At 45.0% G+C, this 72089-nt stretch overlaps 2 protein-coding genes across 2 annotated transcripts; both read left to right on the top strand.

Annotated features, from left to right (window-relative positions):
• Positions 1–15649: 15649 nt before the first annotated feature.
• Positions 15650–16603, top strand: LOC309546784 (olfactory receptor 51E1-like; the record flags this gene model as incomplete). The annotated part of the gene is made up of 1 exon (XM_082246473.1): positions 15650–16603. One exon carries the CDS (start codon positions 15650–15652, stop codon positions 16601–16603), a length of 954 nt encoding a protein of 317 aa, XP_082102599.1.
• A 27568-nt stretch (positions 16604–44171) lies between these two features.
• LOC309548476 (olfactory receptor 51E1-like) lies at positions 44172–44987 on the top strand (the record flags this gene model as incomplete). The annotated part of the gene is made up of 1 exon (XM_082248420.1): positions 44172–44987. One exon carries the CDS (start codon positions 44172–44174, stop codon positions 44985–44987), a length of 816 nt encoding a protein of 271 aa, XP_082104546.1.
• Positions 44988–72089: the final 27102 nt, after the last annotated feature.

Below are 72089 nucleotides of genomic sequence, written 5' to 3'. Positions count from 1 at the left end.
TCACATTGGGGTGTACTAAAGCATACACCCATGGAGGGCCATATGGAGAGCCGTGTTTACCCACACAGGGATGCACAGGTGCTCTGTGCATCTCTCTGCAGGCAGTCTCATTCATGTCAATTGGGATGCAGCGGCTGTAAGGACAGATCTGATATCTGTTTGGGTGTAGGTACATGGCCCCCAACACAGACAGTGTGAGTTCAGGGACATATACCCATACGGATGTCAAGTAGAGATGTATAGAACTGTTCGCCGGCGGACAGTTCCCGGCAAACTTAGCATGTTCGCGTTCGCCGCTGCGGGCGAACATATGCGATGTTCGGTCCGCCCCCCATAATACATCATTGAGGCAAACTTTGACCCTGAACTTTACAGTCAGCAGGCATATTTCCAGCCAATCACCTCCCTCCCACACCCTCCCACACCCTCCCACCTCCTATAAATAAGCAAGGGCAGCATCCATCTTAGATCATTCTGAAGCAGTGTGTGTAGTGAGAGTAGGGAGAGAGCTGCTGCTGCTGCTGCTGTGTTAAGCTAGGGACAGTTAGTCAGTGTTCCTGGTCTTGCAGTGTTCTTGGTCCACTACTGCTGTAATATCAGCACCCCAAAAAGCCCTTCTAAGGGCTGGTATTTGTGTATTTTTTTATATATATATATATATATATATATATATATATATATATATATATATATATATATATATATACCTAGCGTCCTCAAAAGCCCTTTTAAGGGCTGGTAATTGAGTTGTTTCTTCTTATATATATATATATATCTATATCTATCTAGTGTCCCCAAAAGCCCTTTTAAGGGCTGGTAATTGAGGATTTTTTTTTTATTTATATACATATATACATATATATATATATATATATATATTGTCCCCAAAAGCCCTTTTAAGGGCTGGTAAGGTAATAGAGTTTTTTCTTTATATATATATATATATATATATATATATCTATTGTACACTGCAGTTGCCTGCCCGCTGTGTGTGAGAGGCCACAGACCTACCACAGACTGTACTGTGTGCACACCACACTCATTTCGGGTGGCACAGGCACAGTACCTTGCATTTTAAAAAATATATTTTTTTTTCCTCTGTCATAATTGCAGTGAGTGCTGTGTCAGGTCCACAGAGTGCACTGTACCCACTGCAGTGCACTGCCCACCACTGATATATATACGGTGGCACAGCATCTTGTTGCAAATTAAAAAAAAATATATTTTTTATTATTGCAGTTGCCTGGGCTGCCAATTACTGTCAGGTCCACAGAGTGTACTGTGCCCACTGCAGTGCCACTGTGTGCCCACCCACCACTGATATATAAGGTGGCACAGCAGCTTGCAAAGTAAAAAAAATATATATATTTTTTAATTGCAGTTGCCTGGGTGCCAGTGACTGCTGTCAGGTCCACAGAGAGTGTACTGTGCCACTGCCCACCCACCACTGATATATAAGGTGGCACAGCAGCTTGCAAAGTAAAAAAAAATATATATTTTTTTTAATTGCAGTTGCCTGGGTGCCAGTGACTGCTGTCAGGTCCACAGAGAGTGTACTGTGCCACTGCCCACCCACCACTGATATATAAGGTGGCACAGCAGCTTGCAAAGTAAAAAAAAAATATATATATTTTTTAATTGCAGTTGCCTGGGTGCCAGTGACTGCTGTCAGTGTCAGGTCCACAGAGAGTGTACTGTGCCACTGCCCACCCACCACTGATATATAAGGTGGCACAGCAGCTTGCAAAGTAAAAAAAATATATATATATCTTTTAATTGCAGTTGCCTGGGTGCCAGTGACTGCTGTCAGGTCCACAGAGAGTGTACTGTGCCACTGCCCACCCACCACTGATATATAAGGTGGCACAGCAGCTTGCCAAGTAAAAAAAAAATATATATATTTTAATTGCAGTTGCCTGGGTGCCAGTGACTGCTGTCAGTGTCAGGTCCACAGAGAGTGTACTGTGCCACTGCCCACCCACCACTGATATATAAGGTGGCACAGCAGCTTGCAAAGTAAAAATATATATATATATCTTTTAATTGCAGTTGCCTGGGTGCCAGTGACTGCTGTCAGGTCCACAGAGAGTGTACTGTGCCACTGCCCACCCACCACTGATATATAAGGTGGCACAGCAGCTTGCCAAGTAAAAAAAAATATATATATTTTTTAATTGCAGTTGCCTGAGTGCCAGTGACTGTCAGGTCCACAGAGTGTACTGTACCCACTGCCCAACACTCCTATAGGGTGGCACAGCACCTTGCACTCATAGTACACAACACATTAAAAAAAAAAAATGACAGGCAGAGGCAGGCCACCCCGCAAGGGCCGTCGTGGTCGTGGTGCTGTGATTTCCCTAGAATGCCCTAGAATAATGCCCAGTGTTCAGAGGCCACCACAGACCCTGAACTCAAAAAATTCTGAGGCCATAGTTGACTGGCTTACACAGGACACCCAATCGTCTACAGCTTCCGCTCAGAACCCTAATGCACCATCCTCCTCCAGCTCAGCTTCGGGCACCTCTCAATTTACCACTCGCCAGCCCGCCGGCACCACCACCAACACTAGTACCACAGCCGCTTCACTTGATCCGTGAGAGGAGTTATTTTCACATCAGTTGGAAGAAATAAGTGATGCGCAACTATTAGTGCCAGAGGATGTAGATAACGGGGATATGTCTCAGTCAGGCAGCATTATACACATGGACGTACATTGTGATGATGATGATGATGTTGTACCTGCTGCTGCTGCCTTTGTTGAGTTGTCAAGTGAAGCGTCTGATGATGACGATGTGTCTGTGGATGTCACCTGGGTGCCTGCTCGAAGAGCAGAAGAAGAGGGGGAAAGTTCAGATGGGGAGACAGAGAGGAGGAGGAGACGAGTTGGAAGCAGGGGGAGGAGGTCATCGCAAGGAGCTAGTGGCGCAGTCAGACAGCATGTAGATTCGGCCCCCGGGGTCAGCCAGACAGCACGCCAATCAACACAAGCTGTTGCCACCACCAGAATGCCGTCCTTGCAAAGCTCAGCAGTGTGGCATTTTTTTTGTGTGTCTGCCTCTGATATCAGCGATGCCATTTGTAACCTGTGCCAAAAGAAACTGAGTCGTGGGAAGTCCAACACCCACCTAGGTTGTTGTGCGTTTGGTTTAAAATTTGACTATTTTTAATTTATTACTAAAAGGCGGTGTCTGAACTATCAATAAAATTATGACGCAGTGCCTCCAGCCGATTACGGCAAATAATTTAATAACTAAAAACAAAACCCAATCAATTTTGTTCAGACACTCATAGTATACCACGTAATTTTCCCGAGTTCTTTTTTTTATCAGTTAATTTCTTTTTAAAAGCATATACCAATCTTAGTGAAACAGTCTACAGTAGGGAATATATATATAAGAATATTTATTCGCAAGACATATTTTCACCATAAATGATCATACTTGAGTGACACAAAGAGATAACCTTACATAAGATACAAACTTAAAACGATAAATGCAATGCGATATTTAGCTAAACGATGAAAGTGAAACTAAAGCAAGATTACGTTTTCCCAGATGTAGTAGAAACCATAAATTAATATTCTATATAATCAGACCACAATTTTCTGCGAATCACATGGCCGAAAGTCATTCCACTGCAGATGAAGTGAGAATAAGCCATGCAAAACGGAAGACGTAAAATCGCAAATAATGCGCTTAATCTGATATCAAAATGTTATAAAAACAAAAATCATCTCTTTAGAGAAAAATTTACATATGGTTTATACGGCTGGGATTGTACTTTCGTTACTGTTAACTATGCAATGTAAAACATTTAAGGAAGTACATAAACAATATAGAATAATAATCAAATAACAGCAAGGCATAATTACCATATTTAAAATGGCCGCTAGTTTAGAATGGTAGTTACCAGGTTCCTTAAGATGGCTGCATTTCCAAGATGGTGGCCAATTAGGGAGGAGTTTCGCTTGGCGTCCCTCAAAGGTTCAGATACATGGTGGACCAAGATGGCGTCTGTGTAGATGAGTCTATGCATGGTTGTTGTAGTGTGTATGTTGTAAGTGAGATGTGTCTTGTGTCTTGTGTCTTGTGTGTGTCTGTTGTCTCCTATTACATCTCTGATTCCTTTTTATTTTGTGTTGAACAAAAGGGCAGTAAAAATTATCATAAGCCAAACCCAGTGGGAGGAACATTATCCTATTGGTTGGGATTACTTATTCATTAACTGGTGATGTCATAGGGTGACACCTCTTGGTTAACCAGTATATTAAAATTAAATAAAGATTTCTCCATTTAAGACTATTATAAAACAACATAAAATGTAATCATGCTCTCATCTATGACATGTCCACTTAATCCACCAGGTATCTGAATAAAGATTAATCTGGATACCACCATTCTCATATTTAATATCTCTTATGTAATACATATATATTGGATTTTACTTTTTAACCCAAGACTTCAATTAGTAGCAGTAAGAATTATATAGATACATATACAGTTATATATATTGATACACAACAGCTTGTATATGTAACTTTTTCTATACATGGTTTGTTTTCAATTAGAGTATTATCCATTTAAGGGATTATTATGTTAACAACAGTACATTTATGATTTGGACTGGATGATAAAATATGGGCGAAATGTCTGACCATTTGACACTACTATATGATAGAATATAATGTACTTCTCAGTAGGAGGTTGTCATAACATCATAGTTCCATAACACCTTTTGTATATGATGGGGCAAAGATGTTGTTTCAGTTTATGATTTTATGAAATTCATTTTGAGATTTGCAGTTCTCATCAGCCTAAGTGACTCTGATATCATTTAATTTTCAATGGACAATTGTCTGTATGACACAATCTTTAACCATGTAAGTGTATGGGAATGTATTACCAATTCCAGTCTTTGTCAAGGCTAATTTCTATTTGTTTGTCCTCTCATGATTTAGACAATGGCTTATTTGCTGGTGGGTGATTGAACACAGGTGTTATCCTGAAATTGAGTTTCGCCCATTGTGTGAGTCATGGCCTGAACATAAAGTTTTACGACCTCTCTGGTTTTTCGTGTTTCAAGACCAGGGGAAGGATGTCTTATGTAAACCTTTTCCCCCAAAGGCCGTTCCACCTGTGATAAGCAATTTATTTATCTGTCTTTCTGAGTATTGTATTTAAAAGTTTGTCAAACACAGTTTCCTTTCGGGGCAGATGACACAGCTTCTCATCTCAAAGTACAGGCAAACAAAACCATCTCAAACAATGGACGCAATGTGTGTTTCAAACTGAAAGAGTTTTGACTCAATATGTAGCAAGGTCAATGGAGGCCTCAAAGTTCACAATTCTTGACCTGTAATAATAAAAAATGTATTTCTATTTTGCACTGAAAGTTTAACAAGGTACAACTGCTTTGCGAAGGCACATGATCTCACATCACAAACGCCTATGGGATCAACACATGAGTAAAAGCAGCACACAAACTGAAAGCCACCATCCTCCTCCTGGTCCAGCATCTTCAGCCACGTCAACCACTGCTGTCCTCCATGCCCCCTATCAACAACCCGCCCCTCCGCCTCTCACCTTCAGCAGTTCCTGCTCGTCACCTGCCCACAGTCAGGTGTCTGTCAAGGAAATGTTTGAGCGTAAGAAGCCAATCTCGCAGAGTCACCCCCTTGCCCGGCGTCTGACAGCTGGCTTGTCGGAACTCTTAGCCCACCAGCTTTTACCATACAAGCTGGTGGAGTCTGAGGCCTTCAAAAAATTTGTCGCTATTGGGACACCGCAGTGGAAGGTACCCGGCCGAAATTATTTTTCACAAAAGGCAATCCCCAACCTGTACTCTATTGTGGAAAAGGAAATCATGTCACACAGTGTTGGGGCAAGGGTCCATCTGACCACTGATAGCTGGTCTGCAAAGCACGGTCAGGGCAGGTATATAACGTACACTGCGCATTGGGTAAACCTGCTGGCGGCTGCCAAGCATGGAATGCGTGGCTCTGCTGCAGAGGAGTTGGTGACACCGCCACGACTTGCAGGCAGGCCTGCTGCCACCTCCTCTACTCCTCCTACTCCATCCTCTTTGCTAACCTCCTCGGCTGAGTCCTCTTCTGCTGTTGCGTCTTGCTCCACACCAACTGCACCCCCCCCCCCAGCTCCCCAGGGGCTATTCCACATGCCGGATACGACAGTGTCACGCTGTCTTGGGGTTGACTTGCCTGAAAGCAGAGAGTCACACCGGACCAGCACTACTGTCCGCCCTGAACGCACAGGTGGATCAGTGGCTGACCCCGCACCAACTGGAGATCGGCAAAGTGGTGTGTGACAACGGAAGCAATTTGTTGGCGGCATTGAATTTGGGCAAGTTGACACATGTGCCGTGCATGGCACATGTGTTGAATCTGATTGTGCAACGTTTTGTGCAGAAGTACCCAGGCTTACAGGACGTCCTCAAGCAGGACAGGAAGGTGTGTGGCCATTTCAGGCGTTCCTATACGGCCATGGCGCACTTTGCAGATATTCAGCGGCGAAACAACATGCCAGTGAGGCGCTTGATTTGCGACAGCCCGACACGTTGGAATTCAACACTGCTAATGTTCGACCGCCTGCTCCAACAAGAAAAAGCGGTCAACGAGTATTTGTATGACCGGGGTGCTAGGACAGCCTCTGCGGAGCTGGGTATTTTTTTGCCACGTTACTGGACGCTCATGCGCAATGCCTGTAGGCTCATGCGTCCTTTTGAGGAGGTGACAAACCTAGTGAGTCGCACCGAAGGCACCATCAGCGACATCATCCCATATGTTTTTTTCCTGGAGCGTGCCCTGCAAAGAGTGCTGGATCAGGCCGTAGATGAGCGTGAAGAGGAAGAGGAAGAGTTGTGGTCACCATCACCACCACCAGAAACAGCCGTACCATTGCTTGCTGGACCTGCGGCAACACTGGAAGAGGAGTGTGAGGAAGAGGAGTCAGAGGAGGAATGTGGCTTTGAGGAGGAGGAACACCAACCACAGCAGGCATCCCAGGGTGCTCGTTGTCACCTATCTGGTACCCGTGGTGTTGTACGTGGCTGGGGGGAAGAACACACCTTCAATGACATCAGTGAGGACGAGGAATTGGACATGAGTAGCTCGGCATCCAACCTTGTGCAAATGGGGTCTTTCATGCTGTCATGACTGTTGAAGGACCCTCGTATAAAAAGGCTGAAGGAGAACGACCTGTACTGGGTGGCCACGCTACTAGACCCCCGGTATAAGCAGAAAGTCTCTGATATGTTACCCAATTACCGGCAGTCACAAAGGATACAGCAGCTACAAAATAAGTTGAAAACTATGCTTTACACAGCATATAAGGGTGATGTCACAGCACAACGGGAATCCAACAGGGGAAGAGGTGAAAGTAATCCTCCTCCTACCACCACAACCACACCGGCAAGGACAGGACGCTTTACAGACGTCTTGTTGATGGAGGACATGCGGAGCTTTTTTAGTCCTATGCATCGCCACAGCCCTTCGGGGTCCACCCTCAGAGAACGACTCGACCGACAGGTAGCAGACTACCTTGCCTTAACTGCAGATATCGACACTCTGAGGAGCGATGAACCCCTTGACTACTGGGTGTGCAGGCTTGACCTGTGGCCTGAGCTATCCCAATTTGCCATTGAACTTCTGGCCTGCCCCGCTTCAAGTGTGCTGTCAGAAAGGACCTTCAGTGCAGCAGGAGGTATTGTCACTGAGAAGAGAAGTCGCCTAGGTCAAAAAAATCTTGATTACCTCACGTTTATTAAGATGAATGAGGCATGGATCCCGAAGGGACTGACAGTGGGGGATGCATTTGACTAAAAAAGGCTGTGATGACTGAGATGCCTTGGCCTAAAAATGGTCCACACGCTGCTGTCTTTAATCATTCTCTGCATGCCGGATGACTTACGTGACGTCTCCGCCACCAACTACGGTTCAAGCCGCAATGTTTTAGTGCACTTTCTTCCTTGAAAACCTCAATTTTTCAGGCCGCTGCTACAGCAGCGGCTGCAACAATAGCTACTTTTTCATGCATGTGTACATGCCTAATTTTTCTGGCCTCTGTGGCTGCAAAAAAACAAAAAATAAAAAAAAAGGCACATACATGTGTCAATTCCCCTTCGTGATCGTTACCTTGTCGTGGTGAAGGGGCTTGTGTATCACAATGAAGCGATCATCACCTCTAGGAGTGTGTTGGCACACCCCAGATGATAAGGTCGTTGCTTCATTGTGAACAGACCAAAAGCGATCCGCAGGATAATTTTTCATAGGAAAAACATTCATTTTCTTTCATTCTTTCTGCGGAGCTGGGTATTTGTTGGCCGCGTTACTGAATGCTCATGAACAATGGCTGTAGGCTCATGCGTCCTTTTGCGGAGGTGACAACCCTGGTGGTCAGTTGAACCCAAGGCAACATCATCGACCTCATCCCATATGCGTTTTTTCTGGAGCGTGCCCTGCAAAGAGTACTGGATCAGACTGTAGATGAGCATGAAGAGGAAGAGTTGTGGTCCACTCCCCATCACCACCAGAAGCAGCCTTGTCGTTGTCAATTGCTGGACCTGTGGCAACGCAGAGAGAGGAGTCTGAAGAAGAGAAGTCAGAGGAGGAAGGTGGCTTTGAGGAGGTGGAATACCAGCCACAGCAGGCGTCCCAGGGGGCTTGTTCTTACCTTTCGGGGACCCTTGGTGTTGTACGTGGCTGGGTGGAGGAAGAGACCTTCAATGATGTCAGTGAGGACAAGGAACGGGACATGGCTAGCTTGGTATCCAACCTTGTGCAAATGGGGAGTTTGCGGTTGTGCAAATGGACTGACTGACTGTTAAACAGGGAGTTTGGTCTGTCAGAGTTTGGTCTGTCACTGTGAAGCGGGCGACGGGCGTAACCCTTACACTACTTGACCGATAAAACATCATACCTGATCGTATTCACACACTGGATGTTTTAAAGCACGTTATTCCAAAGAATTTAGGAATGTTAGGTGATTTATGCCCTTTATGGATCAAAACCCGACTCTGCGTCAACTACGTAATTTTCCATGGGAGTTTTGCCATGGATCCCCCTCCGGCATGCCACAGTCCAGGCGTTAGTCCCCTTGAAACAACTTTTCCATCACTATTGTGGCCAGAAAGAGTCCCTGTGTGTTTTAAAATTCGCCTGCCTATTGAACTCTATGGCGGTTCGCCGGTTCGCGAACATTTGCCGATGTTCGCGTTCGCCGTTCGCGAACGGCGAATTTTAGGTTCGCGACATCACTAATGTCAAGCTGGGAGCAGTGGCTGTGTCCATACATTGGTGTCCCAATTGACATGAATGGGACTGCCTGCAGTAGAATGCACAGAACACCAGTGCATTTCGCTGAAGCCACTGTGTCCCAATTGACAACGATGAGGCTGCCTACATGTGGATGCACAAAACACTTGTGCAATGTGCATCCCTGTGGAGCTAAACACAGCCTTGCTGTAGTATGGCCCACGTGCATGAGGACCTAGGCTTTGTTTAGACTTGCGGTTGGGGGGGTGGCAAAAATGTGCTCTTGAGTTGCTTTTCTGTCACCTGCCAACTAACCTCCCTTATGGTGCACTAGGCAGCAGATGGGGGTGTTTACATGCTGCAGCTGCTTTGCTCTGCACCTTTCGAACACTACACATTCATGTCAATGGGGAATTGCCGAAAATACCCCACAACCGCGTGCAATACATGTGGTTGTAGCACATTTGTCTGCAAAACTGACGTTAAAACAGGCAATGAAGAAACAGTGGATGGCTTCCTCACCACTTGTCATTAGTCGCTGGAAGTGAACTTAATGTGGATCAAGCATCAGAGGTAAGAGAGACTCAGATGCATGTCTAAATCTACCCTTAGGCCCCTTCCACACGCTTGCTAAGTGGGGAATCTGTCTGCAGATCCCCACTGAGCAGGTGGATGGCTGGTCCGTGTCCTCTCCACTTATGCAGAACAGACACAGCCACAGCCTGCTCTCCTCTATGGGTGGTGGGATGTAAACAAACTGCCGGTCCGTTTACACCTGACTGCCATTCGATTCACTATATGGATGGGTAACAGATTCCCATCCGTCTGTTTTTAGCAGATTGAATGTAGGTTGGTGTAAATGGACATAAGTCAGCTTACATCTGCTGCTCCATAGAGGATAACAGAGGGTCAGATCGGATCTGCTTAAAAAACTGACAGGTGGACCCAATCAGTTTGCCTATGCGAAAGAGGCATTACTATGGTTTTTATTTTTTTTATTTTTATGTATTTTTTTTTTAAACAGGCACACTTTTATTTGTAAATATTTTTTTACTGATTTTTTTTTGGTGGGGGGGGGGCTTTGGAGAAACATTAGGGGTTCAGACCCCTAATGTCTTTTTTTTGAGACAGAGAAAGGGACTGAAGACAGTCCCTTTCTCCGCAGCCTCAGCTGCATGGTAGGCGAATGAGATAGGAGTCTGTATAGAGACTCCTGTTCATTCACAAATGGAACTATTTGTAGCGCTGCTCCTGTGAGGGCCGCTAGGAGATTGCCCTGACCATGCAAGCCTCCCGACCCTTCTGAGGGTGGGTTCGGCTATGTTTTAAAGTTAGCAATTCAATCACACAGATCAAACTACTTGTACAATAAAGTAACCAAATGTATTTATTGTAAAGTTCTTTATGCATATAAGGCAGTAACAGCTTTGGCAAATATTATTTTCCAGTATTGTATATATATATATATACAGTATATATACATATATATATATCACAATTAAATCTGAAATGTATTGCAGGTAAACTTTCATTAAGTTGAAAGAAGTAATCAGTTAAAATTGAAAGTGAAGCTTTGTCCACAGGGGTGAAAGGAAGGACCCTTTATGTCAAACTGCTCCCTTTCAACTCCTGATACCACAGCCCCAATAAACTCTGTGATTCAAATATAGAACCAACCAAACAGGTAACACTAGACATTTTGGGAAAGTTTCCCCTTTACTGAGTGAAGATATTGTGCAACAAGTCCTTTAAGTGTGTGTGTGTGGGGAGGGGGGGGGGCGGTTTAGATGTCCTTGCGGTGTAGAGACTTATGTGTCTTCAGCTGGCTTAACAAGGGCCCAGAAAGAGAGATTTCAGTATAATAGCTTCAATGCTGTAAATAGCAAGTGTGAAGTGTCTTCTTGTTGAAAATTTGGTGCAAAGTAGTGTATTGAGCATTGGGTGATTATTGTTATCATTGTATGTGCACATAGCACCTTGACATATGCCCTAGCGGGCTGTTTTCACGGTGCTAATTAAGGATCAATTTTTTGTAATTATTATTATAATTGTAATGCTATCATTTAATGTGCTTTGGGTGATATATGCATGCATTGGTGGGTTGGTAACCATATGTGCTCTCTGGCAATTGGCTGATGCTCGGGCGCCAAGCCGGGGGTGGGGGTTTGTAGCTGGGTTCTCCCCGCTCCTCCCCCTTAGGTCCCCGCGTCCGCCCTTACCAGGGGCGGATGTTTTGACCGGACAGGGTGTGTCCCGCACGCCAGTGCGGTTCACCCTTGTTCTGTCATTAGATGGCGCCCGCGCCAGAAGTGACATACAGAGGCCGGTCATGGCCGCGTCACTTCCGGCGGGACCGGACCATTTAAGGACTGGTGGCGGCGCAGTCAAGTCAGGACACGACTACCTGACGCTGCAGCGTTCCGGACCAACACTATATCCTTGCTCCCGGTAAGTAACCACCTTCTGACAGAGCTACTTTCGTTCCTTACCTCGGCGGTATGTGACCACAACCTATTCATGCACGCTCGGTGTATAGATTTTTCTCTCCATCTATGGGTGATTCCCCCTCCATTCACCTGCCTCCTCACCTCATTTTTGGTTTTCTACTTATCCGATTTCTATTTCACACCATCTGCTAACAACCGCGTCTGGGATTAAGGTTGTTCTTCTCATGTTCCACTTACCACGATTTTGTCTCTACACTTTGGGAACCTCCTAATTCTCTACCCTGACTTTCTCTTTGTCTTTCTCCTCTCCTTCACTTTTCTTCCTTTTCTCCCTTTCTTTCTCTCCTCTTTCCCTCCGTCACTAGTCACTATTCCTGGGAGTCCCGGTCCTACCTTCACTTGGTCCCAACATTTACCCTAACATTTGGCGGGGTTAATGGCAAGACCTGGTCCGTTTGGTTGTTTCCACCCACAACTTTCTCCTTTCGGGTCACATACACGGCTATATGGTTGTTTGACCAAAATGTGCTTAGCTGACATAGCATCTAAAATGGCCCTTATTTGTCCTCCTTTTTTTAGAGGCTGGGACCTCTCATTTACCGTTGCTAGATTTAGCGAAATAGCCAGCTACCTGTCCTGGCCCGGTCCAGTATCCGCCAGCCCGTGAGGGCATGTAATACCCCGTGCCCCCTAGGACTCTGTGAAACGTGCGATTACGCACGAAAAATGAACTATCCTAACATTTTGTCTGTTATTGCCTAGAACTACTTGAGAGGTCATAAGTCATTCGGTCCCTGATGAAGCCATCGAAATGACGAAACATGTAGGATTCCGGTGACCCCATGTATCTCTGGGTTCAAAACATCACAGTATCTGTATCAATTTTATCATGGATTATTTTCCACGTATTGTCACTTATTCTTCTTGTTTTTTGTATGTTTTACGCTGTAACATGAATTAAACTCTGTACTTTTAACTGGAATTTTCTCTGTTTGTCTGTCTTTGCCACAACCACACCACCTTCAAAGTCCCATACCCATTGGTGGTTCTCTGGCTGACCAGTTAGGCCATTGAACACCCTCTTTTATCCTTTAATAGCACATTGGGGATGTGGTGGTGATGGTCGGCAACAGGTGAACTAATGTCGGTCATCCAATCCTTTTCTTTTGGTGCAAAGTAATTAGGTAAAAGTGTCTGCGTGCTGGGTCTCTAGGATGTATAAAGTGTGGGCTTCTGCCCACTCACCAATCCAAGGGGATAAAGAAAGGGATGGATGCTGGAGCAGGCTCCTGTGGAGTCTGTGCTCATATGGAGACTCCTGGCCGCATGCCTTGCTGCTCTGTGATGCATTGGGATCTGCATTGAGTGCGATGAAGGTGACACCCAACTGTCACCTAACCGATAGGAAGCTGTCTGGGATGGATGCGTCCACCCACATACGCCAGACGCTCTCCCCATTGCCTAGGCTGCAGCATCGACTCTTACTCCTCTGACTGACCAGGCCTCTGATTACAGCTAAAGGCAGTGGTCCCAAGAGAGTGACTTCTCCCGGGCCAGGCTATATAACACCTCTCTCAGCATTTTGTTCTTCCTCCCAGCTGGCTGGAACTTGTAGCCTGCAATAATCTAGTTCCAGTGCAAATTCTTGTTCCTAGGACTACATGTCCCAAAATCCCCTGCTCTCACGTAAGGTCTCTGCTTACATCTACCGTCAGGAAATGATGACACGATGCCCAGGCTGAGCACTAGAGGGGAATAGGCTCACTGCAGCCATTGTTATCGAATGTCAACGATAACGTAAGCAAGTTTAGTCAGCACCTGGCTACATCTAGTAAACATTGTTTACTATACTTCAGTAATGAATGAACAGAAGCGATCAGTACTGATCCCTTTGTTCATTCAGGAAAGAAAGGGGGCTGGTAAACACATGTTTACTAGCCCCCCCCCCCCCCCCCCCACACACACACTTCCCGTCCTGTCAGTCACTGATCTCCTGGGCAGCAGCTGGGGGAAGGGGGTGGATGAAGAGCCGACCAGCAGCGCTGCATGTATGGGGCACCGGGGATCATGGGGGGGGGGGACACAGAAGAGAGGGGGAGGGTTTACAGTAGGGAAGGATTATTTGTTTTTTTAAATCGTCTAGCACTGTGGCCGGATGCAATTTTCAGTGGGAGAGGTAGCAGGGGGAACCTGGCAATTGCATCAAGCCATGGAGACCGGTGCTGGCGCGGGGGGGGGGGGGGGGACCGGCTTGTGGTGGGGGTGAGAAAGGTGCTGGGGGTGATGTCAGTGGCAGAGGAAGGGGTCAGTGGGAGGGGGCATTTTAGCGACCAGGGCAGCATGTTAGGTGGAGGGTCAGGGCAGTAGGAGACAGGCAGCCGTGGTGGTGGTGGGGGTGTCACATTGTGGGTGAATAGCTCTGATCAGCGGATTGTAATCCACTGATTAGAGCTATTGATTTGTTCAGCAGAGTCTTCTGAACAATTTGGAGTGACCAGGAGTTTATAGCAGAGAAGGAATTTAGGCATACAGACCTGGCCAGCTGGAAGCAGTGCTGTAGGTCCGTACACCATACAGACCTGGTAGTGAAAGGGTTAAAAGCATCTCCCAAGCATATAGTATAATTTATAGGATTGCTGTTTTTCCCTTGTCACCCTAGAAGTAACACTTAAAGATTCTCCTCTGCTGTACAGTATTTTCTTTGCTTTGCTAAATGCCCCACGTGGCAGCGTCCAGCTCCCCGTGCCTCTATTGTTGATAGTTTGCCTATTAGCCTTGAAAATTCCCAGAATTCAGAAGAGCACACACCCCCTTCTCCCCATAGACTTGAATGGGGTTCAATGAATAGTTCTGGTTTTATGGATTCCTACTTAAGACCCACATTAAAGACAAATCTTTCTGCAAAAATGCTAAGCATTTGATCAAGAGGAGTCAGCAAAGATGCAAAAGAGAAACAAAGGGTGCCAGGTCAATATAGGAAGTGGTAAAAGCACATCTTTAATTCTGTACACTTACATTGAAATAGACATGAATTGATGTGATGACAGGAAATTCATCTAGAGACGTGGAATCCCCAATGATGTGATAGATTGGAGGGTAACACGTGACCCGTAGTGCAAGCTTCGGCTGTGCTGCAAAAACCAGGGGCAGAGGACGGTGAACACAATGCCATAGTGTATTGCAGCACCTCCCCCAGAGGCATCGGCAATGTGGGGCTAGGAACCAGAAGTGGCTTCACCTTCCACTGCCGGTTCCTCCACAGATACTGGTGAGGGACAAGAAACAACAAGCAATGGAGAGGGCGGGCCGCAACATAGTTTCCGAGGTTCAACCTCCTTCGTCAGGCTCATTTATATGCTACAGTGAGTGCTGACCCACCGACTACGGCCAGTGTTGCTGAGTTTGTGTCTATACAGGAGTCAGCAAAGACTTGGCTCTACATTTTTGAGGGATATTTTGAATTATAGAATGAAGTGTTGGTTGTAAACTGTTCACCTTGTGTAGTGGATATAAACTGTTCACCATAACTATGCAGATATAAGATCAGTTCAATTTAAATTCAAATAATCTTTTTAGTTTTGATAATATTCCACCTTCCATACTTGTTTTCTCATTTAGAAATCTTGTTTAATTATTCCACACTACTTTATTCCATTTCTGACACTAATTAGTCCATCAGCGGCAGCTGTAACAGTTGTGGTCCACTGGGAAGACTTGGATGCAGTGACTGCAAACGTTTCTATATTTAAATTGCGAGTGAGGTGATAGCTTTACGAAACCTATAAAAACCCAACTGAATTAATGAGAAAAGAAATGCAACGAGAGTTGCACTAATATCCACAAGGCCTGTATGAATTACATTTTTCAATCTACAGTGTTCAGATTTATTAAACATTTAAGGAATTGTTGAATTTTCAAGACATTATTCCAAGTCATGAACTCATCTTCCAAGAATGTCTCTGTAACTTTTACCAACTTTGTTCTGGTCGGGCTTATTGAGATTGAATCATTTCGATATGTATGTGCTGTTTTGGCTCTTGCATTATTTTCAGTCACATTGTTTATGAGTTCTATGATTGTCTATATAATATGGACAGAGAAAAGCTTGCATGAGCCTATGTACATCTTTATATGTTTCTTAGTTATCAATGGGATGTTGGGGAACTCATCATATTATCCCAAGCTGGCCATTGACTTGCTGTCTGGATGCTCAACCATCACACATACAGGATGTCTCTGTCAGTCTTTCTGTATCCAGATTTATGCAACTAGTGAAATGTATATTTTTACGGCAATGGCATATGACCGATATCTGGCTGTAGGCCACCCTCTGAGATACCACACTCTGATGACCAACTTCACAACTCAAAAAATATCACTTGCCATATATGTTTATAATGGAGTGTTAGTAATTGTGAGTATACTGTTGACATTAAGACTAACTTTTTGTGGAGTAAATATCCACAATGTCTATTGTGAGATCCTGTCTCTAATACCGCTGGCTTGTAACGATATAACAATTAACACTATTTATGGAATGATTTATACCTTGTCCTTCACAATTTTCTGCTTGCTTGTAACAATATACTGTTACATAAGAACAGTTGTCATCTGTATGAAACTTTCTGCAGAATCCTCTCAGAAAGCTATACATACATTGATGACTCATGTATTGGCCTTTTCTATTTATTCCATCACCCTCTTGTTCATTACTATGAGATACAAGCTAACCAGAAGTACTGTGCTAACGGTATTTGATGTCATCATACCTTTGATCGGTACCAGTGTAGCTATTTCTGCAAACCCTCTGATCTACGGGATAAGGACCAAAGTTCTCAGAGAAAAAATTGTAGGCAACCTGCAGAAAATAATTGGCAGCACAAAATAAAAAAAAATAAAAAAATCTATATTTTTTCAGCAGTAATAATACCATTGTAGAGATGTGTTATTTTTCTAAATTTCTATTTGCCTTTTGGGGTTTCTATAGGTAACAGAGGGTTGTGGTCCAGCCTGTTGGAGTATGCCTTTTAGTGTTTTCTAAGCATTTGTGTGTACTGTCTAAGACACTTACTGCTTGAGCTTGCTCCAGCACGGTGTGCTTGAGAATTACCATTCTGAATTCTATGTGTATATGGGGGGGGGGGGGGGGTCGATGAACTGGCTGGGAAGGCATTAAATACTTCAGATACTTCTTGGCACATGGTCTTCTCTCCTGGGCGTCTGCCTGGTGAGGATGCTACAGTGACAACTATCTTGATGTGCTGGCTGGGAAGGCAATAAATACTTCAGATACTTCCTGGCACATGGTCTTCTCTCCTGGGCGTCTGCCTGGTGAGGATGCTACAGTGACAACTATCTGGATGTGCTGGCTGGGAAGGCATTAAATACTTCAGATACTTCCTGGCACATGGTCTTCTCTCCTGGGCGTCTTTCTCTGAGGCTTTTTGACCTAGGGATTGAAGTGTTGCAAGTATTTCCCCTACTGCCTGCAAAGAATGTTCTCTTTTGGGTGTAGAGGAAGTAAACTGCAGTTGTCTCTCATAAGAGAGGTGGTAAGTGACTGGTTAAGTAGTAAATACAAGAAATCTTCTATGTTATCCTACCTTGGAACATGAAGATTGAGATACCACTTGAACCTCAATTGCCAAGACTCATGGGCTATGATATTTAATTGTCTAGCTAGCGCAGCCCTATGGAAAGGGACCCAGAGAGTTAAGAAAGAAATGAAGAATAATAAAGACTATATTCTATGCAAAAAAATTAAAAGTAAATCAGTTCCTCTCTCTCTCTGTAGTGCATAGGATGTTGGAGGTTGGGACGTCACAGGTTTCCAGATGGGATGACAGAGCCAAGGAAAGGCACCAGCGTTGGGGGGGACACCCACTTACACAACCTGTAGAAGTAATCGAGTGGTTGTAGAGTCAATTAAACACTTCTACATAGAGCATCACCAGCTGGAATTTCTGATACCAGGATGATGGCTGTAGCTACAGGCATCATCCCAGTAAACCACCTAAACCCCAGGACGCCATGTGAAGTCCTCTACCCATGGGGAAGTCATTAAATAGTTATTGCCAAGAGTTACACTGAGACTTGTCTTCTTACCATTTATGCTCATGGTTTATACTGTTCTTATTTTATGCTGTGTATACTTGTTTAATATAATTTAGCTTTTTTTGGTTTAAGTTAATTGCCATCGTTTAGACTAGCATTCCTGTCAGCTAGTCAAATGCATTCTAACATATTCTCTGACCTGTTTATTTGTTTGTGCATTGTGCCTATCTTACCTTGTCATATTATACTTGATCTACTACCAAGCAGTCCGTGGCCTATTTTCTGTATGCTAACATCGAGTGGTAGTATACTAATGCTTATGTTGTACAGGTGTGTGCATCCTTTAACTTCTATAATCAGGTGTGTAAGAAGGGGCAGTTTACAGAGTCATGGCATAACAGAGAACCCATCATACCAAGCAGCTCCTATGGGGGTAAGCGCTGCAAAGGTACAGGCTAAGGCAAGGTTTAGGAAAAGGATAAGGCTAAAGCCCCGTACACACGATCAAATTATCGAACGATCTGTCGTCTGTTTTTTGTGGCATGCTAGTCTGATGTGGAAAGTGAAGAGGTTATTTTCATACGAATTTTCCCGCATGACAGAATTCTACTTCAGAAGTGATGTCATGTGTTGGATTGCTTTGTATGTGTTCTTTTGCCTCTGAGCATGCCTAGTCTCGCTCTTAAGATTTTTTTCCGTCGAAATCTGTACTAATGAGATGAAAATCGGACGTTGTGTTGACGGATGACAAAAATTATATAGCCTGCACATCAGGATTTTGTCGGCCGAAAAAGTCGGAGTTGGTTGTCGAAAGCACCATACTAACAATCGGCAGATCGGTAGATCGGTCGTTGGATGAAATTTCCCTTCAGATTTTCTTACCGTGTGTACAGGCCTTTACAGGTAAGATATTGAAGCACAGTCCTATACAATCATCAATGTTTAGTCACTTTCAGGGAGTTGCTGGATCTATGGAATAAATGGTTGCTGAATATTCTGAATCTCGATGGGGATGATTGATCTGATATCTGGGATCTACCATTTCAACCACTTGTCCCCTGTGGCGACCATCCTATTCAAATCAAAATCGTACACCGAGCCTATTACATGCCATACAGAGTGCATAAAATGGCTCCAAATGTACCACCTGATTGCTGGAGATGCTCCCACTCTGGGAGTGACTTCATCTACATTTTGTGGTCCTGCCCAGCTATTGTTCCTTACTGGGAGGCAGTGGTCCGTGCTGTAAAACAAGTTCAGGAAATGATTTCCCACCCTCGTTACATGTCTGTCTACTTGGGTTTGTGGATCTGTTGGCCCCCACGGTGGCTGAACGTACGTTGCTGGAACTTCTCCTATTTTATGCTAGGAAAATAATAACCCTGACTTGGAAAAAATCTACTCCCCCTACAGTTTCAGTGTGGATGAACGTGGTCAACTCAGCAATATTGCTTTATAAAGACACTTACTATAATAAAGGGTGCCCACAGAAGTTTGATAAGGTCTGGAGAAAATGGCTAAAGGAGGACTTCACGGCATACATGTCTGATATTCCCCCTTAAAGGTTAAATATCTGTTCAGTATCTTTCAGTATTTCATCCTATTACAGTGTGGAGGCATATGGAATGGGTTTGACCTGGTGGGTTGTTATCCTGCTCATATTTACGCATGTATGTGAGAGAGCCACACACACACCTTTTGTCTTGTTCTTTAGTGTTTGTATTCTATCTGCTGGTCTAGCCAGGTTGCCCCTGTGTGGGTGAACTATATGTTACTTGAAAAATTAATTAAAATATTTTCAAAAAAAATAGTGACTGATAAAAGTAAATCAGGGGGTTATACACCCTCCTAGCAGCCAGCATTAGGTGGTATCTGCACCCTTCAGCTCTAGAAACCACAACGCCACCAGAGGTGAAGTCCTGACACCCTGAGATGAATGTGCCTGGGACCTTATTATCAAGTTAGTGAACTTAAGACATTTCAAATGTAGCTGTTGGCAACCTAAAGATCAAAAGTTAATTATAGTTTTTGAAAATGCTTACCAACATCCTTTTGCTATAGATTCCCCTTCCTACCAATGGCATTGTTAGTTATGTATTCAATCTATTCGCTAATGTAGTGTGCATCATTGCAAGCACAGGTTTCTCTTACCACTTGAGCTGGAGAAGGTTTACCTCCTTTGTGACCGGACCATTTTCTGCTATTCAGCACTATGCTACTTTAACTGGCAAATGCATGGTCATGGAACACTGTACACAAATTAAATTTTTATCATTTTTTTCACACAAATAGAGCTTTCTATTGGTGGTCTTTGATCACCACTGGGTTTTTATTTTTTTGCGATATAAACAAAAAAAGACTGAAACTTTTGAAAAAAACACAAATATTTTCTACTTTGTTATAGAACATATCCAATAAAAAAAAAAAATGAATTTCAAAGTCAAATTTAGGCCAAAATGTATTCTGCTACACATCTTTGGTAAAAAAAAAAAAAAAAAAAATTGCAATAAGTGTATATTAACCACTTCTGGACTGGAAGGATTTAATGGCCAGGCCATATTTTGCGATTCGGCACTGCCTTATTTTAATGGACAATAACGCGGTCATGCGATGCTGTACTTAAATTGATGTTCTTTTTTCCCCACAAATAGAGCTTTCTTTTGGTGATATTTGATCACCTGTGCAATTTTTATTTTTTGAGCTATAAACAAAAAAAGAGCTACAATTCTGGAAAAAAAAAAAAAAAAAACACAATATTTTTCACATTCTGCTATATAACATTCTCAAAAAAATAAAAAAAAATAAAAAAAACATTTTTTTTTTACATTTTTAGGCCAATTTGTTTTCGGCTACATATTTTTGGTAAAAAAAAACATATCAATAAGCGTATTTTGATTGGTTTGCGCAAAAGTTATAGCGTCTACTAACTATGGGAAAGATTTATGTCATTTTTATTGTTTTTTTTTACTAGTAATGGCGGTGATCTGCGATTTTTAGCAGGACTGCGACATTTCTGCAGACAGATCGGACCCCTAACTGACATTTTTGACACTTTTGGGGGGACCAGTGACATTACTACAGTAATCAGTGCTAAAAATATGAATTGTTACTGTAATAATGACACTGGCAGGGAAGGGGTTAACATTGTGGGTGATCAAAGGGTTAAATGTGAGCCTAGGGGAGTGTTTCTAACTGTGGGGGGCTGTGGCTTCTGAAATGACCATAGAGACATGTGATCCTATATATAAGGATCACAGGCGCTCTGTGATCATTCCAGAGAGAACAAAGGTCAGCTGTGTTTACAACAACCTACCGTTCTTCTCTCTCAGCGGGGAGCGATCGTGGGTGTCAGGCGGCAGGGAGAATAAACAGTCAGATTACTGTTCCTTGTACACAGGGTTCTGTGTTTTGTTAACACAGTACTCTGTGTGTAATTGGACACGGCCAATCAGCTGACTTCAGCCAAAATAATTGGCTCAAATTAGCTACCAAATTCGTGCTGTGTCCAATCACAGCATGGGTCTGCAGGGGGCATGTGCATGCACGTCCCAAACCCATAAGAAAGATTGCAATGTACAGGTACATTGTCCAGCCTGGAACTGTCGCCCGCTTGCAGTACAACTACTGTGGGCTGGCAGCAAGTGGTTAAAAGGTCTAGCCACAGCCACTTACATAGTTGCCAACATTTCCCAAAAAATTTTAGGGACACTTTTTGGCTGAAAGGCAGTGTAGGTGAAGCAGTATGGTAATTAGGAGTGGAACATCCTTTGTTGTGGGCGTGTACAGAACTTTAAATAAAGTAGCTTTGCGCGCCATGGCAAACAAATGGGCGTGGTTAAAAATATGCTAAATATTTGGCGTAGCCTAAAGAGGGTGTGGTAAATAGAGTGTTTAAATTCGCCTGTCTGTAGGGATACATTGAGCTTCCCATCAGGTCCGCCTGAAAAACTGACGGGCAGACCTGATTGGACCCGCTGTGTGAAAGGGGCCTTAGTGATAGTTTCAGCAAGGAGTGACTGTGAGAAATTGGGTTGAAAACTGCACTGCCCAATTTCTCACAGTCAGGACAGTGCTACATGAAAACAGGAGAGACCATCTTTGTCAGCTAACAGCATTTTTTTACTTCTATCTAAAAGTCTAAAAGATAGAAGTAAAAGAGTGCTGTGAGCTGACATGTAGCACTTTCCTGAATGTGGGAAATTGGCCAGTGCAGTTTTAAATCCAATTTCTCACAGTCCAGTGACTGCTGGACAAAAAACTTTACCTTTAAAGTCTCGTTAGTGCCCATCCGTGCAGTCTCACCAGTGCCCATTGGTGCAGCCTCATCAGTGCCCATTGGTGCAGCCTCATCAGTGTCCATCAGTACAGATCAGTGCCAATCAGTGCAGCCTCATCAGTGCCCATCGATGCAGTCTCATCAGTGTCCATCTGTTCAGTCTCATCAGTGTCCATCGGTTCAGTCTCATCAGTGCCCATCGGTGAAGCCTCATCAGTGCCCATTGGTGCAGCCTCGTCAGTGCAGCCTCATCAGTGCCCATCAATGCAGCCTCATCAGTGTCCATTAGTGCAGCCTTATTCAGTGCCCATTAGTGCAGCCTATCTGTGCCCATCAGTGCAGCCTCATTGCTGCTCAATTGGTGCTATCTCATCAGTGCTGTCTCATCAGTGCAGTCAGAGCATCCTTATCAGTCACAGTGCAGTCAGAGCAGCCTCATCAATCTGGTCACAGTGCAGTCAGAGCAGTCTCATCAGTGCAGTCAGAGCAGTCTCATCGGTCACAGTGCAGTCAGAGCAGTCTGATTACAATGCAGTCAGAGCAGTCTGGTCACAGTGCAGTTAGAGCAGTCTCATCGGTCACAGTGCAGTCAGAGCAGTCTGGTCACAGTGCAGTCAGAGCAGTCTGATCACAGTGCAGTCAGAGCGCTCCGGTTACAGTGCAGTCAGAGCAGTCTGATCACAGTGAAGTCAGAGCAGTCTGAGGATCTTAAAAAAAGAAGATTGCCAAGACCCTGAAACTGAGCTGCAGCACGGTGACCATATAGCGTTTTAACAGGACAGGTTCCACTCAGAACAGGCCTCGCCATGGTCAACCAAAGTTGAGTGTACATGCTCAGCGTCCTATTCAGGGGTTGTCTTTGGGAAATAGAGGTGTGAGTACTGCCAGCATTGCTGCAGAGGTTGAAGGGGTGGGGGGGTCAGCCTGTCAGTGCTCAGACCATACGCTGCACACTGAATCAAATTGGTCTGCATGGCTGTCTTCCCAGAAGGTATACTCTTCTAAAGATCATGGACAAGAAAGCCCCCAAACAGTTTGTTGAAGACAAGCAGACTAAGGACATAGATTACTGGAACCATGTCCTGTGGTCTGATGAGACCAAGATACATTTATTTGGTTCAGATGGTGTCAAGCATGTGTGGCAGCAACCAGGTGAGGAGTAGGGATGATCAAACGGTTCGGGTCGACCATCGGTTCTACCCGAACATTGACTGTTCGAAATTCGGCCGAATTCCGAACTTCTTGCGGTAAAAGTTCGAAATTCGGCCACCAGAACCGCCCAAAATGCAATGGGACAGGAACTGGGCTTTAAAAGCCTGTGATTGGCCCAGAAACATCAGTAACATGTGATTGAAGTGACTACGGGGTCCAGAGGCCAATCAGGAGTGAATACGCCCCCCATGCGCCCCCAGTATATAACATAGCCCCGCCAAAACTCTAGCACTGTAATACAGAGGCTGTGGAATAGAGTGGAAGCATTTCTGTTACTCCTGCTGCTTTTAGTGTGATGAAAGGGATATGCAGTGTAGTTAGGGTACTATATACCACTATAGTTGGATTCAACAATATAGTTTTTGTAGGGATAGTTAAAAGTGTCAGGGGGATCGTAATGTAGTTTAGTTGACCTGATTCTGCCATGTCAGGGTGACCGTAGTGTAGTTTAGCTGACTCTGCCTGCCATACCAGGGTGACCGAACTCTGCCATGTCAGGGTGACCCCACTATGCAGATTTTGGGCTAGGGGTATACATATATATATATATATATATATATATATATACACACACACATATATATATATATATATATATATCAAAAAGTAAAACACACTGATACATTGCAAAATAAAATAAATTCACATTAGTATGCCCCCCAGTGCCCTTTCCTGCATTTTTACTGTACTTTTAAGTACAGTATATGTATAAAAAAACGCCTAAACGCCCTAAAAACGCCTGAAACAAAAATGCCCAGGTGTGAAAGGAGAGTAACACCATCCCTGCGCTACTGAAATTCTAATAAAAATCTGTTTTTTTTCTGGTTCTGGACATGCTACAGAGCTGAAACTTCACAGGTACACTTTTTAGACCCCCCAGACACTAAATCCAAAGAAATCTTTTTCAATACTTTTTTAAATAATTGTCTCTCTATCAAAAATGACAATTTTTAAGAACTTTCTTTTGTGTGATTAATAGTCCCTGGGGCATGACCCAGAACCCTAGGCACTTTTTAGGGGCATTTATTGGGTTTTAGGGCTTCAAAATGGTGTTTTTTGATTCCAAGTTCGGGTCCCATTGATTTTAATGGGGTTCTGGAATCCGAACCGAACTTTTGGGAAATTCGGGTGTTCTGATGTACCGAACTTTTCAAAAGTTCGATCATCCCTAGTGAGGAGTACAAAGACAAGTGTGTCTTGCCTTCAGTCAGGTGGGAGTGTCATGGTCTGGTCTGGGGCTGCATGAGTGCTGCCGGCACTGGGGAGCTACAGTTCATTGAGGGAAACATGAATGCCAACATGTACTGTGACATACTGAAGCAGAGCATGATCCCCTCCCTTCAGAGACTGGGCCGCAGGGCAGTATTCCAACATGATAACGACCCCAAACACACCTCCAAGACGACCACTGCCTTGCTAAAGGAGCTGAGGGTAAAGGTGATGGACTGGCCAAGCATGTCTCAAAACCTAAACTCTTTTGAGCATCTTCAAATCTTCAAATGGAGGGTGGAGGAGCGCAAGATCTCTAACATCCACCAGCAACCTTTGAAGCTCTGGTGAACTCCATGCCCAAGAGGGTTTAAGGCAGTGCTGGAAAAAAATGGTGGCCACACAAAATATTGACTTTTTCACTTAGGGGTGTACTCACTTTTGTTGCCAGCGGTTTAGACATTAATGGCTGTGTGTTGAGTTATTTTGAGGAGACAGCAAATTTTCACTGTTATACAAGCTGTACACTCACTACTTTACATTGTAGCAAAGTGTCATTTCTTCAGTGTTGTCATATGAAACGATATAATAAAATATTTACAAAAATGTGAGGGGTGTACTCACTTTTGTGACATACTGTAGAATGTAATATGCTCAAAATATTAACATATTGTGATAGGAAGTCAGGTAAATCTATGGGTGTTGTCACAGACGGGAGATACATTTCTGCTTGCTTTAGACAATTCACCAATTACTATCAGGTGTCGGCTGAAGAGGTAGGCAGGAAGGTGTACGGAAGTTGAAAAACTTTCAGCTGTTCAGAATGAGGCAATTAAGGCCTCTATAATTTGTCCAAAGGAAGCCTATTGATGGCTGTCTCCTGAAGCTGTGTAAGCTGGGGAGAGCAGTCAGATGAGAGACTTCTAAAGGAGAGGTGTTGAACTTTTTCTGTGTAAAGAAAACACAAATGGACATTTGAGTGTCTGCTGTAGGATCAGCAGTGTCTGCCCAACAGTAGGTTGGGAAGACTCCTTAGGCAGGTTCCTGTGTGTGACAAGGTAGATGCCCACAGCGGCCAGGATTTATTTTGTGTTTTATTTTGATTTTTGATGTTTTTGCTGCATGCACTTGTTTGAAGAAATTGGAAGAATAAACCATAAACTGTTGTTTTCAACCACTCCTCGGCTATCTCCCTGTGTGACGAACCCCCCCAAAGGGGTTATCCACACCTGCTACCGAGCTAATCTCTCACATATGGTGGAGTGCCGCGGGCAGTTAAAGTAAACCCAAAATGGAGGAGATACTGAAACAACTGATTATTTCGAATGCAGCCCAACAGCAGGCAAATGCAGCTCAACAGCAGGCAAATGCGGATTTTCAGCGGAGCTTTGCAGCTCAACAACAGGCTCACCAAGAGAGCATTGCAGCTCAACAACAAGCTCACCGAGAGGCCATTGAAGGCTTGGAACAGAGACACCAGCAGCAAATGGAAGCCATTGTGAAACAGCTTCAGGGACAGCAGACCGAGGCTGGGAGTCAGGCCAGTAACATACCGACTTTTCGGGTAAACCACTTATTGCCAAAGATAACTACCAAAGATAACTACAACTTTCTCCTTTCGGGTCACATACACGGCTATATGGTTGTTTGACCAAAATGTGCTTAGCTGACATAGCATCTAAAATGGCCCTTATTTGTCCTCCTTTTTTTAGAGGCTGGGACCTCTCATTTACCGTTGCTAGATTTAGCGAAATAGCCAGCTACCTGTCCCGGCCCGGTCCAGTATCCGCCAGCCCGTGAGGGCATGTAATACCCCGTGCCCCCTAGGACTCGGGGGTGGTCCACCATCGCCTTATATGCATGACTATACCCAAGTTACTGTCCAAAGCATCAAATCTTTTGATACTTAACTGTTGGTAAGTTTTAATGACTTAACCATATATATGCTTATGTGAACATGGTCACAACAGAAATAATGTATGAATTTGTGATACGTGCGATTACGCACGAAAAATGAACTATCCTAACATTTTGTCTGTTATTGCCTAGAACTACTTGAGAGGTCATAAGTCATTCGGTCCCTGATGAAGCCATCGAAATGACGAAACATGTAGGACCCCGGTGACCCCATGTATCTCTGGGTTCAAAACATCACAGTATCTGTATCAATTTTATCATGGATTATTTTCCACGTATTGTCACTTATTCTTCTTGTTTTTTGTATGTTTTACGCTGTAACATGAATTAAACTCTGTACTTTTAACTGGAATTTTCTCTGTTTGTCTGTCTTTGCCACAACCACACCACCTTCAAAGTCCCATACCCATTGGTGGTTCTCTGGCTGACCAGTCAGGCCATTGAACACCCTCTTTTATCCTTTAATAGCACATTGGGAATGTGGTGGTGATGGTCGGCAACAGGTGAACTAATGTCAGTCATCCAATCCTTTTCTTTTGGTGCAAAGTAATTAGGTAAAAGTGTCTGCGTGCTGGGTCTCTAGGATGTATAAAGTGTGGGCTTCTGCCCACTCACCAATCCAAGGGGATAAAGAAAGGGATGGATGCTGGAGCAGGCTCCTGTGGAGTCTGTGCTCATATAGAGACTCCTGGCCGCATGCCTTGCTGCTCTGTGATGCATTGGGATCTGCATTGAGTGCGATGAAGGTGACACCCAACTGTCACCTAACCGATAGGAAGCTGTCTGGGATGGATGCGTCCACCCACATACGCCAGACGCTCTCCCCGTTGCCTAGGCTGCAGCATCGACTCTTACTCCTCTGACTGACCAGGCCTCTGATTACAGCTAAAGGCAGTGGTCCCAAGAGAGTGACTTCTCCCGGGGCCAGGCTATATAACACCTCTCTCAGCATTTTGTTCTTCCTCCCAGCTGGCTGGAACTTGTAGCCTGCAATAATCTAGTTCCAGTGCAAATTCTTGTTCCTAGGACTACATGTCCCAAAATCCCCTGCTCTCACGTAAGGTCTCTGCTTACATCTACCGTCAGGAAATGATGACACGCTGCCCAGGCTGAGCACTAGAGGGGAATAGGCTCACTGCAGCCATTGTTATCGAATGTCAACGATAACGTAAGCAAGTTTAGTCAGCACCTGGCTACATCTAGTAAACATTGTTTACTATACTTCAGTAATGAATGAACAGAAGCGATCAGTACTGATCCCTTTGTTCATTCAGGAAAGAAAGGGGGCTGGTAAACACATGTTTACTAGCCCCCCCCCCCACACACACACTTCCCGTCCTGTCAGTCACTGATCTCCTGGGCAGCAGCTGGGGGAAGGGGGTGGATGAAGAGCCGACCAGCAGCGCTGCATGTATGGGGCACCGGGGATCATGGGGGGGGGACACAGAAGAGAGGGGGAGGGTTTACAGTAGGGAAAGATTATTTGTTTTTTTAAATCGTCTAGCACTGTGGCCGGATGCAATTTTCAGTGGGAGAGGTAGCAGGGGGAACCTGGCAATTGCATCAAGCCATGGAGACCGGTGCTGGCGCAGGGGGGGGGGACCGGCTTGTGGTGGGGGTGAGAAAGGTGCTGGGGGTGATGTCAGTGGCAGAGGAAGGGGTTGTCACGGAACCATGAACCAGACGTACAACAACAGATAAGTGAAAATAAGAAGGCTTTATTGAAAATCAAGCTGTAAAGCAAAAGTCCAAACGGAAGGCGAAACCGAGGCAGAGTCCTTGCGAAGCCAGAGGTCAGGAACCAGCAGGGTAGTCAGACGAAGCCAGGATCAGGAACCAGCAGGGTAGTCAGACGAAGCCAGGATCAGGAACCAGCAGGGTAGTCAGACGAAGCCAGGATCAGGGACCAGAAGCAGCAGCAGTCTTAGAAGCATGTGAACACAGGAGGACCAAGCAAGGAACTGAAGCCACAGACCTCCTATATATATATGAGCTAGGCATCCAGCTCCTCCCAGAGGGAAGGAGGAGCCGCAGGGTGGGAGGCTACAAGAAACCCAGAAACCAAGATGGCCGCCAGCACATGTCAAACGAAGGAGAACAGCAAGAAGGTAAGACCATGACAGTACCTCCCCCTCAAGGGCCCCTCCTCCGCGGAGTAAAGAACGGTTTCTGAGGGAAGCGTGCGTGGAAGGCTCGGAGCAAGACAGGAGCATGGACATCTGCGGAGGGAACCCAGGAACGCTCCTCTGGACCATAACCACGCCAATGAACCAAAAACTGCACCCGACCGCGGACCAGGCGTGAGTCCAGGATATTGCTCACCTCATACTCCTCACGATTGCCCACTTGGACCGGACGGGGCAGAGGAACCGAGGAAGTGAAACGATTACACACCAGTGGCTTCAACAGGGAGACATGAAACACGTTGGAGATCCGCATGCCAGGAGGAAGCGCAAGGGCATAGGCTACCGGGTTACCCTGCGAAGCACTCAGAAGGGACCAACAAAGCGAGGCGCCAGCTTGGGAGTGGGCACTCGAAGGTTGAGGTTGCGGGTGGACAACCATACACGGTCTCCGGCCTGGTAGGAAGGAGCAGGCGCTCGTCTGCGATCAGCCTGGAGTCTCTGGCGCTGCGCAGAAACCTCAAGGGACTTCTGGATCTGTACCCAAGAAGCACGTAGGACGGAAAGGTGATCCTCCACAGCCGGAATATCCTGGGGAGAGAATACCTCCGGTAACACGGCAGGTTGGAACCCATAATTGGCCATGAAGGGAGACGTCCCAGAGGAAGAGTTCACCGCCATGTTCCTGGCAAACTCAGCCCAAGGCAGGAGGTCAACCCAATTGTCTTGGTGATCGGAGACATAGCAACGAAGGAATTGTTCCAAGGCCTGATTGGATCGTTCTGCGGACCCATTGGACTGAGGGTGGTAGGCCGAGGAGAAGGAGAGATGAATCCCCAACTGGGAGCAAAAGGCGCGCCAGAACCTGGACACAAACTGACTCCCCCGATCCGACACAATCTCCTTGGGCAAACCGTGCAACCGGAAGACCTCCCTGGCAAAAATCGTGGCCAACTCCTGTGCAGAGGGTAACTTCTTGAGAGGAACACAGTGGCACATTTTGGAAAATCGATCCACAATCATGAGAATGACCGTATGGCCTCGGGATGCAGGGAGGTCCACAATGAAATCCATCCCCAGGTGTGACCATGGGTGCTCCCCGGTGGCTATGGGTTGCAGAAGGCCCAACGGAAGGTGCCGAGGGGACTTACTCTGGGCACAAAAACGGAGCATGCCGCTACATATGCGGCGATGTCGGAACGTAGGGAAGGCCACCAGAACAGACGTGAAACAGCCCAGGACAGCTGATTCTTTCCAGGATGCCCCGCGGTCTTGGAGTTATGGTAGGTTCGCAACAACCGAGTGCGCAACTCCTCAGGCACAAAACATCTGCCGTTGGGTCTCTCAGAGGGAGCACCAGATTGAGCCGCCAAAATCTGCTCACCCAGGGGAGAGGTCAGGCTGGTGCGAATGGCAGCCAGGATCTGATTCGGAGGTATGACCGAAGTCGGAATCGACTCCTCCCTGGACAGGTCGGAGTACTGCCGTGATAAGGCATCCGCCCTGATGTTCTTGGAACCGGGTAGGTAGGAGACCACGTAATTAAAACGTGACAAGAACAGCGCCCATCTGGCCTGACGTGGTGTCAATCTCTTGGCCTCAGAAAGGTAGGTCAGATTCTTGTGGTCCGTCAGAATGAGGACCGGAACCACCGAACCCTCGAGCAAGTGCCTCCATTCTTTAAGGGCCTGCACGATGGCCAATAACTCCCTGTCACCAATCTGATAGTTGCACTCCGCGAAAGACAGTTTCCGGGAGTAAAACCCACAAGGAAGCAGAGGACCCTCTGGTGTTCTACGCTGAGACAGAAGGGCGCCTACTCCCGTCTCAGACGCGTCCACCTCGAGGACAAAGGGCAACCCAGGGTTGGGATGCGACAGAATCGGAGCCGACACAAAGGCGGACTTTAGAGCCTCAAAAGCTCGGATGGCCTCGAGCGGCCAGACCTGGGAATTACTGCCCTTCCTGGTCAGATCCGTGAGAGGCTTGGCTAGCATGGAAAAGTCCCTGATGAACTTCCGATAATAATTGGCGAAGCCCAAAAAGCGCTGCAGGGAGCGAAGACCACTGGGCTGGGGCCACTGTAAGACAGCCGAAACCTTCTCAGGATCCATGGAGAACCCCTCAGCGGAAATGATGTAACCTAAGAAGGTTTATTAAAAAAGAATAGCGCGCAAATGCAAAAGAAATAACTACCAAATCTGAAGACAATCCATAAATAAAATGGGGGTTTGGTCCCACCATATGGCCATATCGTGCTCAAGCCCACTACTGCGTCAAAGTACCCCATTATCAGTGGGTCCTACACTATCCATGAAAAAGAGATGAATCCAGCCTTTCTAACCCTTGGAGATAATACTCCTTGCTGGGAAGGATGTGCAAATGCACTACAGGGGACTCCTATATCCACTTGATGGTGGACACTGATTGAGTACAGGTGTGTGTGGGGGGGTGGGGAGGGTTGCTCAACCTCGATAGTCTGGTCAGACCGAATACATAATAAACAGGCAAAAAATTTGGGGGAGCATACCCATGTATTTCTAAAGCTGCTGCAGCTATGAACCAAAAGACATGTATATTAAAAAAGAATAGCGCGCAAATGCAAAAGAAATAACTACCAAATCTGAAGACAATCCATAAATAAAAATGGGGGTTTGGTCCCACCATATGGCCATATCGTGCTCAAGCCCACTACTGCGTCAAAGTACCCCATTATCAGTGGGTCCTACACTATCCATGAAAAAGAGATGAATCCAGCCTTTCTAACCCTTGGAGATAGTACTCCTTGCTGGGAAGGATGTGCAAATGCACTACAGGGGACTCCTATATCCACTTGATGGTGGACACTGATTGAGTACAGGTGTGTGTGGGGGGGTGGGGAGGGTTGCTCAACCTCGATAGTCTGGTCAGACCGAATACATAATAAACAGGCAAAAAATTTGGGGGAGCATACCCATGTATTTCTAAAGCTGCTGCAGCTATGAACCAAAAGACATGTATATTAAAAAAGAATAGCGTGCAAATGCAAAAGAAATAACTACCAAATCTGAAGACAATCCATAAATAAAAATGGGGGTTTGGTCCCACCATATGGCCATATCGTGCTCAAGCCCACTACTGCGTCAAAGTACCCCATTATCAGTGGGTCCTACACTATCCATGAAAAAGAGATGAATCCAGCCTTTCTAACCCTTGGAGATAATACTCCTTGCTGGGAAGGATGTGCAAATGCACTACAGGGGACTCCTATATCCACTTGATGGTGGACACTGATTGAGTACAGGTGTGTGTGGGGGGGTGGGGAGGGTTGCTCAACCTCGATAGTCTGGTCAGACCGAATACATAATAAACAGGCAAAAAATTTGGGGGAGCATACCCATGTATTTCTAAAGCTGCTGCAGCTATGAACCAAAAGACATGTATATTAAAAAAGAATAGCGCGCAAATGCAAAAGAAATAACTACCAAATCTGAAGACAATCCATAAAAAAAAATGGGGGTTTGGTCCCACCATATGGCCATATCGTGCTCAAGCCCACTACTGCGTCAAAGTACCCCATTATCAGTGGGTCCTACACTATCCATGAAAAAGAGATGAATCCAGCCTTTCTAACCCTTGGAGATAATACTCCTTGCTGGGAAGGATGTGCAAATGCACTACAGGGGACTCCTATATCCACTTGATGGTGGACACTGATTGAGTACAGCTGTGTGTGGGGGGTGGGGAGGGTTGCTCAACCTCGATAGTCTGGTCAGACCGAATACATAATAAACAGGCAAAAAATTTGGGGGAGCATACCCATGTATTTCTAAAGCTGCTGCAGCTATGAACCAAAAGACATGTATATTAAAAAAGAATAGCGCGCAAATGCAAAAGAAATAACTACCAAATCTGAAGACAATCCATAAATAAAAATGGGGGTTTGGTCCCACCATATGGCCATATCGTGCTCAAGCCCACTACTGCGTCAAAGTACCCCATTATCAGTGGGTCCTACACTATCCATGAAAAAGAGATGAATCCAGCCTTTCTAACCCTTGGAGATAGTACTCCTTGCTGGGAAGGATGTGCAAATGCACTACAGGGGACTCCTATATCCACTTGATGGTGGACACTGATTGAGTACAGGTGTGTGTGGGGGGGTGGGGAGGGTTGCTCAACCTCGATAGTCTGGTCAGACCGAATACATAATAAACAGGCAAAAAATTTGGGGGAGCATACCCATGTATTTCTAAAGCTGCTGCAGCTATGAACCAAAAGACATGTATATTAAAAAAGAATAGCGCGCAAATGCAAAAGAAATAACTACCAAATCTGAAGACAATCCATAAATAAAAATGGGGGTTTGGTCCCACCATATGGCCATATCGTGCTCAAGCCCACTACTGCGTCAAAGTACCCCATTATCAGTGGGTCCTACACTATCCATGAAAAAGAGATGAATCCAGCCTTTCTAACCCTTGGAGATAATACTCCTTGCTGGGAAGGATGTGCAAATGCACTACAGGGGACTCCTATATCCACTTGATGGTGGACACTGATTGAGTACAGGTGTGTGTGGGGGGGTGGGGAGGGTTGCTCAACCTCGATAGTCTGGTCAGACCGAATACATAATAAACAGGCAAAAAATTTGGGGGAGCATACCCATGTATTTCTAAAGCTGCTGCAGCTATGAACCAAAAGACATGTATATTAAAAAAGAATAGCGCGCAAATGCAAAAGAAATAACTACCAAATCTGAAGACAATCCATAAATAAAAATGGGGGTTTGGTCCCACCATATGGCCATATCGTGCTCAAGCCCACTACTGCGTCAAAGTACCCCATTATCAGTGGGTCCTACACTATCCATGAAAAAGAGATGAATCCAGCCTTTCTAACCCTTGGAGATAATACTCCTTGCTGGGAAGGATGTGCAAATGCACTACAGGGGACTCCTATATCCACTTGATGGTGGACACTGATTGAGTACAGGTGTGTGTGGGGGGGTGGGGAGGGTTGCTCAACCTCGATAGTCTGGTCAGACCGAATACATAATAAACAGGCAAAAAATTTGGGGGAGCATACCCATGTATTTCTAAAGCTGCTGCAGCTATGAACCAAAAGACATGTATATTAAAAAAGAATAGCGCGCAAATGCAAAAGAAATAACTACCAAATCTGAAGACAATCCATAAATAAAAATGGGGGTTTAGTCCCACCATATGGCCATATCGTGCTCAAGCCCACTACTGCGTCAAAGTACCCCATTATCAGTGGGTCCTACACTATCCATGAAAAAGAGATGAATCCAGCCTTTCTAACCCTTGGAGATAATACTCCTTGCTGGGAAGGATGTGCAAATGCACTACAGGGGACTCCTATATCCACTTGATGGTGGACACTGATTGAGTACAGGTGTGTGTGGGGGGGTGGGGAGGGTTGCTCAACCTCGATAGTCTGGTCAGACCGAATACATAATAAACAGGCAAAAAATTTGGGGGAGCATACCCATGTATTTCTAAAGCTGCTGCAGCTATGAACCAAAAGACATGTATATTAAAAAAGAATAGCGCGCAAATGCAAAAAAAATAACTACCAAATCTGAAGACAATCCATAAATAAAAATGGGGGTTTGGTCCCACCATATGGCCATATCGTGCTCAAGCCCACTACTGCGTCAAAGTACCCCATTATCAGTGGGTCCTACACTATCCATGAAAAAGAGATGAATCCAGCCTTTCTAACCCTTGGAGATAATACTCCTTGCTGGGAAGGATGTGCAAATGCACTACAGGGGACTCCTATATCCACTTGATGGTGGACACTGATTGAGTACAGGTGTGTGTGGGGGGGTGGGGAGGGTTGCTCAACCTCGATAGTCTGGTCAGACCGAATACATAATAAACAGGCAAAAAATTTGGGGGAGCATACCCATGTATTTCTAAAGCTGCTGCAGCTATGAACCAAAAGACATGTATATTAAAAAAGAATAGCGCGCAAATGCAAAAGAAATAACTACCAAATCTGAAGACAATCCATAAATAAAAATGGGGGTTTGGTCCCACCATATGGCCATATCGTGCTCAAGCCCACTACTGCGTCAAAGTACCCCATTATCAGTGGGTCCTACACTATCCATGAAAAAGAGATGAATCCAGCCTTTCTAACCCTTGGAGATAATACTCCTTGCTGGGAAGGATGTGCAAATGCACTGCAGGGGACTCCTATATCCACTTGATGGTGGACACTGATTGAGTACAGGTGTGTGTGGGGGGGTGGGGAGGGTTGCTCAACCTCGATAGTCTGGTCAGACCGAATACATAATAAACAGGCAAAAAATTTGGGGGAGCATACCCATGTATTTCTAAAGCTGCTGCAGCTATGAACCAAAAGACATGTATATTAAAAAAGAATAGCGCGCAAATGCAAAAGAAATAACTACCAAATCTGAAGACAATCCATAAATAAAAATGGGGGTTTGGTCCCACCATATGGCCATATCGTGCTCAAGCCCACTACTGCGTCAAAGTACCCCATTATCAGTGGGTCCTACACTATCCATGAAAAAGAGATGAATCCAGCCTTTCTAACCCTTGGAGATAATACTCCTTGCTGGGAAGGATGTGCAAATGCACTACAGGGGACTCCTATATCCACTTGATGGTGGACACTGATTGAGTACAGGTGTGTGTGGGGGGGTGGGGAGGGTTGCTCAACCTCGATAGTCTGGTCAGACCGAATACATAATAAACAGGCAAAAAATTTGGGGGAGCATACCCATGTATTTCTAAAGCTGCTGCAGCTATGAACCAAAAGACATGTATATTAAAAAAGAATAGCGCGCAAATGCAAAAGAAATAACTACCAAATCTGAAGACAATCCATAAATAAAAATGGGGGTTTGGTCCCACCATATGGCCATATCGTGCTCAAGCCCACTACTGCGTCAAAGTACCCCATTATCAGTGGGTCCTACACTATCCATGAAAAAGAGATGAGTCCAGCCTTTCTAACCCTTGGAGATAATACTCCTTGCTGGGAAGGATGTGCAAATGCACTACAGGGGACTCCTATATCCACTTGATGGTGGAAACTGATTGAGTACAGGTGTGTGTGGGGGGGTGGGGAGGGTTGCTCAACCTCGATAGTCTGGTCAGACCGAATACATAATAAACAGGCAAAAAATTTGGGGGAGCATACCCATGTATTTCTAAAGCTGCTGCAGCTATGAACCAAAAGACATGTATATTAAAAAAGAATAGCGCGCAAATGCAAAAGAAATAACTACCAAATCTGAAGACAATCCATAAATAAAAATGGGGGTTTGGTCCCACCATATGGCCATATCGTGCTCAAGCCCACTACTGCGTCAAAGTACCCCATTATCAGTGGGTCCTACACTATCCATGAAAAAGAGATGAATCCAGCCTTTCTAACCCTTGGAGATAATACTCCTTGCTGGGAAGGATGTGCAAATGCACTACAGGGGACTCCTATATCCACTTGATGGTGGACACTGATTGAGTACAGGTGTGTGTGGGGGGGTGGGGAGGGTTGCTCAACCTCGATAGTCTGGTCAGACCGAATACATAATAAACAGGCAAAAAATTTGGGGGAGCATACCCATGTATTTCTAAAGCTGCTGCAGCTATGAACCAAAAGACATGTATATTAAAAAAGAATAGCGCGCAAATGCAAAAGAAATAACTACCAAATCTGAAGACAATCCATAAATAAAAATGGGGGTTTGGTCCCACCATATGGCCATATCGTGCTCAAGCCCACTACTGCGTCAAAGTACCCCATTATCAGTGGGTCCTACACTATCCATGAAAAAGAGATGAATCCAGCCTTTCTAACCCTTGGAGATAATACTCCTTGCTGGGAAGGATGTGCAAATGCACTGCAGGGGACTCCTATATCCACTTGATGGTGGACACTGATTGAGTACAGGTGTGTGTGGGGGGGTGGGGAGGGTTGCTCAACCTCGATAGTCTGGTCAGACCGAATACATAATAAACAGGCAAAAAATTTGGGGGAGCATACCCATGTATTTCTAAAGCTGCTGCAGCTATGAACCAAAAGACATGTATATTAAAAAAGAATAGCGCGCAAATGCAAAAGAAATAACTACCAAATCTGAAGACAATCCATAAATAAAAATGGGGGTTTGGTCCCACCATATGGCCATATCGTGCTCAAGCCCACTACTGCGTCAAAGTACCCCATTATCAGTGGGTCCTACACTATCCATGAAAAAGAGATGAATCCAGCCTTTCTAACCCTTGGAGATAATACTCCTTGCTGGGAAGGATGTGCAAATGCACTACAGGGGACTCCTATATCCACTTGATGGTGGACACTGATTGAGTACAGGTGTGTGTGGGGGGGTGGGGAGGGTTGCTCAACCTCGATAGTCTGGTCAGACCGAATACATAATAAACAGGCAAAAAATTTGGGGGAGCATACCCATGTATTTCTAAAGCTGCTGCAGCTATGAACCAAAAGACATGTATATTAAAAAAGAATAGCGCGCAAATGCAAAAGAAATAACTACCAAATCTGAAGACAATCCATAAATAAAAATGGGGGTTTGGTCCCACCATATGGCCATATCGTGCTCAAGCCCACTACTGCGTCAAAGTACCCCATTATCAGTGGGTCCTACACTATCCATGAAAAAGAGATGAGTCCAGCCTTTCTAACCCTTGGAGATAATACTCCTTGCTGGGAAGGATGTGCAAATGCACTACAGGGGACTCCTATATCCACTTGATGGTGGAAACTGATTGAGTACAGGTGTGTGTGGGGGGGTGGGGAGGGTTGCTCAACCTCGATAGTCTGGTCAGACCGAATACATAATAAACAGGCAAAAAATTTGGGGGAGCATACCCATGTATTTCTAAAGCTGCTGCAGCTATGAACCAAAAGACATGTATATTAAAAAAGAATAGCGCGCAAATGCAAAAGAAATAACTACCAAATCTGAAGACAATCCATAAATAAAAATGGGGGTTTGGTCCCACCATATGGCCATATCGTGCTCAAGCCCACTACTGCGTCAAAGTACCCCATTATCAGTGGGTCCTACACTATCCATGAAAAAGAGATGAATCCAGCCTTTCTAACCCTTGGAGATAATACTCCTTGCTGGGAAGGATGTGCAAATGCACTACAGGGGACTCCTATATCCACTTGATGGTGGACACTGATTGAGTACAGGTGTGTGTGGGGGGGTGGGGAGGGTTGCTCAACCTCGATAGTCTGGTCAGACCGAATACATAATAAACAGGCAAAAAATTTGGGGGAGCATACCCATGTATTTCTAAAGCTGCTGCAGCTATGAACCAAAAGACATGTATATTAAAAAAGAATAGCGCGCAAATGCAAAAAAAATAACTACCAAATCTGAAGACAATCCATAAATAAAAATGGGGGTTTGGTCCCACCATATGGCCATATCGTGCTCAAGCCCACTACTGCGTCAAAGTACCCCATTATCAGTGGGTCCTACACTATCCATGAAAAAGAGATGAATCCAGCCTTTCTAACCCTTGGAGATAATACTCCTTGCTGGGAAGGATGTGCAAATGCACTACAGGGGACTCCTATATCCACTTGATGGTGGACACTGATTGAGTACAGGTGTGTGTGGGGGGGTGGGGAGGGTTGCTCAACCTCGATAGTCTGGTCAGACCGAATACATAATAAACAGGCAAAAATTTGGGGGAGCATACCCATGTATTTCTAAAGCTGCTGCAGCTATGAACCAAAAGACATGTATATTAAAAAAGAATAGCGCGCAAATGCAAAAAAAATAACTACCAAATCTGAAGACAATCCATAAATAAAAATGGGGGTTTGGTCCCACCATATGGCCATATCGTGCTCAAGCCCACTACTGCGTCAAAGTACCCCATTATCAGTGGGTCCTACACTATCCATGAAAAAGAGATGAATCCAGCCTTTCTAACCCTTGGAGATAATACTCCTTGCTGGGAAGGATGTGCAAATGCACTACAGGGGACTCCTATATCCACTTGATGGTGGACACTGATTGAGTACAGGTGTGTGTGGGGGGGTGGGGAGGGTTGCTCAACCTCGATAGTCTGGTCAGACCGAATACATAATAAACAGGCAAAAAATTTGGGGGAGCATACCCATGTATTTCTAAAGCTGCTGCAGCTATGAACCAAAAGACATGTATATTAAAAAAGAATAGCGCGCAAATGCAAATGAAATAACTACCAAATCTGAAGACAATCCATAAATAAAAATGGGGGTTTGGTCCCACCATATGGCCATATCGTGCTCAAGCCCACTACTGCGTCAAAGTACCCCATTATCAGTGGGTCCTACACTATCCATGAAAAAGAGATGAATCCAGCCTTTCTAACCCTTGGAGATAATACTCCTTGCTGGGAAGGATGTGCAAATGCACTGCAGGGGACTCCTATATCCACTTGATGGTGGACACTGATTGAGTACAGGTGTGTGTGGGGGGGTGGGGAGGGTTGCTCAACCTCGATAGTCTGGTCAGACCGAATACATAATAAACAGGCAAAAAATTTGGGGGAGCATACCCATGTATTTCTAAAGCTGCTGCAGCTATGAACCAAAAGACATGTATATTAAAAAAGAATAGCGCGCAAATGCAAAAGAAATAACTACCAAATCTGAAGACAATCCATAAATAAAAATGGGGGTTTGGTCCCACCATATGGCCATATCGTGCTCAAGCCCACTACTGCGTCAAAGTACCCCATTATCAGTGGGTCCTACACTATCCATGAAAAAGAGATGAATCCAGCCTTTCTAACCCTTGGAGATAATACTCCTTGCTGGGAAGGATGTGCAAATGCACTACAGGGGACTCCTATATCCACTTGATGGTGGACACTGATTGAGTACAGGTGTGTGTGGGGGGGTGGGGAGGGTTGCTCAACCTCGATAGTCTGGTCAGACCGAATACATAATAAACAGGCAAAAAATTTGGGGGAGCATACCCATGTATTTCTAAAGCTGCTGCAGCTATGAACCAAAAGACATGTATATTAAAAAAGAATAGCGCGCAAATGCAAAAGAAATAACTACCAAATCTGAAGACAATCCATAAATAAAAATGGGGGTTTGGTCCCACCATATGGCCATATCGTGCTCAAGCCCACTACTGCGTCAAAGTACCCCATTATCAGTGGGTCCTACACTATCCATGAAAAAGAGATGAATCCAGCCTAAGAAGGTTACCTGGGATCGGTGAAATTCGCATTTCTCAAGCTTACCGAACAGCTTGTTCTCTCGTAACCGTTGCAACACTAGTCAGACATCCAGAATGTGGGTCTCCATGGATTCAGAATATACCAAGATGTCATCCAAATAGACCACCACACACTGCTGCAACAGGTCACGGAAAACATTGTTAATGAATTCCTGAAAGACTGCGGGCGCATTGCACAACCCAAAGGGCATAACCAAGGATTCATAATGACCGGTCCTGGTGTTAAACGCGGTCTTCCACTCATCGCCCGCCTTGATCCTTACGAGGTTATATGCCGCCCTGAGGTCGAGTTTGGTAAAGACCGTGGCCCCTTTAAGGCGATCGAACAGCTCGGAAATCAAGGGTATCGGGTAAGCGTTCTTGATCGTGATGCGATTGAGACCCCTGTAATCGATGAAAGGCCTCAACTCACCGCCCTTCTTTTTCACAAAGAAAAATCCAGCCCCTGCCGGGGACGAGGATTTGCGAATGTGTCCGCGTGAAAGCGCCTCCTTCACGTACTCCTCCATGGCCTCATTCTCCGCTACCGACAGTGGATAGACCTTGCCACGAGGAGGAACGGCACCAGGTTGTAACTCGATGGCACAATCGTATGGGCGGTGCGGAGGTAGGGCAACCGCGCGCACCTTATCGAATACATCCCGGTACTCCTCGTATTCAGGAGGCAACAGAGAGTCCGAGGAAGTACACAGCAACTTGACAGGCCCATGGATGCAACTAGCCCCACACTGCGGTGACCACGAGAGGATCTCGGCCGATCTCCTATCGAAAGTCGGATTATGCTTCTGGAGCCAGGGGTACCCCAAGACCACCGAGTAGTGTGGAGACGAAATAACTTGGAAGCAGACCGACTCTCTGTGAACGGCACCAATGGCTATCCCCACTGGAAGGGTCTCATGAGTCACGTGTGGCGGCAGAAGGGGTCTGCCGTCTATCGCCTCAAGAGCCAGTGGAGAACCTCGGGCCTGCAGAGGAATGGAATTGGCGGCAGCGAACACACTATCAATGAACAAACCACCAGCACCAGAGTCCACCAACGCCTGGGTCGTCACTGAGCCCCGACCCAGGAGAGGACAACAGTGATCAGTGGTTTGTCAACACGGGAAACCGGGGATGAGGAGACTTTACCCAAGATCTGCCCCCGACAGGATCTCAGGTGCGAGCGTTTCCCGGACGGTTCGGACATGCCAACCGAAAATGCCCACCGAGACCACAGTACATGCATCGACCCTCGCGTCTTCGGAGTACCCTCTCCCCCTCGGACAGGCGAGCAAAGCCCAGCTGCATGGGTTCACCCCCAGCCAAGTCATCCCCAGGAGGCGTGGGAGGAGAGGGAGGCACGGGTGGGACAGCAAAGGTAGGCGCCAATCTGTTAGGAGGTCTCCGCAAACTCTCCTTAAAGGAAGGTCTCTCCCTGAGTCTGGTGTCAATCAAAATCAAGAAAGAAATAAGAGACTCGAGCTCCACTGGTAGGTCCTTAGCTGCAACCTCATCCTTCAAGGCATCCGAGAGACCATGAGAGAAAGCAGCGACCAGAGCCTCATTATTCCAGCCCACCTCTGCTGCCAGGGTACGAAACTCAATGGCGTATTCAGCTACGGATCGTGAACCCTGTCTGATGGACATAAGGAGCTTCGCAGCAGAGGCAGCACGAGCCGGCACATCGAATACCCTCCGAAGAGAAGCAACAAAACCGGAAAACTCGGCAACCACCGGATTGTTGTTCTCCCATAAAGGGCTGGCCCAGGCCAAGGCCTTGTCCGAGAGCAGCGAAATTAAGAAGCCCACCTTTGATCTCTCAGTAGGAAAGGCATGTGGCAGCAACTCGAAATAAATGCCCACCTGGTTAAGGAAACCTCGGCACTGAGTTGGCTCTCCCCCAAAGCGCTGTGGAAGGGGGGCAGAACCGGTCATACCCCGAAACACCGCAGGCGCAACAACAGGTGTCGGGGTAGACTCTGGCGCAACAACCGGAGCGGCAGTAGGAGCGGGCCCAGGAGCGACAACCGACCCATCGGCAACGGGAGCGAAATGAGCCGTGCGTTCAAGCAGGGTTTGCAACGCCACGGCGAACCGACCCAACAGGTGATCCTGCTGATCAAGTCTGGCAACCAGCGTGGGTAGCGAGGATGGCCCTGTACCGTCAGAATTCATGACTTGGTCCTAATGTCACGGAACCATGAACCAGACGTACAACAACAGATAAGTGAAAATAAGAAGGCTTTATTGAAAATCAAGCTGTAAAGCAAAAGTCCAAACGGAAGGCGAAACCGAGGCAGAGTCCTTGCGAAGCCAGAGGTCAGGAACCAGCAGGGTAGTCAGACGAAGCCAGGATCAGGAACCAGCAGGGTAGTCAGACGAAGCCAGGATCAGGAACCAGCAGGGTAGTCAGACGAAGCCAGGATCAGGGACCAGAAGCAGCAGCAGTCTTAGAAGCATGTGAACACAGGAGGACCAAGCAAGGAACTGAAGCCACAGACCTCCTATATATATGAGCTAGGCATCCAGCTCCTCCCAGAGGGAAGGAGGAGCCGCAGGGTGGGAGGCTACAAGAAACCCAGAAACCAAGATGGCCGCCAGCACATGTCAAACGAAGGAGAACAGCAAGAAGGTAAGACCAAGACAGGGGTCAGTGGGAGGGGGCATTTTAGCGACCAGGGCAGCAGGTTAGGTGGAGGGTCAGGGCCGTAGGAGACAGGCAGGCAGCCGTGGTGGTGGTGGGGGTGTCACATTGTGGGTGAATAGCTCTGATCAGCGGATTGTAATCCACTGATTAGAGCTATTGATTTGTTCAGCAGAGTCTTCTGAACAATTTGGAGTGACCAGGAGTTTATAGCAGAGAAGGAATTTAGGCATACAGACCTGGCCAGCTGGAAGCAGTGCTGTAGGTCCGTACACCATACAGACCTGGTAGTGAAAGGGTTAAAAGCATCTCCCAAGCATATAGTATAACTTATAGGATTGCTGTTTTTCCCTTGTCACCCTAGAAGTAACACTTAAAGATTCTCCTCTGCTGTACAGTATTTTCTTTGCTTTGCTAAATGCCCCACGTGGCAGCGTCCAGCTCCCCATGCCTCTATTGTTGATAGTTTACCTATTAGCCTTGAAAATTCCCAGAATTCAGAAGAGCACACACCCCCTTCTCCCCATAGACTTGAATGGGGTTCAATGAATAGTTCTGGTTTTATGGATTCCTACTTAAGACCCACATTAAAGACAAATCTTTCTGCAAAAATGCTAAACATTTGATCAAGAGGAGTCAGCAAAGATGCAAAAGAGAAACAAAGGGTGCCAGGTCAATATAGGAAGTGGTAAAAGCACATCTTTAATTCTGTACACTTACATTAAAATAGACATGAATTGATGTGATGACAGGAAATTCATCTAGAGACGTGGAATCCCCAATGATGTGATAGATTGGAGGGTAACACGTGACCCGTAGTGCAAGCTTCGGCTGTGCTGCAAAAACCAGGGGCAGAGGACGGTGAACACAATGCCATAGTGTATTGCAGCACCTCCCCCAGAGGCATCGGCAATGTGGGGCTAGGAACCAGAAGTGGCTTCACCTTCCACTGCCGGTTCCTCCACAGATACTGGTGAGGGACAAGAAACAACAAGCAATGGAGAGGGCGGGCCGCAACATAGTTTCCGAGGTTCAACCTCCTTCGTCAGGCTCATTTATATGCTACAGTGAGTGCTGACCCACCGACTACGGCCAGTGTTGCTGAGTTTGTGTCTATACAGGAGTCAGCAAAACTTGGCTCTACATTTTTGAGGGATATTTTGAATTATAGAATGAAGTGTTGGTTGTGAACTGTTCACCTTGTGTAGTGGATATAAACTGTTCACCATAACTATGCAGATATAAGATCAGTTCAATTTAAATTCAAATAATCTTTTTAGTTTTAATAATATTCCACCTTCCATACTTGTTTTCTCATTTAGAAATCTTGTTTAATTATTCCACACTACTTTATTCCATTTCTGACACTAATTAGTCCATCAGCGGCAGCTGTAACAGTTGTGGTCCACTGGGAAGACTTGGATGCAGTGACTGCAAACGTTTCTATATTTAAATTGCGAGTGAGGTAATAGCTTTACAAAACCTATAAAAACCCAACTGAATTAATGAGAAAAGAAACGCAACGAGAGTTGCACTAATATCCACAAGGCCTGTATGAATTTGAATTACATTTTTCAATCTACAGTGTTCAGATTTATTAAACATTTTAGGAATTGTTGAATTTTCAAGACATTAGTCCAAGTCATGAACTCATCTTCCAAGAATGTCTCTGTAACTTTTACCAACTTTGTTCTGGTCGGGCTTATTGAGATTGAATCATTTCGATATGTATGTGCTGTTTTGGCTCTTGCATTATTTTCAGTCACATTGTTTATGAGTTCTATGATTGTCTATATAATATGGACAGAGAAAAGCTTGCATGAGCCTATGTACATCTTTATATGTTTCTTAGTTATCAATGGGATGTTGGGGAACTCATCATATTATCCCAAGCTGGCCATTGACTTGCTGTCTGGATGCTCAACCATCACACACACCGGATGTCTCTGTCAGTCTTTCTGTATCCAGATTTATGCAACTAGTGAAATGTATATTTTTACGGCAATGGCATATGACCGATATCTGGCTGTAGGCCACCCTCTGAGATACCACACTCTGATGACCAACTTCACAACTCAAAAAATATCACTTGCCATATATGTTTATAATGGAGTGTTAGTAATTGTGAGTATACTGTTGACATTAAGACTAACTTTTTGTGGAGTAAATATCCACAATGTCTATTGTGAGATCCTGTCTCTAATACCGCTGGCTTGTAACGATATAACAATTAACACTATTTATGGAATGATTTATACCTTGTCCTTCACAATTTTCTGCTTGCTTGTAACAATATACTGTTACATAAGAACAGTTGTCATCTGTATGAAACTTTCTGCAGAATCCTCTCAGAAAGCTATACATACATTGATGACTCATGTATTGGCCTTTTCTATTTATTCCATCACCCTCTTGTTCATTACTATGAGATACAAGCTAACCAGAAGTACTGTGCTAACGGTATTTGATGTTATCATACCTTTGATCGGTACCAGCATAGCTATTTCTGCAAACCCTCTGATCTACGGGATAAGGACCAAAGTTCTCAGAGAAAAAATTGTAGGCAACCTGCAGAAAATAATTGGCAGCACAAAATAAAAAAAATAAAAAAATCTATATTTTTTCAGCAGTAATAATACCATTGTAGAGATGTGTTATTTTTCTAAATTTCTATTTGCCTTTTGGGGTTTCTATAGGTAACAGAGGGTTGTGGTCCAGCCTGTTGGAGTATGCCTTTTAGTGTTTTCTAAGCATTTGTGTGTACTGTCTAAGACACTTACTGCTTGAGCTTGCTCCAGCACGGTGTGCTTGAGAATTACCATTCTGAATTCTATGTGTATATGGGGGGGGGGGGGGGGGGTCGATGAACTGGCTGGGAAGGCATTAAATACTTCAGATACTTCTTGGCACATGGTCTTCTCTCCTGGGCGTCTGCCTGGTGAGGATGCTACAGTGACAACTATCTTGATGTGCTGGCTGGGAAGGCAATAAATACTTCAGATACTTCCTGGCACATGGTCTTCTCTCCTGGGCGTCTGCCTGGTGAGGATGCTACAGTGACAACTATCTTGATGTGCTGGCTGGGAAGGCATTAAATACTTCAGATACTTCCTGGCACATGGTCTTCTCTCCTGGGCGTCTTTCTCTGAGGCTTTTTGACCTAGGGATTGAAGTGTTGCAAGTATTTCCCTTACTGCCGGCAAGGAATGTTCTCTTTTGGGTGTAGAGGAAGTAAACTGCAGTTGTCTCTCATAAGAGAGGTGGTAAGTGACTGGTTAAGTAATAAATGCAAGAAATTTTCTATGTTATCCTACCTTAGAACATGAAGATTGAGATACCACTTGAACCTCAATTGCCAAGACTCATGGGCTATGATATTTAATTGTCTAGCAAGCGCAGCCCTATGGAAAGGGACCCAGAGAGTTAAGAAAGAAATGAAGAATAATAAAGACTATATTCTATGCAAAAATATTAAAAGTAAATCAGTTCCTCTCTCTCTCTGTAGTGCATAGGATGTTGGAGGTTGGGACGTCACAGGTTTCCAGATGGGATGACAGAGCCAAGGAAAGGCACCAGCATTGGGGGGGACACCCCCTTACACAACCTGTAGAAGTAATCAAGTGGTTGTAGAGTCAATTAAACACTTCTACATAAAAGAGCATCACCAGCTGGAAATGATGATACCAGGATGATGGCTGTAGCTACAGGCATCATCCCAATAAACCACCTAAACCCCAGGACGCCATGTGAAGTCCTCTACCCATGGGGAAGTGATTAAATAGTTATTGCCAAGAGTTACACTGAGACTTGTATTCTTACCATTTATGCTCATGGTTTATACTGTTCTTATTTTATGCTGTGTATACTTTAATATAAATTAGCCTTTTTTTGGTTTAAGTTAATTGCCATAGTTTAGACTAGTATTCCTGTCAGCTAGTCAAATGCATTCTAACATATTCTCTGACCTGTTTGTTTGTGCATTGTGCCTATCTTACCTTGTCATATTATACTTGATCTACTATCAAGCAGTCTGTGGCCTATTTTCTGTATGCTAACATAGTGTGGTAGTATACTAATACTTATGTTGTACAGGTGTGTGCATCCTTTAACTTCTATAATCAGGTGTGTAAGAAGGGACAGTTTACAGAGTCATGGCATAACAGAGAACCCATCATACCAAGCAGCTCCTATGGGGGTAAGCGCTGCAAAGGTACAGGCTAAGGCAAGGTTTAGGAAAAGGATAAGGCTAAAGCCCTGTACACACGATCAAATTATCGAACGATCTGTCGTCTGTTTTTTGTGGCATGCTAGTCTGATGTGGAAAGTGAAGAGGTTATTTTCATACGAATTTTCCCGCATGACAGAATTCTACTTCAGAAGTGATGTCATGTGTTGGATTGCTTTGTATGTGTTCTTTTGCCTCTGAGCATGCCTAGTCTCGCTCTTAAGATTTTTTTCCGTCTAAATCTGTACTAATGAGATGAAAATCGGACGTTGTGTTGACGGATGACAAAAATGATATAGCCTGCACATCAGGATTTTGTCGGCCGAAAAGTCGGAGTTGGTTGTCCAAAGCACCATACTAACAATCGGCAGATCGGTAGATCGGTCGTTGGACGAAATTTCCCTTCAGATTTTCTTACCGTGTGTACAGGCCTTTACAGGTAAGATATTGAAGCACAGTCCTATACAATCATCCATGTTTAGTCACTTTCAGGGAGTTGCCGGATCTATGGAATAAATGGTTGCTGAATATTCTGAATCTCGATGGGGATGATTGATCTGATATCTGGGATCTACCATTTCAACCACTTGTCCCCTGTGGAGTCCATCCTATTCAAATCAAAATCGTACACCGAGCCTATTACATGCCATACAGAGTGCATAAAATGGCTCCAAATGTACCACCTGATTGCTGGAGATGCTCCCACTCTAGGAGTGACTTCATCTACATTTTCTGGTCCTGCCCAGCTATTGTTCCTTACTGGGAGGCAGAGGTCCTTGTTGTAAAACAAGTTTCGGGAAATGATTTCCCACCCTCATTATGTGTCTGTCTACTTGGGTTAGTGGATCAGTTGGCCCCCACGGTGGCTGAACGTACATTGCTGGGACTTCTTCTATTTTATTCTAGGAAAACAATAAACCTGACTTGGAAACAATCTACTCCCCCTACAGTTTCAGTGTGGATGAACGTTGTCAACTCTGCAATATTGCTTTATAAAGACACTTACTATAACAGAGGGTGTCCACGGAACGGTTTGATAAGGTCTGGAGTAAATGGCTAAAGGAGGACTTCACAGCATACATGTCTGATATTCTCTCTTAAAAGTTAAATATCTGTTCAGTGTCTTTCAGTTATTTTATCCTGTTACAGTGTGGAGGCATATTGAATAAGTTTGACCTGGTGGGGTTATTATCCTGCTCATATTTATGAATGTACTGTATGTGAGAGAGCTGCACACACACCTTTTGTCTTGTTCTTTAGTATTTGTTTTTTGTCTGGCGGTCTGGCCAGGTTGCTCCTGTGCAGAGATGTATAGTAACTAAGTAGAACTACTTCACTACTGTACTTAAGTACTGAAATGCGGTATCTGTACTTTCCTAGAGTAGAATTTTTTTCTCCTACTTCCACTTTTCCTTCACTACATTTTTTCGATGATTTCAATACTTCTACTCCGATATTTTTTTTGTGCTGCATAGTTACTCATTTAATGTGAAATAAGTGGTGCGCTTTATCCAAGTGATTATGTACAATTCAATCAAAACAAGAAAAATGGCCCGTGGGACTTTATATGAGGTGCGTGCTCAGTGGCTAATAATATAGACATACACAGTATATGAGTAAAAACAACATAACATTTTATTGCATTATAAACAAACATGGCAAAATATGCTCAAATACACATGATATAGCTCAAAGGCTCAAATATGAATGGCATATGACATGATTGATATATTCACAAGTTTTAGTATGCATCTTGGTGTATCCTCTTGATGAAAAATACCATAATGGATAATATGAGATATTGGAATGTGTATATCCAATATCTCATATTATCCATTATGGTATTTTTCATCAAGAGGATACACCCAGATGCATACTAAAACTTGTGTATGTCTGTATTAAACCTGTGTATGTCTATATTATTAGCCACTGAACACGCACCTCATATAAAGTCCCACGGGCCATTTTTCTTGTTTTGATACATATTTCGGGATGGAGGAGTGCTCTGGAAGAAACCAGACCATTACCCCTTTTGTATGTACAATTCAATGTGCATGAATCTCAAATGTGCATAATCAAATTACACAAAATGATAAAAAACAAAGTATGATGAAACACAGTCCCAAACACAACGTGTCTAAACTTCTTAAATAATAATCCAGTGATCAAAAGTGTTGTCAGATGGTGATGGAATCAAAAGGTGACTTTACACTTCCCTCCTGATTGGCTACCATGCACACCTGCACCAGATTTTGCACTCTCCAGTTTGAGTAAATCAACCCCACAGAGTCACTCAAAACAGGCTGGAAGTCACTGGGAACACTCAGATATCCGGGGACTGCAGGGCTTTCTGGACCAGGCATCCAGATTAGGACTTGATGTATCATTGCAGAAAGTTGACAGAAATATCAGCAGAGTTTTTGCCAGCCTCTTTACCTCTATGAAAACTGAGGAACTGAACCGCTACCGTGACACCTTACGAAGAGCGATACTGCTTCTGAGTCCAAGGGGAGCACAGAACTTCATTAATGAGTGGTCATTCCTTTCACATGTCATGCTGGAGTGATACGATCCTTCTGCTGAGTCTTACCAATCGGCTGCTCAAAATCATCTGGACAGAAAGTTATTCACTTCCAAGAGTTTTGGCAGAGTGCTTCATTCATACCCATCTGGTAAGAGGCCAAGCAGGCTACTTTGCATGCATGGTGGAGAGCACGATTTTCTTTGGTTTGGGCACAGGGATTGATTGTTGGATATTGCAATGAGGAGCACTTACTTTTAATCCGTCCGGTAAGGAGGAATTCTAACAGGTGGAGGGAAGTGTAAAGTCACCTTTTGATTCCATCACCATCTGACAACACTTTTGATCACTGGATTATTATTTAAGAAGTTTAGACACGTTGTGTTTGGGACTGTGTTTCATCATACTTTGTTTTTTATCATTTTGTGTAATTTGATTATGCACATTTGAGATTCATGCACATTGAATTGTACATAATCACTTGGATAAAGCGCACCACTTATTTCACATTATACATTTAATTTTCATCTGGGAACAGCTTATCACAGACCAGCACACTTTCTTTTCATACACATAGTTACTCGTTACTACTCGTTACTATTATAAAAATTACCACTGCCAGAACAGTAGATGGCAGGTTTCATGAAGCTCAAAAAATGTGTATTATCAGCACATACGAAAATAAATGTTACTGTATGTATAAATAAAAGCTGCATTTGAAATAATAAAAAACAATATGATGTTCAAACTTTTGACTTCTTTCTTTAATAACTACATAACACAGTACTCGTACTTTTACTTTCAGTACTTGAGTAGCAATTTTTTTTTCAAAACTACTGGTACTTTTACTTTCAGTACTTGAGTAGCACAATTTGCAAACTACTTGCAATACTTAAGTACAAAAAATGTTGAGTACTTCTACTCAAGTCACTTTTCAATCGAGCACTTCCACTTCTACTCAAGTCACTTTTTGATCGAGCACTTGTACTTTTACTCAAGTATGGGTTTTGAGTACTTTATACAACTCTGCCCCTGTGTGGATGAGCTATCTGTTACTTGAAAAATGAATAAAAATATATAAAATATATATATATATATATTGAAGCACTGATAAAAGTCAATCAGGGGGTTATACACCCTCCCAGCAGCCAGCATCAGGTGGAATCTGTACCCTTCAGCTCTAGGAACCACAACACCACCAAAGGTGAAGTCCTGACACCCTGAGATGAATGTGCCTGGGACCTTATTATCAAGTTAGTGAACTTAAGACATTTCAAATGTAGCTGTTGGCAACCTGAAGATCAAAAGTTAATTATAGTTATTGAAAATGCTTGTATGAAAAAAGGTGCGCTGATCTGTGATTAAGCTGCTACCAGAAAAATAATGATAAATGTGTAAATGTGGATGGTGCGCTAAATCCAATGAAACATAAGCAAATGAATGTGACCAAAATAAATGTAATCATAAAAGTCCCAAAGTCCAAAGTGATGAAACTCTGTCGATTATAAATATGGTGACACATAAACAGGTGTAAATGAAGGTAATGTATCAGATAATAGTGTTGAAATCCCTCCACCTGGTGAAATTCCTCCTTGCCCGGCGGATATTAGGTAAGTGCAAAATATAATATTCCAAATGAACACTCCTTGTGACCACACAAAAGAAATGTGCTCCTCACCACATGTGCAGAAACCAAGATGGCCTCCTACCAGAACGATATGTAAATGGCGCTCTGTGAAATCATGGGGATTAACAGACTGCTTCTCTCCATACAAACAGGTGTAGCAGGTTCCCAAAGTTCATCAAAACTTATATCATCCTCTCCAACACGTACATGCAAAGCAATAATAGCCAATAGTGCATTACCCGTCTATTTCCCTGGCCGCTGCCTATCCTCTCTGGTGTGACACGGACCGGGCACCGAACCGAATGCGCACGCACCCCCGGCCTCCTCAGTCAGCGGCTGCGGTCAGCAGTGGTTTGCGCAAAAGTTATAGCGTCGAATAACTATGGGAAAGATTGATGTCATTTTTATTGTTTTTTTTTTTTTACTAGTAATGGCGGCGATCTGCGATTTTTTAGGGGGACTGCAACATTTCAGCGGACAGATCGGACCCCTAACTGAAATTTTTGACACTTTTGGGGGGACCAGTGACATTACTACAGTAATCAGTGCTAAAAATATGCACTGTTACTGTAATAATGACACTGGCAGGGAAGGGGTTAACATTGTGGGTGATCAAGGGGTTAAATGTGAGCCTAGGGGAGTGATTCACACTGGAAGGGGGGGAGGGGGGGCATGGCTTCTGAAATGACCATAGAGACCTGTGATCCTATATAGAAGGATCACAGGGGCTCTATGATCATTCCGGGGAGAAGAACGGCCAGCTGTGTTTACAACAGCCGACCGTCCTTATCTCTCACCGGGGAAAAATCGTGGGTGGCAGGCGGCAATTGGAGCTACCTGACCCGTGCATCGGCTTCCGCGCTGACGACTGGGGACGGGAGCGTGCCGCCGGTGGCGGGCACTCACCCCCTAGCTCCCTGCTCGCGACCGACGTAACCATATGTTGGTTTGCCTGCGGGAGCCACACTGCCGCAGTAAATACATGGCATGTGGTCAGCAACCGGTTCATTGGTTTGTGGGAAAGTTATAGCGTCTTCAAATTATGGTATATGTTCTGGAATTTACGCAGCTCTGGCGCTATACTGGTAATGATGGTAATCAGCCACTTTTAGCGGGACTGTGATAGTGTAGTGGGCAATCTGGCACTGGGTGACACTGGCTGGGGGGTACACTAATTACTAACTGACACTGAAATCAATGGTGACACTAATACAGTGATCAGTGCTAATACTATATACTGTCACTGCACTAATGACACTGGCAGGGAAGGAGTGAACATCTAGGGGCAATCAAAAAAGTAGCTGTGTGCCTAACAATGTGTGTTGTGTGTAATGTGTGATGCTTTTACTTTACTGTAAGGCTGTTTATTCTCCCTGCTTTGCAGGGAGAATAAACAGCCAGATTACTGTTCCTTGTACACAGAGTTCTGTGATTTGTTAACACAGTACTCTGTGTGAAATTGGACACAGCTAATCAGCTGACTTCAGCCAAAATCATTGGCTCAAAGTAGCTACCAAATTCGTGCTGCGTCCAATCACAGCATGGGTCTGCAGGGGGCATGTGCATGCACGTCCCAAACCCATAAGAAAGATTGCAACGTACAGGTACATTGCCCAGCCTGGAGCTGTCACCCGCTCGCAGTACAACTACTGTGGGCTGGCAGCAAGTGGTTAAAAGGTCTAGCCACAGCCACTTACATAGTTGCCAACATTTCCCAAAACATTTTAGGGACACTTTTTGGCTGAAAGGCAGTGTAGGTGAAGCAGTATGGTAATTAGGGGTGGGACATCCATTTTTGTGGGCGTGTCCAGTACTTCAAATAAAGTAGCTTTGCGCGCCATGGCAAAAAATGGGCGTGGTTAAAAAATATGCTCAATATTGGGCGTAGCCTAAAGAGGGTGCGGTAAACATGAAAACTACATGAAAACAGGAGAGACCATCTTTGTCAGCTAACAGCATTTTTTTACTTCTATCTAAAAGTCTAAAAGATAGAAGTAAAAGAGTGCTGTGAGCTGACATGTAGCACTCTCCTGACTGTGGGAAATTGGCCAGTGCAGTTTTAAATCCAATTTCTCACAGTCCAGTGACTGCTGGACAAAAAACTTTACCTTAAAAGTCTCATTAGTGCCCATCTGTGCAGTCTCACCAGTGCCCATCGGTGCAGCCTCATCAGTGCCTATCAACGCAGCCTCATCAGTGCCCATTTGGTGCAGCCTCATCAGTGTCCATCAGTACAGATCAGTGCCCATCCGTGCAGCCTCATCAGTGCCCACCGATGCAGTCTCATCAGTGTCCATCGGTTCAGTCTCATCAGTGCCCATCGGTGAAGCATCATCGGTGCAGCCACATCAGTGCCCATCGGTGCAGCCTCATCAGTGCCCATCGGTGCAGCCTCTTCAGTGCAGCCTCATCAGTGCCCATTAGTGCAACCTTATTCAGTGCCCATTTGTGCAGCCTATCTGTGCCCATCAGTGCAGCCTCATTGGTGCTCAATTGGTGCTATCTCATCAGTGCCACCTCATCAGTGCTGTCTCATCAGTGCAGTCAGAGCAGCCTTATCAGTCACAGTGCAGTCAGAGCAGCCTCATCAATCTGGTCACAGTGCAGTCAGAGCAGTCTCATCAGTGCAGTCTCATCGGTCACAGTGCAGTCAAAGCAGTCTGATCACAGTGCAGTCAGAGCAGTCTGGTCACAGTGCAGTCAGAGCAGTCTGAGGATCTGAAAAAAAAGAAGATTGCCAAGACCCTGAAACTGAGCTGCAGCACGGTGACCAAGACCATATAGCGGTTTAACAGGACAGGTTCCACTCAGAACAGGCCTTGCCATGGTCAACCAAAGTTGAGTGCACGTGCTCAGAGTCCTATTCAGGGGTTGTCTTTGGGAACTAGAGGTGTGAGTACTGCCAACATTGCTGCAGAGGTTGAAGGGGTGGGGGCTCAGCCTGTCAGTGCTCAGACCATACGCTGCACACTGAATCAAATTGGTCTGCATGGCTGTCTTCCCAGAAGGAAGCCTCTTCTAAAGATCATGGACAAGAAAGCCCCCAAACAGTTTGTTGAAGACAAGCAGACTAAGGACATAGATTATTGGAACCAATTTCTGTGGTCTGATGAGACCAAGATACATTTATTTGGTTCAGATGGTGTCAAGCGTGTGTGGCAGCAACGAGGTGAGGAGTACAAAATTAAGTGTGTCTTGCCTACAGTCAGGTAGGAGTGTCATGGTCTGGTCTGGGGCTGCATGAGTGCTGCTGGCACTGGGGAGCTACAGTTCATTGAGGGAACCATGAATGCCAACATGTACTGTGACATACTGAAGCAGAGCATGATCCCCTCCCTTCGGAGACTGGGCCGCAGGGCAGTATTCCAACATGATAATGACCCCAAACACACCTCAAAGACGACCACTGCCTTGCTAAAGGAGCTGAAGGTAAAGGTGATGGACTGGCCGAACATGTCTCCAGACCTAAACTCTTTTGAGCATCTGTGAGTAGAGTTGAGCGGACACCTGGATGTCCGTGTTTGGCGGGTTTGGCCGAACTTGAAAAAAAAGTCCGGGTCTGTGTCCCCGACTGTTTCCGAACTTTACCCGGACACCGAACCCCATTGAAGTCAATGGGGACCCGAACTTTCAGGCACTAAAATGGCTCTAAAACACCAATGGAAAGGGCTAGAGTGCTGCAAATGGCAGCAAAACGTAGTTAAGAGCATGGCGAGTGCTCTGCAAACAAATGTGGATAGGGAAATAACTTAAAACAACAAAAAAAAACAGAAAAATAAAACAATGTTCTTCATCTGTGAAGGACGAGGCCCATATGGAGTAGGAGGGAGGTTGAGGTGGTGGTGGATGTGGCGGTGTCATAGGAGTGCGCACAGGGTGTGCCGGGTGTGCAAACACATGCATGTGTATTTAAACTTTGGGGTGCACACCCTAATGCAATAGGCTGCGCACACCTATGGGCGTTGTAGGTGGAAGCGGCGGTGGAGGAGGACGAGGTAGCCAACACTGCTTTTTTTCAGTTATTTTAAATGAGGGTACACCCCAAAAGAGTGAGAAAGATCAAAAATAGAACAATGGCTGGGTAAGGTCGGTATCCATCTCTATTCTGCACAAGGTACGGAAAAGTCCTGTGGGATCCATGCCTGGTTCATTTTAATGAACGTGAGCTTGTCCACATTGTCTCTGGACAGGCGGCTGCGCTTGTCTGTGATAACGCCCCCAGCCGTGCTAAATACACGTTCAGATTGTAAGAGGGGGTCTCTGGGGCGGGGGGGGGGGAGTAGGACATTGACATTATGTGAAAGGAGGCGATCGCCCACCGAGGCAGAGCTCCTCTAGCTGGACACTTAAAACGTATAATTTTACTGTCCGTCAGTGAGAGGATAGGGACTACATCCTTACACCACGGTAGGGGTGAGAGGGAGTAGAGCCCATTTTCTTAGCTCCAATTTTTGGAGCTTAGCTTTTTCTTTTTTTTTTATCTTCTCTTGTTCTTGAAGGAGAGTGTCCAGGTACAGTGGCTTACTCGCGGGGTTTTGGGAACCACGGCCCCCTCAGTAGATAGCGCCTGTTTGCGCTGGTTTAGATAACCATTAGAGGGGGGTAGGGGTAGTGGGAATTAAATAGTATATACATACTTGTGTGGGTGAAGGGGGGTTTCTTTTCTTTTCTTGCTAAAAATTTTTTTTTTTTTTTTTCTGTGTCCTGCTTTTTCTTGCCTTGCATAGCTTGTGTGGCCGTGGGGGGGGGGGCGGGGGACCGTCCACAATGGTGGCTGGAGGTGGAGCGACCCAGGGGGGGGGGACAGCAGGTTGTAAGATCACGACCTATAATGTGAGGGGACTATCAACCCCACAGAAGCGTAGGAGACTTATGGGGGATCTAAAACGAGATGCTACACAAATAGCTTTCATTCAGGAGACCTACTTCCGCAAAGATGCAGTACCAAAATTGTACAATAAAGACTTTCCATGGGTTTACCACGCTACATCCCCTATTGCCAAATCAAAGGGTGTGAGCATCTTAATATCAAGTGCTGTGAAGTGGACCCTAAAAGAAGAATTGGCTGACCCAATGGGTAGGTTCGTGTTGGTGAAGGGGTGGATAGGACGGGTCGAGGTAACCCTCGTAAATGTCTATTTTCCCAACTATGAGCATGTAATGTTTTTACAGAAAATTATTCCGGTTGTCTTGGAATTCCGGGAAGGGCACTTAGTGATGGGAGGTGACTTTAACTATGCCCCAGAACCTCTGTTAGATACCTCCAAAAGAAGCTCATATATGTCATTTGCTAAATTACGAAGGCTGCAAAAAGAGATCTCCCTCCTGGGCCTCATCGATCCATGGAGGTTGATGCACCCGGGAGAGAGAAACTACACTTTCTATTCTCCAATCCACAAGGCATATAGTAGGATAGACAGAATTCTGGTTACCCAGGCAGACCTGCCGTTAGTGACAGACTCAGATATCGGAGATTTTTCAATCTCTGACCATTTCCCGGTGTATGTGAGTATAGAATGGGAATCGAAAAACTGTAGTCCAAGATCATGGCGTATAAATGAGGCCTTATTACAATCCCCGGAAGTGGAAGGGGAAGATAGATGAGGCGTTACACAACTACTTTATAGAAAATACATCGGAGTCGCTCTCACCTTCCACGGTCTGGGAAGCGCACAAGTGCATGATAAGAGGGGTACTGATACTGTTGGGTGCACAGCGTAAAAGAGAGCGGGTGGCGAAAATTAAATAATATCTAACTAAAATTGAACAGCTGAGTAGGCAGCATAAGAGAACGCTTGCGGAAGCCCACTTGATCCCTCTCATGCGGGTAAGAGAGGAATTGAATAAGATACTTTTTCAAAAGACAGTACGAAATATGTTATGGTTGAAAAGACACCTGTATGAATATGCAAATAAACCAGGGGCGATGCTGGCAGGAGCATTGAGGGGCCCAAAAAGACGAACTCAAATTTTACGTCTTAGAAATACAAAAGGTGGGGAGGTTCACACTTCAGCTGACATAGCAGAAGAGTTCTGCTCTTTCTATCGGTCACTATATAACCTACAGGAAATGGGGAGTAAGAAAAGTCCAGAAAAGGGGAAGCAGATAGAGGAGTATTTACGAGACTCGGGCATGCGTACTCTTTCAGAAGACCAAGTATTGACATTGGAAGGCGAGATATCGGGGGAAGAGCTGGCCACTGCGATCTCACAGACCAAGGCACATAAGGCACCTGGCCCAGATGGCTTTACTTTAAGTTACTACAAGAAATTTGGGGAGCGTTTAAAGAACCCCCTACTATCACATTTCAATGAAGTAGGAAGAAGAGCGGTGTTCCCGTTGGATTCTCTACGGGCACATATTACTTTATTACTTAAAGAAGAGAAGGACCACCTGTGTTGTGGTAGCTATCGCCCGATATCTTTGATAAATGTAGACACGAAACTATACGCAAGAATATTAGCAAATCGGCTCTTACCATATATGGCAGACCTGGTCCATTTTGACCAAGTGGGCTTTATTCCTACCCGGGAGGCCCGGGATAATACAATTCGAGCCATAGATCTAATACATTTGGCACGTACATCACGGAAGAAGATGGTTCTTTTCGCAGCAGATGCGGAAAAGGCCTTTGACAGGGTGGCGTGGGATTTTATCCGGGCCACCCTGTCATATATAGGCCTGGGACCGCAAATGCTGCAATTTATACTGGCACTTTATACAGTCCCTACGGCGGCGGTTAGGGTAAATGAATGGAGGTCAAGCTACTTCCCTATCTCTAATGGCACACGGCAGGGGTGCCCTTTATCTCCGCTTATATTGGTGTTGTGCCTGGAACCCCTACTGTGTAGAATTCGGAATTCTCCGGATATAGCGGGAATCCAAAGCGGGGGGAACAACACAAGGTGGCTGCGTTTGCGGACGACCTGCTGTTTTTTGCTACTAACCCTTATCTTTCACTACCAAATATTCTAGACGCCCTGAAAACATAGTGGGTTCTCTAACTATAAAATTAATGTAACTAAATCAGCGGCACTCAACGTATCGTTATCTGACCAAGAAGAGAGAGCACTTCGAATAGTGTTTCCGTTTCAATGGGCCTCAGATACGCTCAAATACTTAGGGATACAGTTAACGGCAGATCCCGAGGATCTCTATAGAAAGAATTACCTTCCGCTTGTAGGAAAGATTAAAGCAGATCTCAGAATATGGCAGCTGTTGGCAGTGACGTGGTTTGGGCGCAGTAACGTTATTAAAATTAATGTGTTACCCCGTATCTTGTATTTAATGCAGACAATTCCAATAGCAGTTCCAAAAGAATTTTTTCAATCAATTAAGGGCATACTCCGCGCCTATATTTGGGCAAACAAATCCCCTAGAATTAAGATGCAGACGTTGGCCTTACCCAAAGTAAGAGGTGGGATTGGATTCCCAGATATCCTGAGATATTACAGGGTGGTCCATTTAGTAAGGGTGGTAGACTGGCACTGCAATAAACGTACCAAAGGATGGGTGGATTTAGAGAATGAGGAAACAGGACAGTTAACCCCCCCAGCCCCATGGTCGGTGTTCGAATCTAAAGACGCTATTCTCAAACATCCTACAGTGGGAGCGACTATAAAAGAAACTAAGAGAATTCAGTCGCATTGGAGGGTAGCTCCGGGTCTATCTCCGATGACACCGATTTTGGGGAACCCGGATTTTCCCCCGGGGTGTATAAATTCCAGAATTCGTAGGTGGGCTCAAGATGGTAAAAGGTGCCTATGTGATATATGGTAAAATGGGCCTATGCCCTCCCTAGAAGAACTTAGGACAGGTGCAGGAGAATCGTTAGATTATTTAAGCCTTTATCAGCTGTATAATTATATTAGATCAGATCAGGGTACGCACCACGAAAGCTAACGGACCTGGAAAATATGTGTAGAACAGGTAAAGCGACGGGCCATCTGATCTCAAGGTTCTATACACAACTGTCAGAAGATGAGGGAGACCAACAATTGCCGTTTATCCAAAAATGGGAGCAGGAGTTAAATACCGTGTGGTCAAAAGAGCAGATAAATAAGATCCTGAGATTAGTTCATCAATCGTCACTAGATTGTAAGATCCAAGAGACAGGGTATAAAATTCTAACCAGATGGTATAGAGTCCCATCACTATTACACAGAATAAAAGAGGCGGTCTCAGGAAAATGCTGGCGGTGTGGATTGGAGGATGGAAACATGGTACATATTTTTTGGGGATGTAAAAGAGTGCGGCCATTTTGGAATAAGATAGCAGTGGCTATAAAACATATAACTAATGTGGATATACTAGAGGACCCCGCGTTGTGCTTGCTGCATTTGACGGGAAGCTCAGTGCGGAGCTACAGAAAGTCCCTGACTCTGCGTCTGTTGAATGCAGCAAGGGCATGCATACCTATTTTCTGGAAACAGACAGTGATCCCAACTTACGAGTTGTGGTGTGGGAAGGTCAACGAGATCTATAAGATGGAAGAGCTGTCCGCCATATTGGGAAATTCAGAGGATCAAGTTAAGTTGAGATGGAGACCCTGGGTGCAATACTTGGAAGCCAATTCTTCTTAAAGGGAGTTTAAGAGAGAATTACCCTGGGCGGAGCCGGGTCCAGGCTGTGGGGGGACGGTCCCCATACCCCTCCTGGTGTATGGTAATATAGTATGGAATACATCTTCATACGAAGAAATGTTGGGAACGTGCGCATAAAAGTGTAAAAATTTTCGTTTTTTTTTTTTTTTTTGTCATTGGTTTAATTGGGGGGAGGAGGGTGGGGGAGGTAAGGGGGGTGGGGTTTGGTCAGAATATGACAATGTTTGTTTGACATGTATGTATATATAAAGAATCACCAATAAAGATATACATTTAAAAAAAAATACATGTTCAGATAATACACTGGCTGCAGGGCACGCCAGCACCTCCAAGGCGTAAAGGGCAAGCTCAGGCCATGTGCCCAATTTGGAGACCCAGAAGTTGAAGGGGGCAGACCTGTCATTCACTACATGTAGGCGTGTGCACACATACTGCTCCACCATGTTGCTGAAATGCTGCCTCCTGCTAAGACGTTCCATATGAGCTGCTGGTGCTGCTGTTTGTTGTGGCGTGCTGACAAAGCTTTTCCACATTTCGGCCATGCTAACCCTGCCTTCTGAGGTGCTGGCGGTGCCCTGGTTACGTTGGCGACCTCTTCTTCCTCCTCCTCTGCCTTGGCCTTGTGCTTCCACTGTGGCCCCGCTGTCAGGTGGGAATGCCAGCAGCATCGCGTTTACCAGCGTGCGCTTGTACTCGCGCATCTTGCGATCGCGCTCCAGTGAGTGAATTAAGGACGGTACGTTGTCCTTGTAATGGGGATCCAGCATCGTGGCCACCCAGTAATCAGCACATGTTAGAATGTGGGCAACTCAGCGGTCGTTGTGGAGACACTGCAGCATGTAATCGCTCATGTGTGCCAGGCTGCCCAGAGGCAACGAAAGGCTGTCCTCTGTGGGAGGTGTATCGTCTGTGTCCTCTGTATCCCCCCAGCCATGCACCAGTGATGGCCATGAGCTGGCCTGGGTGCCACCCTGCTGTGAACATGGTTCCATCTCCTCCTCCATCTCCTCCTCCTCATCCTCCTCATCCTCCAGAACTGTGCCCCTGCTGGACAATTGTGTCCCTGGCGTTTGTGGGTGCAGGAACCCACCCTCGGAGCCCCTTGCAAATGACTGCCCTGAAAGCCTTGGAAATGTTACCGCTTCATCCTCCTCCTCCTCATCCTGTGCCACATCCTCTTCCATCATCGCCCGAATCGTTTTTTGAAGGAGGCATAGAAGTGGGATAGTTAAGCTGACAACGGCGTCATCGGCACTGGCCATGTTGGTGGAGTACTCAAAACAGCGCAACAAGGCACACAGGTCTCGCATGGAGGCCCAGTTATTGGTGGTGAAGTGGTGCTGTTCTGCAGAGCGACTCACGTGTGCGTGCTGCAGCTGAAACTCCACTATGGCCTGCTGCTGCTCGCACAGTCTTTCCAGCATGTGCAAGGTGGAGTTCCACCTTGTGGGCACGTCACATATGAGGCGGTGAGCGGAAAGGCCGAAGTTACGCTGCAGCGCTGACAGGCGAGCAGCAGCAGGGTGAGAACGCCGAAAGTGCGCACAGACCGCCCGCACTTTCTGCAGCAGCTCTGACATATCGGGGTAATTTTTAAGGAACCTCTGCACCACCAAATTCAGCACATGCGCCAGGCAAGGGATGTGCGTCAAACCGGCTAGGCCCAGAGCAGCTATGAGATTTCGCCTGTTATCCCACACCACCAGGCCGGGCTTGAGGCTCGCTGGCAGCAACCACTCATTTGTCTGCTGTTCCATGCTCCTCCACAACTCCTGCGCGGTGTGTGGTTTTTCCCCCAAACAGGCAAGTTTTAAAACTGCCTGCTGTTGTTTACCTCTGGCCGTGCTGAAGTTGGTGGTGAAGGTGTTACGCTGACCGGATGAGGAGGCGGTAGAGGATGAGAAAGCGGAGTAGGAGGAGTTAGGAACAGGAGGCAAACTGAAGAGCCCTGCAATCCTCGGTGGTGGAAGGACATGCGCCAAATTGCTATCCGCCTCAGGCCCATCCGCCACTGCATTTACCCAGTGTGCCGTTAGGGAGATATAACGCCCCTGACCATGCTTACTGGTCCACGTATCGGTAGTTAGGTAGACCTTGGCACAGATGGCGTTGCGCAGTGCACACCTGATTTTTTCCCCCACTTGGTTGTGCAGGGAAGTGATGGCTTGCCTGGAAAAGTAGTGGCTGCTGGGCATGACGTACTGTGGGACAGCCACTGACATAAGGCTTTTAAAACTGTGCGTCTCCACCAGACGGAATGACAGCATTTCAAAGGCCAAGAATTTTGAAATGCTGGCATTCAGGGCCAGGGATCGCGGGTGGGTAGGGGGGTACTTCCTCTTCCTCTGAAGTGTTTGGGAGATGGAAAGCTGAAGGCTTCCACGGGACATTGTGGAGATGGTTGGTGACCCAGGTGGTGGTGTTGCTGACAGATCGTCTGTTTGCGGGGTGGCAGGTGCCGGTATCACCACAGATGTGGATGGAGAGGCCGAGACTGCAGCAGAAGAGGAAGCAGGAGGAGCCAGAGACCTTTCTTGGTTTTGAAGGTGTCTACTCCACTGCAGCTCGTGCTTTGCACTTAGATGCCTGATCATGCAGGTTGTGCTCAGGTTGAGAAGGTTTATGCCTCTCTTCAGGCTCTGATTGCACAGGATGCAAACCACTCGTGTCCTGTCATCAGCACATTTTCTGAAGAACTTCCACGCTAGAGAACTCCTTTGAGCTCGCTTTGGTGCGCTCGTTCCCTTGCTGCGTTGGGCAGTAGCAGGCGTAGTGTCTAGGGCCCAGCGCTCCGCTTCTGCACCCTGCTCCCTCTTCTGCTGTGCTGGTGGCTCTGTGCGACCACCGCCTCTTCCTCCAAACTACTCAGGTCACCTGCATGACCTTCATTCCATGTGGGGTCGAGGACCTCATCGTCCTCCACGTCATCTTCCACCCAGTCTTCACCCCTGCCCTCCTTGTCGGTCTCCACAATTCTGAATGCTGCAGCAGTTGGCACCTGCGTTTCGTCATCATCAGAGACGTGCTGCGATGGTCCTTCCATGTACTCATCTTGAGAAATAAGTGGTTGGGCATCGCTGCACCCAATCTCTTTCACTTCTGGGGCAGGGCTAGGTGGATGGCCCTGGGAAACCCTGCTGACAGAGTCATCAAAAAGAAGAAGAGACTGCTGCATGACTTGGGGCTCAGGCTGCTTGCCTGATTTGCAAGGGGGTGAGGTGAAAGACGGTTGGACATTGGCTGCAGGTGCCAACTCTGACCTTTCTGCAGTAGACTGGATGGGAGACAATGTGAAGGAACTGGAGGCACTGTCAGCAACCCAATCTACTATCGCCTGTACTTCTTCTGGCCTCATCACTTCTAGAGGCGCATGATGCCCTACCAAATACTGCTGCAGGTTCTGTTGCCTACTCACACTTGAGGAAGGTGTTTCACTTGTGCGTGTAGCTGGCACAGATCGATCACGTCCTCTCCTTGCAACAGGAGCTCTACCAGCAGCACCACGACCCAGGCCACGGCCCCTATTTGACGGTCTCCTCATATTTCTGTAATTTATGATCTTGCCCTAGAAAGGTGTTTATTGAATAGCGGAACAAAACAACAACAGTATCGCACGGGTATATCTCACAGTCAAATATGCAAACTATGCCGCAATTTAATTTTTTTTACCCAAAAGGGTGTATATTGAATAGCGGAATAGAAAAAAGGATAAAAAACAGTGTATCTCACACGTACAAACACAGACTAGGCCCCGATTAAAATTTTTTGTACCCTAAAGGGAGGATGAGGAAGAGCAGTAGGAGGAGTTCGGAACAGGAGGCAAACTGAAGCGCCCTGCAATCCTTGGCAGTGGAAGGAGATGCGCCAAACAAATTTAAAAGGTGTTTCTCACACGTACCGATACAGACTATGCCGCAATTTAATTTTTTACACTCCAAAAGGGTGTATATTGAATAGCGGAATAGGAAAAATGTTATAATACGGTGTATCTCACACGTACAAACACAGACTAGGCCCCGATTGCAATTTTTTGTACCCTAAAGGCAGGATGAGGAAGAGGAGTAGGAGGAGTTGGGAACAGGAGGCAAACTGAAGCACCCTGCAATCCTCGGCGGTGGAAGGAGATGCGCCAAACAAATTTAAAAAGGTGTATCTCACATGTACCGATACAGACTATGCCGTAATTTAATTTTTTACACTCAAGCAGGGTGTATATTGTATAGCGGAATAGGAAAATTTTTATAAAACGGTGTATCTCACACGAACTAACACAGACTAGGCTCCGATTACAATTTTTTGTACCCTAAAGGCAGGATGAGGAAGAAGAGTAGGAGGAGTTGGGAACAGGAGGCAAACTGAAGCGCCTTGCAATCTTCGGCGGTGGAAGGAGATGCGCCAAACAAATTTAAAAAGGTGTATCTCACATGTACCGATACAGACTATGCCGTAATTAAATTTTTTACACTCAAACAGGGTGTATATTGAATAGCGGAATAGGAAAAATTTTACAAAACGGTGGTGTATCTCACACGTACAAACACAGACTAGGCCCCGATTACAATTTTTTGTACCCTAAAGGCAGGATGAGGATGAGGAGTAGGAGGAGGTCCGAACAGGAGGCAAAATGAAGCACCCTGCAATCGTATGAGATGCGCCCCAAAAATTGGAAAGGTGTATCTCTCGCGTACAAACATAGACTAGGCCCAAATTACTATTTTTTGTACCCCCAAAGGCAGTATGAGGAGTAGGAGGAGTTCGGAACAGGCAGGAGGCACACTGAAGCACCCTGCAATCCTCGGCGGTATGAGATGCGCCCCAAAAATTGGAAAGGTGTATCTCACACGTACCGATACAGACTATCCCGCAATTTAATTGTTTTTACCCCAAAGGTGTAGATTGAATAGCGGAATAGAAAATATGATATCAAAAGGTGTATGTATCTCACACGTACAGACCCAGACTAGGCCCAAATTACTATTTTTTGTACCCCCAAAGCTAGGATGAGGAGTAGGAGGAGTTCGGAACAGGCAGGAGGCACACTGAAGCACCCCACAATCCTCGGCGGTATGAGATGCGCCCCAAAAATTGGAAAGGTGTATCTCACACGTACCGATACAGACTATCCCGCAATTTAATTGTTTTTACCCCAAAGGTGTAGATTGAATAGCGGAATAGAAAATATGATATCAAAAGGTGTATGTATCTCACACGTACAGACCCAGACTAGGCCCAAATTACTATTTTTTGTACCCCCAAAGGCAGGATGAGGAGTAGGAGGAGTTCGGAACAGGCAGGAGGCACACTGAAGCACCCTGCAATCCTCGGCGGTATGAGATGCGCCCCAAAAATTGGAAAGGTGTATCTCACACGTACCGATACAGACTATCTCGCAATTTAATTGTTTTTACCCCAAAGGTGTAGATTGAATAGCGGAATAGAAAATATGATATCAAAAGGTGTATGTATCTCACACGTACAGACTCAGACTAGGCCGCCCAAATTACTATTTTTTGTACCCCCAAAGGCAGGATGAGGAGTAGGAGGAGTTCGGAACAGGCAGGATTCACACTGAAGCACCCTGCAATCCTCGGCGGTATGAGATGCGCCCCAAAAATTGGAAAGGTGTATCTCACACGTACCGATACAGACTATCCCGCAATTTAATTGTTTTTACCCCAAAGGTGTAGATTGAATAGCGGAATAGAAAATATGATATCAAAAGGTGTATGTATCTCACACGTACAGACCCAGACTAGGCCCAAATTACTATTTTTTGTACCCCCAAAGGCAGGATGAGGAGTAGGAGGAGTTCGGAACAGGCAGGAGGTAGACTGAAGCACCCTGCAATCCTCGGCGGTATGAGATGCGCCCCAAAAATTGGAAAGGTGTATCTCACACGTACCGATACAGACTATCCCGCAATTTAATTGTTTTTACCCCAAAGGTATAGATTGAATAGCGGAATAGAAAATATGATATCAAAAGGTGTATGTATCTCACACGTACAGACCCAGACTAGGCCCAAATTACTATTTTTTGTACCCCCAAAGGAAGGATGAGGAGTAGGAGGAGTTCGGAACAGGCAGGAGGCACACTGAAGCACCCTGCAATCCTCGGCAGTATGAGATGCGCCCCAAAAATTGGAAAGGTGTTTCTCACACGTACCGATACAGACTATCCCGCAATTTAATTGTTTTTACCCCAAAGGTGTAGATTGAATAGCGGAATAGAAAATATGATATCAAAAGGTGTATGTATCTCACACGTACAGACCCAGACTAGGCCCAAATTACTATTTTTTGTACCCCCAAAGGCAGGATGAGGAGTAGGAGGAGTTCGGAACAGGCAGGAGGCACACTGAAGCACCCTGCAATCCTCGGCAGTATGAGATGCGCCCCAAAAATTGGAAAGGTGTATCTCACACGTACCGATACAGACTATCCCGCAATTTAATTGTTTTTACCCCAAGGTTGTAGATTGAATAGCGGAATAGAAAATATGATATAAAATTGGTGATTTTTCAATAGCACATGTGAACAGCAGTGTCTTATATCAGTCAGCTCTGCTGCAGGCTATGGAGGGAAAAAAAAAAGAAAATTCCCCTTTTAAGTTTGTAATTTTTAAATAGATTAGTACAGACTATGCCACAATTTAATTTTTTTAACCCAAAAGGGTGTATATTGAATAGTGGAATAGAAAAAAGTGTATACATTTTGAAATCATTCAATAATAGCACATGTGAACACAGCAGTGTATTATCACAGTCAGCAGCACTGAAGGAAAAACGCTGCACACAACTGACTGATAAAAAATACTTTTTTCTCCCTCCTCCTCAGCGGGCAAAAAGATTGTGTTCACCCCACCCCACACACAGCAAAATCGATGTGGACCACTGACCCTGCCTATTCTCCAGCCTCGCCCTAAAATGATCGATAAGATTGGTCACTGCCGGCACTGCAAACCCCCCACACAGCAAAATCGATTGTAGAAAACTGACCCTGCCTATCTCCAGCCTGGCCCTAAAATGATCGATAAGATCGGTCACTGCCGGCACTGCAAACCCACCCCACACAGCAAAATCGATTGTAGAACACTGACCCTGCCAATCTCCAGCCTCGCCCTAAAATGCCCTAATATCTCGCCCTGCCTGCACTCCGACCTGTCCCTGAATTCTTTTCGGACACAATATAATTTTTGACTGTCTGTCCCTAATCAGCAGCCAGCACGTATGATGTGTGCTCTGTCCCTGTACTACAGCAGAATGACGCAGCGGCGCTCGGTCTCGAACTTATAAAGACTTGGTCACATGCTTCAGATGGCCAATCACAGCTACTAATATATTTGTAGGCATGGCTGGGATGGCTTAAGGCATACCAGTTAAACGCTTGTTGATTGGCTGTTGAAAGCCCGCCATTAAAAGCGCGCCAATACATGCAAGCCCGGAAATAAAATGACCGAACACGGATTTTAAACCCGAACATACAGTAAAGTTTTCGGGTCCGTGTTCGGGTAACAAAAATCCAATTATTCGGTACGAACACAAATAATACAGTGTTCGCTCAACAATATCTGTGAGGCATCTTCAAATGGAGGGTGGAGGAGCGCAAGATCTCTAACATCCACCAGCTCTGTGATGTCTTCATGGAGGAGTGGAAGAGGACTCCAGTGGCAACCTTTGAAGCTCTGGTGAACTCCATGCCCAAGAGGGTTAAGTCAGTGCTGAAAAAAAATGGTGGCCACACAAAATATTGACTTTTTCACTTAGGGGTGTACTCACTTTTGTTGCCAGTGGTTTAGACGTTAATGGCTGTGTGTTGAGTTATTTTGAGGGGACAGCAAATTTACACTGTTATACAAGATGTACACTCACTACTTTACATTGAAGCAAAGTGTCATTTCTTCAGTGTTGTCACATGAAAAGATAGAATAAAATATTTACAAAAATGTGAGGGGTGTACTCACTTTTGTGACATACTGTAGAATGTAATATGCTCAAAATATTAACATATATTTAATGAAGTAAATTCGGACCAGGGAATGGAATGTGTAAATATATGCATGAAAAAGGTAATCCCTATATCCCAATACACATAAATACTCTATAATGTGAAGTATGTTAAAGATTTAATGTCATACTTAAACTATTAACCACATAACGACCGCCCACCGCAGTTTTACAGGCAGGCAGGCACTCCTGGGTAAAACGATGTTATACTACGTCGCTCGCTCAGGAGATTCTAGGGGGTGAGTGATGCCCGCCGGCCACTCGCGATCTCCCGCAGCTGAGAAAGAAAGACAGACGGCTGATGTAAACACAGCCGTCTGTCATTATCCCTTAGATGATCACTAAGAGGCTATGTGATCCTGCTATATAGGATCGCATGTCTCTGTGATGATCTAACAAGCCACGCCCCCACACCCCTAGGGTCACACTTAACCCCTTGATCACCAATACAGTTAACCCCTTCCCTGCCAGTGTCATTTTTACAATAACAGTGCATATTTATAGCACTGATTACTGTAGTAATGTCACTGGTACCCCCAAAAGTGTCAAAAATGTCAGCTAGGGGTCTGATCTGTCCACCGAAATGTTGCAGTCCCGCAAAAAAAAAAAAAAAATCGCAGACCGCCGCCATTATTAGTTAAAAAAAAAACAATAAAAATTACATAAATATTTTCCGTAGCTAGTAAACGCAATAAATTTTTTACAAACCAATCAAAATATGCTTATTGCATGTTTCTTTACCAAAAATATGTAGCAGAAAACAAATTGGCCTAAAATGTTAAAAAATCTTGATTTTTACATTTTTTTTGAGGATTTCTTATAAAAAAAATTTGAAAAATATTGTTATTTTTTTTCAAAATTGTCGCTATTTTTTGTTTATAGCGCAAAAAATAAAAATCGCACAGGTGATTAAATACCACCACAAGAAAGCTCTATTTGTGGGGAAAAAAGGACGTCAATTTCAATTGGGTACAGTGTCGCACGACCGTGCAATTGTCCGTTAAAATAACGCAGTGCCGAATCGCAAAATAGGGCCTGGTCTTTGAGCAGCCAAATCCTCTTGGGCTTAAGTGGTTAAATCAGCGGAAATATGCACCAAAATCAAATATTTATACATGGAAGTCAGCCACCGAATCATCCAATATACACAGACCCAACTTTACATGTTCAAAAAGAGTATATTGTTGACAAAAAACATATACCCATTGGATGTATCTTTAAAGCTGTAACGCAAAAATAGAAAAAATACAGTATATAACAAGTCAATTACAACATCACATGATACGGTGACCACCAATGTCTGTGTGCTTCAAAATAAAAGGGAAAATCAATAGATTTAAAATTATGAGTGGGGAGAACCAACCAAGTCCATAAAACGGAGTAACCCTATTCATAGTAGTGTGTAACATCCCACTTGAAATTTTACCCATTCAGTATCCAAGTTTGAAGCTTGAAAATCCATAATACCTCCCTTTTACACAGGAGGCAAAAAATATATCCCCTCCACCCTGTGGTAATTTTACTTTTTCAATGACTTGTACTTGGACTAAGGACAAATCCCCTCCATGCATCATATTAAAGTGACAGCCAAAGTTAGTAGACTTTTTTTTTTTTTATATTTCATGGATTTTATGGAATAAATATTTTCATCCTTTGTATCCTGGAGTGCGGTCACCTTCTCTTCTATCTTGGATTATACGGTCAGACCATGGACTGAACCAGCGCCCAATCATTAAAGGGAGGATTATTTTCACCTGGAGCGGTGTTGCCCTTCCTTTTCATTGCATAGCCCTTATCTGTGTTGGTACCTGTTTTGGTTGCTTGTTTTGGAGTTTGTGGTAGTATTTTAAATATTTCAAGTGAAGCCTTAGACCCCGTTCACACTGGGGCAACCTGTCAGGCGACCTGGTTGCCTGACAGGTCGCCGTAGGTCGTCTGCCATAGAGAAGCTGTGGACCCGTTCTAATAGGAGCGACACAAGTCGCTCCGACTTAGAAAAAGGGTCCGGAGCTTCTTTGGGGCGACCTGGAGCGACCTGCATTGACTTCAATGATATGAAGTCCGTGCCGGCCGCTCCGAGGTCGCGGTGAGGTCCTGTGAGGTCGCCCCGGCAAGTCGGATCGCTCCAGTGTGAACGGGGTCTTATTGTATTTTTATTTTTTATTTTATTATTTCTTGTGCTTTTTCACTGTTATGCCCTTATTTGATCATTGCTTATCAATATACTTTAATATTTGAAGTAGTCTATGTGTTATGGTCGAAGGTGTGAGTCAAAATTATTTGGGAGGAATCAGCCCTATATATTTACGTATGAAAAACCAAAAAAGAGAGGGGAAAAAATTAATCTAGCCCCACATAAATTGGGCTTTTAAATAGTGACTCCCAAACAGAATAACAACCATATAAATACCTTGTTAAAAAAAGGACAAAAATGCATTTATTTAATATCTACAGTCATGTACAAAAAACCTTCTAACATATAAGGCCATAAACAAACATAGGGCCCACAGGAACATCATACATACAATGACATCAATAATGTATGACGGATAAAAGTGCATGATGTGCCAACATGTTTTGCGGCATAAATATTCCAGCTTCCTCAGGGCTTCTGCCATCCGCATACAATTCACAAACGTCACGAATGAAAAAGATGAGGGAAATTAGGGAATAAAAGGAAAAAAAAAAGAAAAATTGTTGTCAGACGTGCTCCAATCAAGGGGACACCAGAAGAAAAATGCATCAAAAGCCATGGATCCTCAGATATAGTTATCTATCATGGGTTGCGTTGAAGCTCACCATTAAAGACTATAAGGTTTGTCATACCACCCATCCTAAAAGGCAAGAAAACGTGTCCTCCATAAAGCTTTGTGATCTGGTGGGGTTTTGGGAGACCCAGGCATCATGCTGCTAATCTCACATATATTTTTTCCTCTTTAACCACTTGCCGAATGCCGCGCGACTATATACGGCGGCAGTCAGCCCCTCACAGGCAAAGTGACCTAGGGGTACGTCACTAGCCTGTGAGGCTCTAGGGAGCGAGCGTGCGCCGCCGGAGGCACGCTCCCGCTCCCGCTCGCTCACGGACCCCCCCGCGTGTGTGAGCGGCGGACCCGATGTCACTATCGTCGGTTACAGAGGGAGAAAGGCAGGCAGCTAATGTAAACAAAGCCGCCTGTCATTCTCCCTTGTGTAACAGCAGAGATCATAAGGCCCTGCTATGTAGGATCGTATATCTCTGCAGTTACATGAAAAGCCACATCCCACAACAGTAAGAAGCACGCCCCTAGGGACACACATAGCCACTGCATCTCTAATAAAGTTAACCCCTTCCCTGCCAGTGTCATTTTTACAGTAACAGTGCATATGTATACAGTAGCACTGATTACTGTAGTAATGTCACTGGTACCCCCAAAAGTGTCAAAAATGTCAGTCAAGAGTCTGATCTTTCCGCAGCAATGTCGCGGTCCCGCAAAAAAATAAATCGCAGATCGCCGCCATTACTCATTAAAAAAAAAACAATAAAAAATTACAAAAATCTTTCACTTAGTTAGTAAACGCAATAACTTTTGCGCAAACCAATCAAAATACGCTTATTGCGATTTTTTTACCAAACATATGTAGCACAAAAAAAATTGGCCTAAAATGTTAAAAAAGTTTGATTTTTACATTTTTTTTGGGGGGGGGGGGGAATTTCATATAAAAAATGTGAAAAATATTGTTATTTTTGCAAAATTGTCACTCTTTTTTTGTTTATAGCGCATGATCAAAAAATCGCACAGGTGATCAAATACCACCAAAAGAAATCTCTGTTTGTGGGGAAAAAAGGACGTCAATTTCATTTGGGTACAGCGTCTCACAACCGCGCAATTGTCCGTTAAAGTCACGCAGTGCCGAATCGCAAAATAGGCCCTGGTCAGGAAGGGGGTAAAATCTTCCGGGGCTTAAGTGGTTAAGTTGGTGGTCTGCTCATATACTTTATGGAGGACACATTTTTTTGCCTTTTGAACCTAGGAGACACCCCTGCTCACCCGACCAATCCTTCCGGTACGTCATGTAGCCTCTATAGCGGCGTGGCTACATGATGTACCGGAAGGATTGGTCGGGTGAGCAGAGGTGTCTCCTTGGTTCCAGCGGTACACCACTACACCGCGACAGCAGGACCAGAGTGAGCATCTTAATCCCTGCTAACTATTTTATGTGCTTTTACAAGGATTGTTCCATCGGAAGGAAGGCTACCTAGGCATCAGTGATCTATCAGCTATTGTACCCTCTATCCAAGGTCGAACATCCAAGTGTCATTAGCCCATTCCATGAGAGTGTACGGCATTAAGTGGGGGTGAGTGGCTTGGCAAAGGGGTGTGGAACACAGAGGTGGTGGACCTTTTTGGTGTTTTCTTAATTCTAAAGTCACTGGAATCTCACCGGATCATCTACATTTATCACTATTTATCTTCAGTTTGGTGTTAGATCGTTTATGAACTTTTCATATTGGACTGTTTCACAATTTAAATCTAAAAAAAAATTTTCTTTTGGTGTTAGTGTTTTTTTTAATTGGATTGCTTATGCACCTATCACCCATATACATGTCACTATGTTGGATGTTATATGTGCGCAGCTAACAGTTTATATTATTTTCCACTGTTGTTTTTAAGTTGCATTTATTTAAGTTGCAGCACTTTGATTTATTCACTTTATCATCCATATTTATTTGCTCA

This window comes from Pelophylax lessonae (genome assembly GCF_965119305.1).
Source record: "Pelophylax lessonae genome assembly, chromosome: 2".
NCBI classification, from domain to species: domain Eukaryota; kingdom Metazoa; phylum Chordata; class Amphibia; order Anura; family Ranidae; genus Pelophylax; species Pelophylax lessonae.
This window is presented reverse-complemented; position numbering and strand designations above follow the sequence as displayed.